Here is a 72089-nt window from a genome sequence, read left to right on the forward strand (position 1 = left end):
AGACATATCTGTCCCCTTACTTTCTCCTTGGAAGGCAAACGCATTGGTGGAGTGCAGTAGCAGCTTCTTCGGACCGCTGATTCCTGGGCTGTGGCTCTTAAAATGACTTGACCATAACGGCTGAGGAGACCAATCAAAAAGCAATAGAATCCCAACAATGCAGATGGAGGCCATTCAGCCCATCAAGAAAATCTGATTCAAGAGAGAAATCTTCAGGACTCGGACAATCACAACCCCTCGGAAAGGAGGAGAAAAAACTGACATTTTCTCTGTAGTCTCCTGCATTGCGCATTAGGGAAAGATGGCTCGATTTCTTCTGATGAAGAACTTTACAGCTGTATCATTCACCACTACTATGATGATGAAAGAAGCATTCAATACCTGAGATATGAATGAATCTAATAGATGACAAGAAGAACGAAGATCATCGTGAAGACATCGCAGGATACGAAGAAAAGACGACTTCTCTACTACTCTTGGGGTAGGAATCGCGCTTACTACAGTAGTATAATTTCTGTGCTGGCTTCAGCATGAGGCTGCTCTACTGTGGACAATGGGATTGCAGTGTCAGCATGAGAAAGTAGGATTTCCCCATATTCAACAATGGAATAAACTTCCAGACTTGGATCTGAATAAAGTTCCTGTGTAGTGTTATGGCTCAGGTCAGAAACTCCAAAGTGTTCTATGGAGCTTGCCTGGGTCCTAAGTTTTGCGACTTGAATTTGACTAGGCTAAACATGAGATGTTTCACTTCAGGTGTGATTCAAGTGACCACTAGGGAGCTTTTATCAAACGAAGTTTATTTAAGAATATTGTTGACATGTATAGTAAGAAAATTAGCAAGAACTTTTATCAATTCCAAACAAGAAACAAACAATCATGATAATGTACAACCCTTGACAAAGATACCTACAATATTCCAATCAAACAAGTCCCAAAGACAAAAGACCCTTTTCACAAGCTTAACACAGCACAGACTACTGCTCACGTGATACTGGAAATTGAGTCCTTTGGTTGAAGTCTGCAATTCTCTGGATTCACTCCGAATAGTTTGAAGACAAGAAGCTTCCCAAAACACCAGAGAGACTATGGTCCAGCCCCAACAACAGCAGATTTTCACTCTTCAGGAAAACGAGATCTTGTTTTCGGCTAACCAACAAAATTTTCTAAACAACAGGGAGAGAGGGAAAACACTCCTTTTTAGCTTGCTGTCCCTTCTAAAACTAAAACTCAAACCTGCAGCTCCAAACTGAAAATGAAAGAAAAAAACTGTCCAAAAACACATGACCCAACAATGCAGGATCATAAAACTAATCCCAGAGTAAACACAAACAACCCCATTTAAACCACATAAATAGCAATAAAAGGACTCATCGTAGTCAGCCCAGCAACAATGACATCACTGAAGCTGTGAGAGCTGCAGAAATCATGTTTTAAAAAAACCTTTCTTAAAAATGCACTCGGACAATAGAATTCTGTAGTTTGGCCAATGATTCTTCACAGTACGATGATAAGAGTATATTCATGACCTGCTGGTGAGATTCAATAGTAAGCTCTGAACTTCCATTTTTAGTTTGATCCAACATGGAATTAAGAATGTCATTCCCCTGAATAGCTTATTGCTGGCTGCCAACAATTATTGATGAGTGTAATCGATGGGTTCAGAACAGCCTCATGCTGAAGCAAGCACAGAAATTATCCAACCGCAGTAAGTGCAATTCCTACCCCAAGCGTAGTAGAGAAGCCATCTTTTATTCGCTTAAGCCAGTCTGAAGACAGTCCAATTTGAATGATGTGACTCTTACCTCAGCATCCAGTTAAAATTTTGTTCTGTATCCCTGGGCTTCAAATTCTACAGATCAAAACAACCATTTATCACAATTTTTCACTCCTCCGAGGAAATCATCCGGGTGGAATGGTGTATTCCCTATTTCCTGGACTTCAAAATGGTTGGGAGCAAGTTCTAGTTTTCTTGCCTTGAATTGTGTTTTAGATCTGCGGAACTGTTTAAAACAGTCTTGACACAGAGAAGCTGCTGGTCAGTCTTTGCAGTGGTGTTGTCTTTTGGCACCATATCTGGAACATTTTAAAATGGGTGTAAGGGTTTCTTGCAGGCTGTTGTTGCCTTTGTTTTAGTTGCCTACCTCTGTATCACCCTGAATCAGTGCACAAAAATCCAGTTCTATGTATCCTCCTTACAACTTCCTTTCCGACCTAACTTTGTATGGTCAACAAATTTTTAGTTCTAATATGCTCTGCTTCTTCATCCAAGTCATTAATATCGATTATAAATGGTTGGAACGCCAGCACTGATCTCTGTGGCATCCCAATACTTACAGTATGACAATCTGAAAATGGCCCATTTATCCTGACTCTCTACTTCCTGTCACATAAGACCATAAGACCATAAGACATAGGAGCGGAAGTAAGGCCATTCGGCCCATCGAGTCCACTCCACCATTCAATCATGGTTGATTTCAACTCCATTTACCTGCTCTCTCCCCATAGCCCTTAATTCCTCGAGAAATCAAGAATAGCCAATCCTCTACCCATACTAATCTGAGCAAATGTCCACCACTTGAGCTGGGATATCAGTGGGGCTGCAGACTTTGTTGTTTTCCATTTGTTTGATAACTTGTTGCAGCTCTCCTATCAATGGTGGTTCATCCATGAATTCTACCACAGGATATTGGGAGATAGCTTGGAGAGTTTCCAGGATACCAGGCTGAGGGGGTTGTTCAAAATGGGTAGCATTACTGGCTCACAGCACCAGGGACACGAGTTGGATTCCAGCCTTGGGTGACTGTCCGTGTGGAGTTTGCACATTCTCCCCGTGTCTGTGTGGGTTTCCTCCAGGGAGCTCCGGTTTCCTCCCACCCTCCAAAGATGTGTAGGTTAGGTGGATTGGCCAAGCCAAAATGCCCCTTAGTGTCCTAACATGGTAGGCAAATTATGGGGTTACATGGATAGGGCTAAGGATGAGCCTGGGTAAGATGCTCTTTTGGAGAATCAGCGACTGGCTGAATGGCCTCCTCCTAAACGGTAGGGATTCTTAAAAAAATGCTCTTTCCAGCATTGATAGGTGGCATTGTCATCCATAAGAAGAGAAACACCATTTATAAATGAAGGAGATATTGTCCATTTGACCTCAATCTATAGATGGCCCTGGTGGCTTCAAGAATGCTTTGCATGTCATTATAGTCAACATGTTGTTGGTCTCTTGAGCTTTTTCATTCCAGCACATGTCCTTGGCTTTCTGGATTTGGCTTTGGGCATTAGCTTTGAGCTGTTGGAATGCTGTCTTCTTGACACAATCTTGGATTGTTTCACCGGGCAATGAAGGCTGCTCATTTTTGTTCTCGGAGGTCACATATTTCAGTATCGATTTTGTAGAAGCAGTCCTGGTGCTGATGGTGATCGAACCCAATGATCTGGGTACAAGAGTCCAGCATCTGATCCTGCTGTTCTTGATTCGAGCTGAATGTGTGAAGATTTTCCAGATCGATCATGAGCCACACTTGGAATTCCTCTCTTTAGGATGCTTTAGGGTTGATAAATTGATTTTTTTTTTCTTCTTGGACTCTTGTGCCTTCTGATGTCTTGTTGCTCGCTAGATGTTCACCACTGATTGATCAGTTCGGTGATCTGTCCAGCAGACATCAGTCTCCGCATGGATCGAGTGAGGCAGACATCACACAGATCTTCAAACAATGACATATTCCAGGCGGTACCAATGCTCTGATCTAGGATGCCTCCATGTGGTTTTGTATCTGTCCTTCTCACTGTAGAGGGTGTTTGTTATAAGAGATCACGCTGAGCACACTCTGTCAGCTGGAGGAAGCCATTTGCATTGGTTATTTCCACCATGTTTTTCCCAGTGGTTCCACTCTAGACATTGGAGTCATAAGACCATAACCCGAATTAGGCCATTCGGCCCATCAAGTCTGCTGTGTCATTCGATCATGGCTGATGTGTTTCTCAAACCTATTCTTCTGCCTTTTCCCCATAACCTTTGATCCCCTTTCCAATCAAGAACCTATCTATCTCTGTCTTAAATACAGCCAATGGCCTGGCCTTCACAGCCTTCTGTGGCAATGAATTCCACAGATTCACCGCCCTCTGGCTGAAGAAATTCCTCCTCATCTCAGTTCTAAAGGGTCGTCCTTTTACACTGAGGCTGTGCCCTCGGATCCTCGTCTCTCTCACTAATGGAAACATCTTCCCCACATCCACTCTATCCAGGTTTTTCAGTATTCTGAACCCTAACAGTTACGTTCCTCAGAAGGATAATCTTTTGTCTTTGGGATGGTGGTGATCAAGATCAGAAGAAAACTTTTCCTATGAGTATAGGGATAGGGATGTTTTGCTGCAATTGGTGAGGCCACACCTGGAGCATTGTGTGTAGTTTTGGTGTCCTTATCTGAGGAAGGATGTCGTTGCTATAGAGGGAGTAAAGCAAAGATTTATCAGGCTGATTCCTGGGATGGCAGGACTGTCATATGAGGAGAGACTAAGTTGGTTAGGATTATATTCACTGGAGTTTAGAAGAGTGAGAGGGGATCTCATAGAAACTTATAAAATTCTAACAGAGTTAGACAGGGTAGCTCAGAAAGAATGTTCCCAATGGTGAGGGAGTCCAAAACTAGGAGGTCATAGTTTGAGGGTAAGGGGGTAAACCTTTTGGAACTGAGGTGAGGAGAAATTTCTTCATCTCGAGGGTGGTGAACGTGTGGAATTCACTACCACAGAACGTAGTTGAGGCCAAAATGTTGTCTGATTTCAGGAAGAAATTAGATATAGCTCTTGGGGCTAAATGGATCAAGGGATATAGGAGGAAGGGGGGATCAGGATATTGAATTCGATGATCAGCCATGATCAAAACAAATGGCAGAGCAGGCTCGAAAGGCTGAATGTCCTACTCCTGCTTCTAGTTTCTATGTTCCTTTATTTCACTTCCTCCTCGGGACCAAGTTAGTGGCATAGGTACTGATGACAGTGGCATATTGGTTATGGCTGAGCTGCGTGTCAGTTGCCTCCATGCCAAAATTGAAGTGACCATCATAAATAGACACAACCTACAGTCTGCAGATAACTGTAGCGTTGCTGCCAACTCTGCACCAGAATTGCAAGTCACCTTCAATCACTTCAACTCAGCAGCAAGAAACCGACCTGTCCTTCAATGTTGTCAAAACAAAACTCGTACCAAGAAATGTCAGCCAGCCAAATATTCCACCTGCCCTTTATGATGGTGAGATTCAGGGATATGTTGAGCATTGCTTGTATCTTGGCAGCCATCTCACTCAAAGGATCATTATTGACAAAGTGATCGGCTGCACCAGCTCAGCTTTCTACAATCTACAGCAGCGAGTGTTTGACAACTACAGGAAACCTTACACATCAACACCAGTCCTAGTATACAGAACAGGTGTCATCACCACACTCCTGTACTGAGATCTGTACTAATGCATAAGAGCACTACAGAAATTCTGTTGGCAATGCATCCCCCAGATTCAATGGGAGGACAATAAAACCAATAGGAGAGTCTTTCTTGAAACCAGTTCCACACACATTCAGGCAAATCTCCTGCAAAATCAACTTCAATGGACTTGAACTATCTCTGGACTGCTGAAAACCATCTCCCCATCTGGTTTTTTTTGCCAATTCTCAAATGGCCAACATTCCAGGAAAATATTTTGAAGACACTCTGAAGCTCTTCTTGAAACAAGACAGCATTGATTGGGAGGAGTTTACCATCAAACGTTCAGAATGGTGACAAATTGTCTATCAAGCTGCATCACAATTTGGATCACAATTTCTTAATGATGAGATAGAGTGCAGCAGAGATGAAAAGAAAATGAAGCAAATCCTGTACTCCAGATCCCACTACCATGTGAGACATCCTGCCCAATATCCGCATAGATCTGTGGGTCAAGAATTGGCCTGTTCAGTTACATGAAGATCCATGACAGGAACTTGCAACTGTGAGTGGATGCTATCATCGAATCAAGGGACAACCATTGACAATGATTCATGTTAAAGGCCCAAATCTTTGTGCCCTCTTCATATTTTTTTTATTCATTCGTGGGATGTGGGTGCCGCTGGTTGGCCAGCATTTATTGCCCATCCCTAGTTGCCTGAGGGCAATTGAGAGTCAACCACATTGCTGTGGCTCTGGAGTCACATGTAGGCCAGACTGGGTAAGGACGGCAGATTTCCTTCCCTAAAGGGACATTAGTGAATCAGATGGGTTTTTCCAACAATTGACAATGGTTTCATGGTCATCAATAGATACTTAATTCCAGATTTTTTTTTTAGTTGAATTCAAATTCCACCATCTGCTGTGGCGGGATTCGAACACATGTCCCCAGAACATTAGCTGAGTCTCTGGATTAACAGTCTAGCGATAATACCACTTGGCCATCACCTCCCCTCCTTCCTATTTTTGTAGTGTCAGTAAATTTGGCTACAATGCACCCAGTCCCTCCAACCAAGTCATTAATATAGATTGTAAAGTTGAGTCCCACAACTAGCCAGTACTGATTCTTGTTACATGCTACCGGTTATAATTTTCCATCTGGAAAATGACCCATTTATCCTGAATGTCTGCTTCTTGTTAGTTATGATGTGGAGATGCCGGCATTGGCTGTTAGTTAGTCAATCCTCTATCCATGATAATATAATACCCCCAACACCATTACCCCATACTTTGTATAATAACCTTTTACGTAGCACCTTACCAAATATCTGTTGGAAATCCAAATGCATTACATCTACTGATTCCCCTTTATCCAATCTGCTTGTTACATCCTCCAAGAATGCTAATAACTTTGTCAAACATGATTTTGCTTTGATAAACCATGCTGACTCTGCTTGATTTAATATGATTTTCTAAATGTCCTGCGACTACTTTCTTAATAATGGATCTCAGAATTATCCCAATGACAGATGCTAGGCCAACTATAGGTTCCTGTTTTGTGTCTGCCACCTTTCTTAAATAAAGGTGTTATATTTGCAGTTTTCTAATCCACTGAGCCCTTTTCATAACCTAGGGGAAATTTGGAAGATTATAACCATTGCATCCACTATTTCTGCAGTCACTCGTCTGTATAGCACGCAAGAAACAATACTTTCCACTGTATACTAATACATGTGATGACAATAAATCAAATCAAATCAACTTTTGTAAGCCATTGAGACTCGGGTGCTTGTCAGCTTTCAGTATGATTGGTTTTCCCAGTACATTTTCTTTAGTGATAGTGATTGTTTTAAGTTCTTCCTTCCCTTTTGCCCCTTGGTTTTCCACTACTCTGGGGATGTTTTTGTGTTTTATACCAGGAAGACAGATACAAAATACTTGTTCAAACTCTCTGCCATTTCCTTGCTTCCTATGATAATTTCTTCAATCTCATCCTCTAAGGGATCAATGTCCTTCGCTCCTCTTTTCCTTTTTATATACTTATTGAAGCTCTAACTATCTGTTTTGATATTTGCTTGCTGCTTTACTCAAATATCTCTTTTTCATTTTAGTCATTGTTGCTTTCTAAAATCTTCTGCTCTACCAGTAATCCTGGCGCATTGAACACCTTTTCTTTCAATTTGACGCCATTGTTAATTAATTCAATTTGCCATAAATATTTCTTCCTTCTCATAGTCTTTCTTTCTCAATGAAATATATCTTTGTTGAAAGTTATGAAATATCTCTTATAAATGTCTGCCACTGCTTAACTACCATTAACCTTTCAATCTATTTTCCCAGTCTACTTTAGCCAGCTCCACCTTCATACTTATGTAGTTGCACTTATTTAATTTTAAGACACATGGTTCAGACCAAGTTTCTCACCCTCAGACTGAATGTGAAACTCTATCATGTTATCATCCTTCACACGATTATCCCTCTTCCCTAGAGAAACCCTTACTTGTGAAATCATTTATTAATCCTGTCTCATTACACATCATGTGGAAATGCCGGCGTTGGACTGGGGTAAACACATTGTCTGTATCTTTAAGACCTGGTTGGTTGTAGAAATTCGCATTCTAATCAGTATTCTGTAACTTGATTTTGTGTCTCTGTGCCCTGTTTGAGAGCAGATTTCCACTCCATCTGACGAAGGAGCAACGCTCCGAAAGCTAGTGGCATTTGCTACCAAATAAACCTGTTGGACTTTAACCTGGTGTTGTTAGACCCCTTACTGTCATTAGCAGGTCTAAAATAGCTTGTTCCCCGGCTGGTTTCAGAACATATTGTTCGAAGAAACTGTCTGAAAAATACTTCATAAACTTATCCTCAAGGCTACCTTTGTCAATTTGTTTTGTCCAATCTTTATGTAAATTTAAAAATTTGCACACTGTTAAGCTGTTTTGGTGGTGTTACTTGAGGGAGAAATGTTGGTTGAGACACTTGGATCACAAGGGGCAACACGGTGGCACAGTGGTTAGTGCTGCTGCCTCACAGCACCAGGGACACAGGTTCCATTCCCGGCTTGGATAACTGTCCGTCCCTGTGGCTGCGTGGGTTTCCTCCGGGTGCTCCGGTTTCCTCCCACAGTCCTAAAGACGTGCAGGTTAGGTGCATTGGCTGTGCTAAATTCTCCCCCAGTGTACCCGAACAGGCACCGGAGTGTGGCAACTGGAGGATTTTCACAGTAACTTCATTGCAATGTTAAGGTAAGCCTACTTGCGACACTAATAAAATTAAGGCACTCATTGCTTTTCCTCAACTAGTTTAGTAGGATTATTTTCATCATCTCATATGGCCAGAAAGTACCTCAGTTGAACATCTCATCCAAAAGACAAGTAATTCCAAGAATATAGCAGTCAGCATTACAAACTCAATTGATCTCTCCAAATCCATCTAACATAAGGGAAAATCACTTACCGTGTAACATGTTTTGCCTCTTTATTTGGGCTTGAAAAATAGTCTTGCATAACTTATGTGCAGCAGATGTTAGGAAAAATGATTTTTTATATATGATTCTTTGTGCATGTTGTGTTTACTGAAATTTTGCTAAAGTAACGCGCATCACTGCTTCTTAAAGAGAGCAAAGTTTCTTCTTATTATTTGCTTTATTTGCTTGGATTTAGTGAGTGGAACTTGGAGAATGTCTTGGAAATTGCATTGCACAAGTTTATTTATGTTGAAATTTCAAATGCAGCTTTCCAGAATTCCCAGTTCTCAAATGACAGAGTACAGTATCCTTTTATCTGATGAAAGTAGCAGCCATCTAAATAAGCATGATTTATAGAATAATGGAACAACTTTGTTCACTGCAAAGTGTGCTGTTGGGGAATGAGTGGAACAACTTAATGAAATATATTCTGCAGTAACAATTACTCAATACTTTGAAATGCATTTAGCTTAAGCATCAACCGTTGGATTCTGATGTGCATTTGCCATAATTTTATCCAGTATAGTTATTTATTCCAACCATTGGCAAGGATCATCCGAACTGCCACCTGATAGCTAATCTTCAATTTTCTGGCCAGAATAAAATAATCTTCCTTTAGCAAGTTTCATCATTAATCTATCCTGAGGGATTGTCATAAAAACATTTTAGCAATTCATTTGCTTTCCTCTTGAGAGATAGAACTTGTATTTATGTAGCACCTTATCAGTAATATCCCAAAGTCTAACAACAATAAATAGATTTTATTTTTAAACTGCGGTCTTGCATCACCAATTTTTTCCCAATGTCTCATGAACAGCAATGAGATGAAAGTCCAGTGAATCCACTTGTGATGGTGGTTGGATCAAGACACCAGGAAAACTCCCTGCCCTTCTCTGAATACTGCTAGATCTTTGACATCCAGTTGGAGAAAGGGAACAGGTCACGGGGCCTTGACTAAATGTTTCATCTTGACAACAACATTTCAAACAATGCAGCCATTCAGTCAAAATTGCGACATTGAAGTATCAGCTGAGATTTTGTGCTTAAGTGCGGTCGAACCCACACCCACTTCTACCCAGAGGACTAAGTGTCATAGGGTTGAGGGGGTTGAGGGGTGATCCAATCAGGCTGTTTCAAATGTTAAAAGGATACAAAAGGGTAGATAGAGAAAATCTGTTCCGCTAAAGGGAAGAAATCAAAAACAATTATCTGAAAATTAGTGCTGGCTCATTTAGGAGTGAAATCAGGAAGCAATAAAATCAGGGTGGCATGGTGGCACAGTGGTTAACACTGCTGGCTCACAGCGCCAGGGACCTGGGTTCAATTCCAGCCTCGGGTGACTGCCTGTGTGGAGTTTGCACATTCTCCCCGTGTCTGCAAGGGTTTCCTCCGGATGCTCCAGGTTCCTCCCACAGTCCAAAGATGTACAGGTCAGGTTGATTGGCCATGTTAAATTGACCCTTAGTGTCAGGGGGATTAGCAGGGTAAATACGTGAGGTCATGGGGATAGAGCCCGAGTGGGATTGTGGTTGGTACAGATTTGATGGGCCGAATAGCCTCCTTCTCCACTGTAGGGATTCTATGATTCAATATATATATATATATATATATTATATTTCTATCTGCGTGTGTGGAAGTATACATAAATAAATATGCAATCAACATATAGGGCGGCATGGTTGCACAATGGTTAGCACTGCTGCCTCACAGCGCTAGGGCCCCGAGTTCAATTCCTGGCTTGAGTCACTGTCTATGTGGAGTTTGCACGTTCTTCCCATGTCAGCGTGGGTTTCCTCCAGGTGCTCCGGTTTCCTCCCACCTCCCACAGTACCAAGGTGTGCGGGTTAGGTTGATTGGCCATGCTAAATTGTCCCTTAGTGTGAAGGGGACTAGTTAGGGTAAATGCTTGGGGTTACAGGGGAGAGGGCCTGGGTGGGATTGTGATCGGTGCAGACTTGATGGGCCAAATGGCCTCCTTCTGCACTGTAGGATTCTATGATTTCACATAGTTTCATTATAATTTTTATCGAGAGTATCATATTGAATAGTGAATGATGGTAAACAAGTGCTCATTTTCCTATATGCAGACACAAACTCTGATATCCCTCAGAAAGATGAATTCAGCAATGTTGAACAGAGAAGATCCCCCTGGGGCTTTGACTAACATTTGTCCCTCAGAAACACCACCATAACAGATCAAGTGGTCATTTATTTCAATGCTGTATATAAGATCTTACTGTGCATAAATTGTTTTCCCACAATACAACAATGCCTCTTTTTAAAAAGTACTTCATTTGCTAATGAGGCAGCTTTGAGGGTATGGTGAGGAGATGATCAGTGCTTTCTCAAATGCAAAGGCAAAATACCATAGATGCTGGAAATCTGAAATAAAGACAGAAAATGACGGCCAGGTGGCAGCTGTGGAGAGAGAAACAGAGTTAATGGTGAATGTCCTGATGAGTTTTTCCTGTATTTTCTGTATTTATTAAATGCAAGTTTGATTTGCTTTCTTTTCTCATTATGGCAGAGTGTGTTAGTGTTCAGGATGTTTTGACACCAGCCAAATTCAAGACCACAGGATGTCCCAAAGTGCTTTACAGCCAATGAAATACTTTTGAATTGCCATCACTGTTGTAATGTAGGAACAGTAAGGAGTCTAACAACACCAGGTTAAAGTCCAACAGGTTTATTTGGTAGCAAACGTGGCATTTGCTACAAAATAAACCTGTTGGACTTTAACCTGGTGTTGTTAGACTCCTTACTGTGTTTACCCCAGTCCAACACCGGCATTTCCACATCGTAATGTAGGAACTGCAGAGCTAACATGTACACTGCAAGCTCCCACAAACAGCAATTAAATAAATGACCAGATTATCTCATTCATTATGTTAGCTCAGGGTTAAATATTGGCCAGGACACTTGAAGACCTCCCTATGTACTTCTTGGCAAAGTGGCATGGGATCTTTTACACCCATTGTAGAGGGCAGCATATCTTCCAAAAGACAACAGGGGCGATCTTACTAGAATTTCTCAAAGTGCCGGTTCCGGCCAGAAAAATGGAATGAATTCCGCCGACGGCTCTGGTGTAATTTCAGACCGAACCTTGAGGTTCATGAACAAAAGTTTTTATGGCCATGAGAACCACAATGCACCCGCAGTCAGCCTCCCTTTGATATGCCCACCCTGACTCAAATTAATCATGGCAATCGCTGGGGAGTTCCATATAAACGGCTCCCCAACACTTGTATTATTTAAAAATTTGATTTATTATTGTCACATGTATTGGTATACAGTGAAAAGTATTGTTTCTTGCGCACTATATAGACAAAGCATACCGTTCATAGAGTACATAGGGGAGAAGGAACAAAGAGGGTGCAGAATGTAATATTACAGTCGTAGCTGGGGTGCAGAGAAAGATCAACTTAATATGAGGTAGGTCCATTCAAAAGCCCGATGGCAGCCGGCAAGAAGCTCTCTTGAGTTGGTTGATAAGCGATCTCAGATCTTTGTATCTTTTTACTGACAGAGGAAGGTCTAAGGTTGCAGGGGATGACAACCGGGAAGCCCACACCCTGATTCTTGGAGGGAGCCCTCAGCAGAATGATGGACCATTGATGATGGATCATCCTGCCATTGACTGGCAGCCAGATCTTCCAATCCCGCCATTGTCAAGAGGGCTTTCCGATGAATGCACCCCTTGCCGCTAGGAAACCTGGGTGGAGGGGAGGCGCCATTGGTGGGACTGGAAGATCCCACCGATGTGAAAGGTCAGAAGGTTCAAGCAAATCTTTTCACAATGGGATTATAAACAAGTAGTGTAACAGTGAATTTGACTGCATGTGGAAGCATTGCAAAACAAACAAGAAAATGTGTTCCCCATGATTTCAGAAAGACAGTGCCCCTTTTAGAATGTGTTTTTAATCTTAAACGCACCCCTGCATTATGAATCATAATGCAATAAATGCAACAGATAGAAAAGGAACGACTTATCAATCATATTATTTCATTGACAAAAGGAAAATGCTTTCAGAAACAATTGCTATTGTGCCTGAATTCTGTACCTTTTCACTCTGACAGGCCAGTGGCGGAGAAAGTAAGCCAGAACCATCTCAGGATTAATTGTCTGGCTCACCAGCAAATGGGCCTCTGGTCCCAGGAAGGAACACAAGTCTTTTTTTCATCCTCTTCCCATACTGGCATTGCTAGACTCACTAACACAGCCTCACACAACACACCACAGCTAATTAAAAGCCTTTCGACAGATCCTCCTCAGTGCCACCCTTCAACTTCAATTTCCACCTTCATTTTTATATGTTTCCTGTCAAATTATTGAAAATCCCCAGATACAAAGCAGACCATGCCAAAAGTAAATTCACTAGGGTTACAAAACTAACATAGCAGATACACCAAAATGTTAACCTGCTCTGAACAAGTCTGTGGGGGTCTAATGTCCCTCAGCGCAAATGATCTTTACCCTAGGTTGTGTAGCCTCTGAGCAATTACATGAGTGGTCCAATTACATGAGTGCTTCTGTAAACTGAGCATGCACAGGAAGCCCACGCATGCAAACTCCATACAATAGCTGGAAGGATGACACAGAATTCTATAGGCTGGGGGTTTTCTGTACTGATAAAAGGCTATCTGCGCTCACCAATATTACAGCATAAAACTGACAGCAACTGTTGACATCCGCATGGAAAGAGTTGAATGCAGAAATCCAAAGGTTGCTGTCAGAGATACTCTGCTTCTCCAAGGAACGAACTGTTACAGTTTTCACCAATGAAACCTTCACATAAATCAATGTTAAAACATGAATTTAAACTAATTCGCTACAGTGGCCCTAAGAATTGATGAAAAACTTAATCCTTGTTCATTCGGGAGTAACTGAGCTTTTAATGGCATAGTAAGTCACAATTGCTGATGAACAACCTCTGTGGCCTTGAAAAAATAATTTTACAAGTTTGGAATCTAACTCCCTTAGAAAAAAATATGGTTGTAGATTGTTTCAAAGTTTTTGTGTTTTTCTATTTAAGTTTATCCCTTGATCCCATAGGGATATAGCCAGCATAATGGCACAATGGTTAGCACTGCTGCCTCAGAGTGCCAGAAACCCAGGTTCGATTCCCAGTTTGGGTCACTGTCTACACGTTTTCCCCGTATCTGTGTGGGTTTCCTCCAGGATGCCCCTGTTTCCTCCCACAGTCCAAAAGACATGCTGATTAGGTGCATTGGCTGTGCTAAATTCTCCTTCAGTGTACCTGAACAGATGTCAAAGTGTGGTGACTAGGCAATTTTCACAGTAACTTCATTGCAATGTTAATGTAATTCTACCTGTGACACTAATAAATAAACATATATCCAAATCATTTTTGGCTTTCTGCACAATGATTTGAAGGTAATTTATTTTCCCTGGTTTTACTTCCTGTGTTGCTGTCAGTGAGGATGCTTCAATCTGATTGCTTGATCAGCCTCCTTGCTTCTTCCCCTATTCAGAGACCGCAGATCTCCTGTAGCAGGTGCCGAGTTCAAACTGATGATGAAAAAGAAGAAGTCTGCACTCTCCAGTTTGCTCAAACCTTTGCAGTCGGCTTTTTTTCAAGGTGAGCATCAAGCGAGTGCCAATGCCACTGACCGCAAGACATGGGCCATGTGCGTTTCCGGCACTGAAACAAGCCATTCAGCCCAACAATTCTGTGCCAGTCTTTATGTTCCACGCAAGCCTATCTATGCCCATCAACATAAACTTCTAACCACTTCTCACCCATGTACCTATCTAGTTAATTTTGTTTTGCATCATTGCTGATAATTCACATGTACTGCTCATCTGTTATGAGCCCCCAGGTGGGAGTACGGTCCAGTTCAAGCAAGGCTTGGTGGGTTGCTTTGGAGTCATTGTCGGTCTCCATTCAGTGATACAGGGTCTATTACCTGTGATCTTTCCTATGATCGTCCTTTCCTGTGGCAATTTGAAGGCGTAGCTCTTCAAATTTCCAAGCTCCAGTAGGACACTTCACAAAAAGTGCCTCAGTTATACGGAGACTGTTCCCGATTGTTGAAATCAATCTGGCATGAAATAATGTCTTGCTTGCATGAATCTTTTTTATCTGAGCTTTCGCTGCACAAAGAGTCTACTAGCACCATCAAGCTCTCCATATAATGATCCTTTGGTAAGTTTGGCCTAACCATCGTAGTTGACATTGTTTGATCTTTGCCATACTTTCTGAGTTAGAAAGCTATCGAACTTCCATGTTGGGGACTCTGCTTCCAATCTTTTTCAAGCAACACATTTGAAATGAATTCAAAATGTTTTCTTACTTTTGATATGTAGTTAAAGTTTCACCTCCGTGCAGAAGCCTACTGCACAAGCAGGGTTTATTGATTCATAATTGTGTGGCAATTGTGAGTTTGGGGCTTTTCCAGGTTTTTATCTCTCTTCCCCTTAAATGCATATATATTCTATTTCCCACAGTAAAGTGATGGAAGGGGTAATTGGCAATGCTACTAAGCAGCATTTACTCAGCAATAACCTTCCCACTGATGCTCAATTTGTGTTCTGCCATAGCCACTCAGCTCCTGACCTCATTAGTCCGAACATGAACAAAAGAGCTGAAATCAAAAGGTGAGGTGAGAGTGACTGCCCTTGACATCAAGGCAACATTTGACTGAGCACAGCATCAAGGGGCCTGAGCAAAACTGGTGTCAATGGGAATCAGGGCAAAAACTCTCCACTATCTGGAGTCATACCGAGCACAAAGGAAAATGGTTGTGTTTGTTGGAGTTTAATCATCTCAATCCCAGGACATCACTACATCACTCATTGTTTGCTGATGCTTCATCCTGAGCTGTTTCTTTCATTGGCAATTTTCCATTGCCTTCCATACTCATGGACAGGGTGAGGGAACAGGCCCCAAACCTCCCTCAGCCAGCAATTGAATCAAACATGCGTTGTTGGTGTTATTCTGGACCACACGCTAGCTAACTGAGCAAACTGGTCCCAGCTGAAAAAATATATCAACAAGGATCCAAAGCAAGAGTTCCGGTCTCCGCTTGCCAGGACTATCTGGAGCAAAGGTTGAATCTTTTGATATTGAGGTGATGAATACAATCACTAAGCCAAAGGCTCAACTCATTAATTTCCACTCTTCTACACTTCCTTCTGCCCACCTCAAATCCTTGGAAAAACCCGTCCTGTAGCTCTCCTACGAATACCACCTGAAGTCCTAATCTTTCCCCTTGTACTAATTGGTGACCTCCATTTTGTCTTTGATGCCCTTATCCCCCTCAGACTTCAGATGGTTTTCCAGTCCAAACATTTCGCTGCTTTCTCAGCCACCTCAATAATCCATTCAGAATCAAGTGATGTGAGGACAGGATGCAGTGCAGTGGACTTGTGTGGCCAACGCCTGCTCCTATTTCATATGTTCTGTCCTACTCTTCACTATGTACGCACAATGTTATCAGGACTGCACTTGGCACTTTCCATTCTCAGGATGAGAAGTCAACAATAATTGTCCATTCCTGGTTAACCTGAGATCATAGAGTTCATAAGAATAGATTTCAAAAAATCCCCACAGTGCAGAAGGAGGACACTCGGCTCATCAAGTCTGCGCTGACCATAATCCCACCCAGGCCCTAGTCCCGTAACCCCACATATTTACCTGCTAATCTCCCTGACACTATGGTTAATTTAGCATGGCCAATCAATCTAACCCACACATCTTTGGACTGTGGGAGGAAACTGGAGCACCTGGAGGAAACCCACGGAGGCACGGGGAGAATGTGCAGACAGTCATCCAAGGACAGAATTGAACCCGGGTCCCTGGCACTGTGAGGCAGCAGTGCTAACCACTGTGCCACCGTGCCACCCCGGTGTATCTATGATTAATTGAATCATAGAATCTCTACATTGCAGAAAGAGGCCATTTGGCCCATCGAGTCTGCAACGACTCTCTGTAACCCCACTCATTTACCACACTAATCCCCTTAACCTACATATTTTGGGACACTAAGAGGCAATTTAGCATGGCCAATCCACCTAAACTGCACATCTTTGGACTGTGGGAGAAAACTGGAGCATCCAGAGGAAACTCATGCAGACACAAGGAGAACATGCAAATTCCACACAGACAATCACCCAAGGCCAGAATTGAACCCTGGTCCTCGGTGCTGTGAGGCAGCAGTGCCACTTTGCCACCTATAAAGCTAGCAGTGGATCTTCTTGAACTGCTGCAGTCCATGTGGTGAAAGTGATTTCACAATGCCAAAGAATTAGGCCGTTTCAAAGAGCAGTTAAGAGTCAATCACATTGATGTGGGACTGGAGTCACATATGAACCAGACTGGGTAGGGATGGTAGGTCCTTCTCTCTAAACTGATAAATGAGTTGGGTTTTAGCTGCAAACTGACAGGTTCAGGATCAATTATAAAGTGAATTCAGCTTTCCAAATTTTATGATGGGATTATGAACTCACATTCATAGTGGATTATCAGTCTAGGCCTTCTGAATTCATAGAGAGAAACATAACCATTAAATTACAACATCACTGCTAAATAATAATGCATGGTGTTCAGAGAGAGGAAACACTTGTTAGCTTCCATGAACATACTGATGTCAACTAACTCCAAACAATACTTTGAAATCAAGATCAAGCTGAACTGAAGATGTGTCACCTTCTTGCGCGCCTTCAAAAATCTCCACAAAAAGATATATTTGAATACCACCCATAATGCTCTTCGTATTAGCTCTGTCTTTTGCTGGTTAACACTTGTTACTCTGTGATTGGGGGTTGGGGGAATAGTGTTGCCAACCTGGTTGAGTCATCACATGACCTCCATGCCTCAAAGGACACTGTCTCACACTCCCAATGTTCGTGCCTATTATCTCCACCTTTAGTGCACCAACTTCCCTTGTCCAATCAGAAAGTGAATAGATTCACCATGGGCAGATTCTTAGCTGTTAGTCAAACAGCCTTTGTTCTCTCATGTCTGAGATTTTTATAACTAATAAACAAATATGTTCAAAGAAAATAAAAAGCACTTAATTCTTTTTAATTCCCCCTGTGATCTTTGAAGCCCAAGTTACTCAGCTAAATGATTTTTTAAAATTCGTGGGACATGCGCGTCGCTGGCTGGCCGGCATTTAATGCCCATCCCTAAGTGACCGAGGGCAGTTGAGAGTCAACCACATTGCTGTGGCTCTGGAGTCACACGTAGGCCAGACCAGGTAAGGACGGCAGATTTCCTTCTATAAAGAACATTAGTGAACCAGATGGATTTTTTCCGACAATCAACAATGGTTTCATGGTCATCAGTAGATTCTTAATTCCAGATATTTTTTAATTGAATTCAAATTCCACCATCTGCTGTGGAGGGATTCAAACATGTGTTCACAGAACATTAGCTCAGCTACTGAATTAATAGTCCAGCAGTAATTCCACGAGGCCAATGATGCTTGCGTGGAAACTAAACTCTTCCCACCACAGTGCTAAGGGCTTCTCCACCTTTATGTCGGAGAAATTTAGGGTGAAGAATTAAAGCCAGAATGAATGAATGTCTTTCTTTTCTTATTTCTTCCTTCCTCGCTCCCTCCCATCCTCCTTCAAAACAAGGTTTTGAGGTTGAGAAATGACATCAAGAAAATTCACTGCAACATTGAAAAGCGACATAACTGCCTAAAGAATTTGGTGCAGAATTATTTGAACAATTCGAGCAGGTTTTGTGGCACTTACTATTGCACGGATGGTTGTCGATTTCCCTGATGATATTCACTAATGATCTTCCTTCTTCCATCATCCTGAGAACGTCTTTTGATTTGATTTGACTTGATTAATTATTGTCACATGTATTAGTGTACAGTCAAAAGTATTGTTTCTTGCGCGCTACACAGGCAACGCATACCCCCGTTCATAGAGAAGGAAAGGAGAAAGTGCAGAATGTAAGAGAGTGAATTAGAGCATTGTTAGGGAGTTTAAAAGGGTTAGAATGACGTTTTAGAAGCATAGAACAAGAGTAAAAGATAGAATTAGGAGGTATGCTGGGCACAGCTTGCCTCGTTCAAGCACCATCTTTCTGTTTCTTTATTGCCCTTATGTCTTCTCCCGCTCCATCCTTCTCCACACTTCACAACATTTTAGTCTCTGAATGTCCATATTACACTTTTCATGCAGAAAATGTCCAAAGGTATTTTGCAGTGAAGCAGCTGACAGCAGTAGTAGGGGAGCTAGAAGTGATGGATGAAAGACTGGGTTTTGAGGAGATTTTTAAATGTTGTGAGAGAAGTAGCAAAGTAGAGTAGTTCAGGGTTAGCACGAATATAACTTTCAGGTCAACTTTAGTGTTCAATCTATGTGCCGCAATGAAGATCAGTGTTGTTGTCCATTCTTCATCTTATCGTTGACCTTATATAGAAGTATTGATTAAGCTAATGTTTCCCAAGATTGTACTTCTATCTGACCGATTAGAGTCATAGAGTCATAGAGGTTTACATGATGGAAACAGGCCCTTCGGCCCAACTTGTCCATGCCACTCTTTTTTTTAAACCCCGAAGCTAATCCCAATTGCCTGCATTTGGCCCATATCCCTCTAGACCCATCTTACCCATGTAACTGTCTAAATGCTTTTTAAAAGACAAAATTATACCCGCCTCTACTACTACCTCTGGCAGCTTGTTCCAGACACTCAGCACCCTCTGTGTGAAAAAATTGCTCCTCTCACCTTAAACCTATGCCCTCTAGTTTTAGATTCCCGTACCTTTGGGAAAAGATATTGACTATCTAGCTGATCTGTGCCCCTCTTTATTTTATAGGCCTCTATAAGATCACCCCTCAGCCTTCTACACTTCAGAGAAAAAAGTCCCAGTCTATCCAGCCTCTCCTTATAACTCAAACCATCAAGTCCCGGTAGCATCCTAGTAAATCTTTTCTGCACTCTTTCTAGTTTAATAATATCCTTTCTATAATAGGATGACCAGAACTGTACACAGTATTTCAAGTGTGGCCTTACCAATGTCTTGTACAACTTCAACAAGACATCCCAACTCCTGTATTCAGTGTTCTGACCAATGAAACCAAGCATGCCGAATGCCTTCTTCACCACTCTGTCCACCTGTGACTCCACTTTCAAGGAGCTAGGAACATGTACCCCTAGATCTCTTTGTTCTATAACTCTCCCCAACGCCCTACCATTAACTGAGTAAGTCCTGCCCGCGTTCAATTTACCAAAATGTATCACCTCGCATTTGTCTAAATTAAACTCCATCTGCCATTCGTCAGCCCACTGGCCCAATTGATCAAGATCCTGCAGCAATTGGAGATAACTTTCTTCACTGTCCACTATGCCACCAATCTTGGTGTCATCTGCAAACTTACTAACCATGCCTTCTATATTCTCATCCAACTCATTAATATAAATGACAAATAACAGTGGACTCAGCACTGATCCCTGAGGCACACCGCTGGTTACAGGCCTCCAGTTTGAAAAACAACCCTCTCCAACCACCCTCTGGCTTCTGTCAAGAAGCCAATTTTGTATCCATTTAGATACCTCACGCTGGATCTCGTGAGATTTAACATTATTCAACAACCTACCATCCGGTACCTTGTCAAAGGCCTTGCTAAAGTCCATGTAGACAACATCAAATGCACTGCCCTCATCTACCTTCTTGGTTACCCCTTCAGAAAACTCAATCAAATTTGTGAGACATGATTTTCCACTCACAAAGCCATGCTGACTGTTCCTAATCAGTCCTTGCCTCTCTAAATGCCTGTAGATCATGGTTTAAATCCATGACCCCCACCACCTAGAAGGATAAGGGAAGCAGATGCATGGGAACAACATCAGCTGCAAGTTCTAAATCACACACCATCCCAACGTGGACATATATCCTTGTTCCTTCATGGCCACTGGGTCAAGATCCTGAACCTGCTGACCTAACAATACTGGCCAAGATTTTACCACTTCGCCCACCCTGGAATCAGGGCAGGTGAGGCTCGCAGAACGGAATTCTCCATTGGCCTCGAGCGGGATTTTACGATTCTCGCCCAAGCGAGGTTGTAAAATCCGGCAACTGTGAGAGACCCATTACCATACAGGATTGTGGCTGTTCAAGAAGGCAGCTCAACACCACCTTCTCAAGAGCTTCCCAGGATGTGTAATAGATGTTGGCATTGTCAGTGATCCGAGAATTAATTTTTTGAAATGAGAGAAGAGTCAAATCTCCAAACTAAAGGATTATTCTGGATTATTTAGCTGTTTTAAAAAAGTTCGTTAATTTAGAAAACTATATTTGTAATTGGCGGTTCTACTGTTGCCATCTGCAGCTCCTCTAGGTCTATATTCTGTTCTTTTATTTGTCCAGTTACCATCCTTTTTCCCTTGCACCGTCATCCCTTTCATTATTCAATCACTCCTGCCTTCCATCCTATTACGGACCTTCCCGCTTGTCCTTCTCTCCTTTTCCCTGCCTCTGTACTTGCTGAAAATATGTTACAGCTCCAAAATATTCCAGTTTTGATGGGAGGTCTGCATCCTCAATCATTGCAGACTTTGGGATTATGGCATCAGGACCAAATGGGCTTTCCAAGCCCACGTTTGCTGGCAGCAACCCCGATATTCCCAGAGGCAGCCTCCGAATTGGCCACCTCTCTGTCTTATTAAGGACAGTAGGTGGGATCATGATAGTGCCAGCCGACTCACGAGGCTGGCATCTCTGGAGCACCGGCAGCCCTCCAGGAGAGGCGGGTGCTGTTCAGGCAGCAAGGAGACCTCAAGGATGCCTCAAAATAGAGGCGCCCTCAGAGTGGTAAAATGAAATTCATGATGCATAGTAGGGAAGGCAGCAGACACAACAGAATAGAAAGATGGACACTTCAATCCCCAGGACATCTTTGGAGACAAATGAATGGCCTTTCCTTCCTGCGGTTAAACTTCTGTGATGGCAGCAGTGCAGCGGGGAGCTGACTTGTCACAGCTACCCCAGCCCCCTGGCCCCCTCCTCCCGCTGCCTGCCCACCCCCTCAACCCTATCCCATCTCCCCATCTCTACAGGGTCGGAGAACTTCTGTCTGTTGACTCTGTTTCTCTCTCCACAGATGCTGCCCAACCTGCAAAGTAACTCCAGCATTTCCTCTTTGGGCAGAATCTTCAGCCCATGTTCACTGCCCACGGTATTGGCAGTGTGGGCTCAAAATGCGGAGAGTTTGGAAAAGCATGATCCTTGCTGGAAAGATCCCATTTTCTGGCTTGGAGCCAATCTTGCCGGTAGAATGATGTGGAAGACATTGGGGAAGGGCAAGAACCTAATTTCAATGCAGAAACATATCATTAGTGAGCTCTAATGATAATCATTGGGGAGGCGATGGCCTAATGGTATTATTACTAGACTATTAGCTGAGTTTCTGGGGATCCGGTTCGAATCCCACCATGGCAAATGGTGAATTTGAATTCAATTTTTTTTAAATCTGGAATTAAGAATCTACTGATGACTGTGAAACAATTGCCGATTGTCGGAAAAACCCATCTGGTTCACTAATGCCCTTAAGGGATGGAAATCTGCCATCCTTCTGGTCTGGTCTACATGTGACTCCACAGCCACAGCAATGTGGTTGACTCTCAACTGCCCTCAGGCAACTAGGGATGGGCAATAAATGCTGGCCAGCCAGTGACGCCCATGTACCATAAATGAATTAAAAAACTCACCCCGGATATTGAGCCCACACCGAATATTCAGCTGCTGCCAGTGTGACATCACGTCAACACCATTTACAACAACTCTACATAAGCGTGAACCTGGCGCCATCACCTCTGAGGGTAATGTCTGAGGTGAGCACTCAGACAGCCATTACTTCCGGGCATTCCAGCACTCAAGGGGTACCAGAGAGAATGCTGTGGACGCAGCTCAGGATGGGGGAAGCGGGGGGGTGAGGGGCACTGTCACCATCGGGGGAGGGGGATGTTGGGGGATGTGTGTGGGTCGCTCAGAGGCCTTACCTTCCCTTCATATCAGGCCACCCCTTGTTCCGAGGCGATGTGCTGGCTGTCAAGCAGGCATCGCTTCCCAGTTCCTCCAGGCTGGGTTAGTGTTCAAACAGTAGCTGAGTGGGTGCCCTACCTTGCTGGTTCTGCAAACTGGGTGGGAGGCGGCCACAACAGAGTAACAGTACTGGGTGTGACTACGAGGTCCTGGGGTCCTGCTTTGGGAGAGACCAGGCTGCAAGGGGAGTGTGGGGGAGGAGTTATCAGTGATGGGGAGCTACCCTGCCTCATGAGTAATAAAGACCCTCCAACTTGCAGGAGGGTGAATGCAGTGAAACCTACAACCATTATTCTGTCAGTGGTGTGAAGCCAGAGGAGATTACTGGAAAGGAAGTTCAAATCCACTTCTCTGCAAGCTCTGACTCTCAGATCCAGCAGAGAATACGTTGATAGATCTCAAGCAGGACTGCTTAATTGCACAGCATTGAAGACCCCAAATTCTGAGGCTGCCCTCCAGGGAATTGCTTGAAACGCTAATTGCATATCTCACCAGAATCAACTGTGTCTTGTCAAGATGAATATTGTTGCCAGAGCGATTAACTGACGAGCCTTTGAGGAGCCCAGGATGCTAGTAGTATCCAGAGCTAAATCTAGTTGCACAGTCTGGACACCAAGCCCCAAGAATGTAGATGTGTCCTTCAATTCAAGCCTCACCAGTACACAGCTCGCACTGTGGAGAACCCCCAGGCAAGATGGGCGGCACGGTGACACAGTGGTTAGCACTGATGCCTTACAGCGCCAGGGACCCGGGTTCAATTCCAGCCTCGGGTCACTTCTGTGTGGAGTTTGCACATTCTCCCCATGTCTGCACAGGTTTCCTCCGGGTGCTCCGGTTTCCTCCCACAGTCCAAAAATGTGCGGGTTAGGTTGATTGGCCATCCTAATTTGACACTACTGTCAGGGGATTAGCAGGATAAATATGAGGGGTTACAGGAATGGGGCCTGGGTGGGATTGTGGTCGGTGCAGACTTGATGGGCCAAATGGCCTCCTTCTGCACTGTGGGGATTCTATGGATTCTATGGAAGTAGGATGGTGATAGCTGGCACTGCCCCCCCCCCCCACCCCCCAATTCAATATTATGTCAGGCACCAGAGAGGGACAGCTGGAGTAAGGTCCAAGAGCCCCATGGTCCTTTGGTGCAGACACTCGTGGATTCCCACCAATGCCTGCACCATGCAGTTGAAACCCTCGGACATGGAGATAATGTGCTGAACCAAGTGAGGACATCACCTGCCATGGAATGCACGTCCTGGACCAAGGTCTCCACTGTGGATGCTAACCTCGCAGTGTTGGCCTGATGACCAGGAAACAATTGTCGATTGTCGGGAAAACCCATCTGGTTCACTGGTGCCCTTTAGGAATGCGCTAAAGTGATGGGAAGTTGTGTTGCCGTTGGTGAGGCTGCACCTGGAGTATTGCGTTCAGTTGTGGTCGCCTTACTGTAGGAAAGACGTTATTAAACTGGACAGGGTGCAAAAGAGATTTACAAGGATGTTGCTCGGACTCAAGGGACTGAGTTATAGGGAGAGATTGGACAGGCTCGGACTTTTTTCTTTGGAGCGCAGGAGACTGAGGGGTGATCTCAGAGGTGAAAAGAGCATGGCAGGCATGGATAGGGTGAATGCACTCAGTCTTTTTCCCAGGGTTGGGGAATCGAGGACTAGAGGGCATAGGAGAGGAGAAAGAATTAATGGGAACCTGAGGAGCAACTTTTTTTACACAGAGGGTGGTACTTATGTGGTATGAACTGCTGGAGGAAGTGGTTGAGGCAGGGATATTGACAACATTTTAAAAGGCATTTGGACAGATACATGAGTAAGAAAGGTTTAGAAAGACATGGGCCAAATGCAGGCAAATGGGGTTAGCTTAGATGAGCTTTTTGGTCAGCGTGGACCAGTTTGGGCCAAAGGGCCTGGCTCCATGCCCTACATTCTGTGATTCCATGGCTCTATGATTCTTGCCGGGACCGACACTCGCCCCCTTAATATTTATAATTTATCCACCCAATTGGTTTGTGGACTGCACATATAAATGGGCATTCAATCTGTGGTGAAACCAAATATACAGTCACATCAGTGAATGCTGCAATGCTGAGTGAGCACTGAGAGGAAATGACCACAGAAACTGCCAAAGCCCACCTGATGAGGTCAAGAGAAGCCATCATAATTTCTTCTCCAGAGTGGTTGGTCCTCATTCCTTGATGGCGTGGCCTGGCATGTCACTCAGCTGCATGTTAGAGATAAGCACAGTTCTTGCTTGTGTGACCCACACTCCAACGACAATCTGAGGAGAAGTCAAATCTCCCAACCTGTCTGGAAGAGGAAATCCAACAAGCCACCAATACCTTCTTCAACCTTCCCCAGTCCTGTAATAATAAATAACTTCTGCATCGTTTCTGAAGACTTTAAACAGTGCAGTCCTTGTATAAATCTTTCTATACAAAGATTGTTTTTTTGTAATCTCTACAAAAGACTGATTATGAAAAGGCTGTTATGTTAAATTAGTGCCAAGTAGACAGACTGTTTACATCAGTTCTCCACAAAGCCCCTTAAAGATTTTGTTTAACTGGATCTTGCAATGTTGCCTTGAAGGCAATCTCTCTGCCAATTTCTTTTTTGTAAATACAGATAAGTGACTGTATTATTTATTTTAATTAGTGTTCCTGGTGCACATGCAGCCACTTGCATTTAATGGACCATTAAACGGTCAGTCAGTTCCAAGCTGCCTCAATTACACTGGCCTTCCCTTTTATTCATTGAACCCTCAGCCCACATCATCTACCTGCATTTTCCCCTTCCACTCTCATCAACCCATCAGAGCAAGGTTTTAACAGAGTTTGTCCAATAGATGAAGCACTTCTTTAGGATGAGACATTACACAGAGGTCCCCATCTATGACTCTCAGGTGGATATGAATAATCCCATGGCGCTTTCATCCTCTGGAGCAGAGCAGTTCTCCCCACGTCCTAATCAAATGCGGCCTGTCATGATCTGAGGACACACCCTATTATCTTTATTTTTAAGTTTGTTTATGGGATGTGGGTGTCGTTGGGCTCAGTCAGCATTTATTGCCCATCCATAATTGCCCTTCAGAAGGTGGTGGTGAGCTGCCTTCTTGAACTGCTGCAATCCATGTGCTGAAAGTACACCCACAGTGCTGTTAGCGAGGGAATTCCAGGAATTTGACCCAGCGATAGTGAAAGAATGGCAATATATTTCCAAGTCAGGGTGGTGAGTGACTTGGAGGGGAACGTCCAGGTGGTGGTGTTCCCAGGTATCTGCTGCTCATGTCCTTCTAGATGGTAGTGGTCGTGGGTTTGGAAGGTGCTGCCTAAGGAACCTTGGTAAGTTCCTGCAGTGTACCTTGTAGATGGTCTTTTTGTCAGTGGTGGAGAGATTTAATATTTGCGGAAGCGGTAGCAATTAAGCAGGCTGCTTTTTCTTGGATGGTGTTGAACTTCTTGAGTGCTGTTAATGTTGCACTCATCCAGCCAAGTGAAGAGTATTCCATTACGTGCCTGATGTATGTCTTGTAGATGGTTGACAGACTTTGGAGAGTCAGGAGATGAGTTACTCGCCACAGGATTCCTAGCCTTTGGCTTTCTCTGGTAGCCATAGTATTTATATTGCTAGTCCAGTTCAGTTCAGATTCTGGTCAATGGTAACCCCCAGGATATTTATTGTAGGGGATTCAGCGATGGTAATGCCACTGAATATCTACCATGGTTAGGCCTCTTTGAACAGTGAATTTACATGACACTCAGTTAGAGACAATAATTTTGGAGACATTCCCCCTCCTTGTTCCCATATCCTCCCCATCGTGATTAGTGCAAATGAACTGCTTCAGAATTTAATTATTTCATGTGCACAAGTGTCATAATCACGCATTCACCAGCGCACGAGTGACATAAGGGTATCGATTGCCACAGTTGCTTAGGTAATCAACATTACTGTGATGCCAATTTTCCTATTTTCTGTCCTCTTTTAGCAATGGGAATTCTTCAGATGATATGAAGATTGGAAACATTGTCAAGTACATGTTGGTGGCTTGGGCAGACAAGTGGCAGACAAAATTCAATGCAGAGATGTGTGAGGTAATTCATTGTGGTGGGAAGATTATGGACAGGTAAGATAAAACAAAGTGAGTGTCAGCGTGGACTCGATGGGCTGAATGTCCTCTTCTGCACTGTATGATTCTATGAGAAACTCTAAAGGATGTGCAGGAACAAAGGAACATTGTGGTACATGTCCATATGTAATTGAAGGTGACAAGGCATGTTGAGAGTGTAATGACCTCAATGAGGCCCATGAGGATGTCAAAAGACTTTATGGGGTCAGAATCGATGTTGAGGACTCCCAGGCACCTCTCTCCCGACGGTGTACCACTGTGCCACCCCCTCTGATGGATCTGTCCTTCTGGTGGGAAAGGACATACTCAGGGATGGTGATGGTGGTGTCTGAATATTATCTGTAAGGTATGATTCCATGTATATGACTGGGTCAGGCTGTTGCTTGACTAGTCTGCGAGACAGCTCTCCCAATTTTGGCACAAGTCCCCAGATGTTAGTAAGGAACACCTTGCATGACATACATTGCAAGGTCCTACAAACAGAAAGTGAGATAAATGACCGGTTAACCTGTCTTGGTTGCATTGATTGACATAGGAATATTGGTCAAAACATTAAGAGTTCTTCCCACCTCTTGAACAGTTTCATTGGAACTCATCGGAACTAAACCACAATGGATGGATTCTCTGGTCCCGCTGCAGTGAACAGCGATTTGGCTGAGTGCCAAATTCTCTGTCCTCGCTTGCAACGTTAGTGGGGCATGAACGAGGGAGAATTCTGATCAAGGTCTTGATTTCACGTCCCGTCTAATTTATGACACCTCGAACAATGCAGCATGTCACCCCTTAGATTATGAAGTCCTGAAGCAAAACAAAATTTCCTGCAGCCACTTCTGCTGTCCCAATTGAAGGTGTGCCTTTGAAATATGCAGCCTCTGTGAAGAGATATATTGAAATGCTAAATACCACAGATTCACTGACCTAACTATCCTTATGCATAAAATTTCTGTTATTACATTGGCCTGAGTGAGGGTAGCACTCTTGTCTCTAGGCTGTTGGTTTAGGTCTCACTCCAGAGCTTTGAGCATATCGTCCATCCGATCTTTAGGGGTAGATATTGAGAAAAGATTTCCCCTGCCTGGGGAATTTAAAACATGGGGTCACACACTCAGAATAAGGGGCTGTAGCGGGATCCCCTTTTTAACTCCACTGGGCTTATTTTAGGTTTGGTTCTCTGTTACCCAAACCCCACCAATGCCCGAGTGATTCTCTCTCTCGCCGATGGAACAACGGCCACCTTGCGTCTACTTCACTAGAGTAGCGCTCCCAAGAGAGAGAAAAGGAAAACTGCTGCCTATCCACTACCTGGCAGCCTTTCCTGAGTGGGCAGTTTCGAAGTGCCCAGGGTACCCTCAGTTCTAGACTCCGGAATTATGGTAAGGGATATTTAATGTTGTGACTTGGTCAGAGATCGTTGGTGAGAAATTGAAAAGATCAAAACGGACTCCAATGGAAGTCAAAGATATATATATATTTATGTGTCAAGATCAAGGTCACCAAACACCAGGAAAACAACACACAATGCCTTATGCTCTATAAGACTATAGCTATGGAAGGAATACTAAAACGGACACAACGAAAATGCTTACTTTACACAAGTTTACCAGTGTCTTAAACTATGAAAGGTGCATGCAAAAGCCCCCCCCTTTCCCCAAAGCCTCATCCACTATGATGATCTCGGGAACTTCACGAATTACCAGGGGATACTCACAATCCTAGTTTAAATTGCTCAGTGGGCTTCGGGCTGCGTGCTGGAGACGAACGAGAGGCAGGAACAGGAGAAGAGAGTGAAGAGTGCTGCTATGCTGGTCCGAAGAGAAAAGAGAGGGATGGCCAAAGCTTGCTTGTCCCTTTTTAAAACCTGAAGCAGTGATTCTCTCACACAAAAACAGTTTCTGATCATTGATAGTTTCGATTGACTGGGACAAAATGCCGGAACAGTCTTTTAAATGTTCTCTGAGTCATCCTGATTGGAATCCCATCAGCGAGATGAGTCATTGATGTTGTCTGTGGATGGAATGCTCTCTGTTTCCATTGTCTCGCTGCTGGGCTATTTACTTCTTGTCTGCTGGTCATGGTTTCTCCTTTGTTTCCTGTTGATTAGATTATCCCTGTCTCGACCTTCTCGTTATCCCAGCCTCTTGCATATTCATGTGGCCTGACAACCAGTCGGCCATTTTCCTTATCTCTGGGTTTTTTTAATCATGGAGGATTTGCCCTAAAACTTACAGGGCTGACCATTTACGATGGGGATGAGGGGAATTTTTTCACTTAAAGGCCTGTGAATCTTTGGAATGATCTACCCCATAGAGTTGTGAATGCTGAGTTGTTGAGTATATTTCAGAGGAGGTTCAGTTGACTTTTGGACACTAAAGGAATTAATGGATACCATGATTGCGAAGGAGGAGAGGTGTTGGCCTAATGGTATTATCGCTAGACTATTAATCCAGAAACTCAGCTAATGTTCTGGGGACCCGAGTTTGAATCCAGCCATGGCAGATGATGAAATTTGATTTCAATAAAAAAATTAAGAATCTGTTGTTGACCATGAATCAATTGTTGGAAAAACCCCTCAGGTTCACTAATGCCTTTTAGGGAAGGAAATCTGCTGTCCTTACCTGGTCTGGCCTACACATGACTCCAGGCCCACAGCAATGTGGTTGACTCTCAACCGCCCTCAGAAATGGTCGAGCAAGCCACTCAGTTCAAGGGCAACGAAGAATGGGCAATAAATGCTGGCCAACCAACGTCGCCCACATCCTACAATCAAATTTTAAAAAAGCTGGGAGATCAATTATGATAGTTTTGAATCACAGAAATGTCACAGCGCAGAAAGGAGGCCATTCAGTCCATCATTTCTGCGCTGGCTCTCCAAATGAGTGCCTTTTCCCATACCTTTGCACATTGTTAATAGAAACAATGGTTTCATAGTCATCATTTGATTCTTTTAATGCAATTTCAGCATCTGCTATAGTGGGATTCAAACCTGGGTCCTCAGAGCATTACGCTGGGTCTCTATCCAATGGCAATACCACTACGCCACCACATGCTTGAAGGGGCCAAATGGCCTGCTACAATTTTTTTTTATATTTCTTCTGTACTTATGATCTGAGATTCATTAAATAACTCTAATGACAGAGCTACTGGCATGTTGGACTGAAATGGTCTCACATCTCTGTTGAACTTTGACAAGCTCCTGGTTCCACTGAAAATTCCCTTTATGGTGGGTGTAGGGGATCAATTTAATAACAAAAGACATTTTTATCCCTGCGTGTATCAACATCTAATCCGTCATATTGGACAGATTCATATTGCCCAGGCAGAGGTGAGGAGTGAGAATTACCTTTGGCAGCCCTGACCTGTATGTGATAATCATGATGTGGAGATGCCGGCGTTGGACTGGGGTAAACACAGTAAGAGTTTTAACAACACCAGGTTAAAGTCCAACAGGTTTATTTGGTAGCAAATGCCATTAGCTTTCGGAGCGCTACCAAATAAATCTGTTGGACTTTAACCTGGTGTTGTTAAAACTTACTGTGATAATCACGACATTGAACCGAGAGTAACTCACACTCCAGTTAACCACAACAGCAATATCTCCACTTATCTCCACTTATCTTCCAGTTGAGTCAGCCAACTATATGGAAAGAACGTTATTTATTTTATTTTCCATCTTCCTAATGTTTGTTGTGAATATTTTTTCTGAAGATACAGATTGGTTCAGTGAGTCATTTTTAGGGTTTTGCTCATTTTGCTGCATTGTTGGTGATTTCACCAAGCAGTAAGTTTTCAAACAGTTCACCAACCAAGGAAATAAGTGAAAGAGTAAAAAGATGTTGAAAGAGTGATAGACTAGAGTTTGCTGTGGGCCATATTAAATATAATGGGCTCAGGTAACAGTCCTCTTACTGGTATTTCAGTGGAGGCACCAGAGAAAGTCGTGCCTTCAGCTGCCTGGGTTCCATGACCTAGAATTCCATCTCTAAACCTCTCCACCTCACTACCTCTCTCTTTTATATTAGGATATTGTTTAAACCTACCTTGGGGTGGCACGGTGGCACAGTGGTTGGCACTGTTGCCTCACATCGCCAGGCACCCTGGTTCAATCCCGGCCTCAGGTCACTGTCTGTGTGGAGTTTGCACATTCTCCCCATGTCTGCTTGGTCTCCTTCAGGTGCTCTGGTTTCCTCCCACAGTCCAAAGACGTGTGGATTAGCTTGATTGGCCATGCTAAATTGACCCTAAAGTCAGGGGGTTAACAGGTAAATATGTGGGGTTACGGGAATAGGGTCTGGGTGGGATTGCGGGCGATGCAGATTTGATGGGCTGAATGGCTTCCTTCTGCACTGTAAGGATTCTATGATTCGACTTCTTTGACGAAGTGTGTCTCAGTGACGGAATACTCCGGTGAAGTGTCTTGGGACACTTTACTCTGCTGTTGGGACTATACAAAGACAGGTTGTTGTGTGTACCCAAATGTATGTTCCTCATACAACATTACACATTTAACAATTTTTTAAAGCCAGAATGTCCTCATTCAAATGATTGGTAAGCATGTCAAATGTTAACACTTCAACCTTGTGTTTACATTCCCCCTAAAGTTGGGAACCTACTCCAGCTCAAATCCCTCCGAGATCTTCGTGCTTTTTCAGTTCAGACCTCTTGTGCATCCCCTACTTCCCTCACCCCACCATTGGTGGCCATACCTTCGACTATCTAAGCCATTGACACTGGGATTCCCTCCTCAAACCTCTTGGCTTCCCTCTCTTCCTTTAAGTTGCTGCTTAACAGCCAGAAAGGCATTCACTCACTGTAGTGCTGAAGTGGTGTTGCACAGGGAATGAATGTCGCCGGGGAGAACCAAACCGTCTGCACCACGGTTCAACGAGACCTCCCTGGGGATTTTCCCTCCAGGCCATCCAGGAAAAGCAGGAGGTCCTCTTTTCTCAGAATGGGAGCAGGACGTCCTCCCACCTGACCACGCTGGTCAAGGAGGAGGTCGCCAGGTAGGTCAGTGCCCCGCAATGCACAAAAGGATGAATCACGTGTCCTGCTCCACCAGGGTAAGTGAAACTTCTACTCACTCCAAGCTCACATTCTTATAAAGACAGCTAAGGGTTAGAGCCCACAGGGATATCACACATTACCAGAAGATGGGACATCTGCACTGAGTGTCTATCTGCCTGCCACTTTACGCTCACCATCTCATGTAAGATTCGGCACACACTGGGGGGGTAGCTGCGCTCGCTTCAAAACCGTTAAATCCCGCCCTAGATCAACGGACCTTTGCATGGTCCATCCCTCGCCCGCTCCAATTCCCGTGGCGAGCCAGACGGTAAAATTCCGGCCACTCTGTCTTAATCTCTTACTGGGGGCAGCTCAACAAACACTGCAGGCATTCATGCTTTGGAACTGCTCTTTCATCCATAGCATTCACGGCCAACCTGTCTTTATGCAGGACAAGCTCTCCAACAAAACATTGAGAAGCAGAAGTGATGGGGAAACACAGTTGAGGACACGCTCACTGTTCGCGGAACAAGCTGCAGAAATGGCTGGTGAATATAACGATCATTCCTGCATGGAAGGTCAAATCGACCTCCTCCATTAGCCAGTGAGGGTGCATCCAGGATACATTGGCCACACGTGGACAATGACTGTGGGTGATCTTTAATGTAAGAGCCTGCCTAGTCAATCACTAATTTTGTCTTCTCTCTATTCCAGGTAGCACCAAGGAAAGGAGGGATATGTCCCTGACACGAAGACTCAGCTCCAGGTCCTTGACCACTTCTGAGGGGGGGAGCAAATCAACCCATAGATGAAGATCCGTCATTGCGGTCCCTGCACCCTCCACCAGCACAGATACACACACCTCAGGTTCACAATCTGGCAGTCACCTCACAGACACGGGTCCACAGTAGGTAGAGGCAGCGACAGCCGAGGTCTCTGACGCCCGGAGGACTGCTGGAAACCAGGCCCCTGTTGAGGCTGAGTCTGATGACAAGTCTCTGGAATTGGCCCAAGGGAAGTGTTGGAGAGGCAGAGACAGGCAGGGGGACATCAGTCAGGATTGTGAAAGGCCTTCAGCAGATTGGAACAAAGGGTGGACGAGTCTGTGCATGTCCTGTCTGACATGGAAACATAGAAACAAAGAAGATAGGAGGAGGCAATTTACTGGTTCAAGCCTGCTCCGCCATTCATTAAGATCATGGCTGATTATCCAACTCAATAGCCTAATCCTTCTTTTTCCCCATAACCTTTGATCCCATTTGCCCCAAGTGCTGTATCCAGCCGCCTATTGAATAAATTCAATGTTTTGGAATCAACTACTTCCTGTGGTTATGAATTCCACAGGCTCACCACTCTTTGGATGAAGAAATGTCTCCTCCGTCCTAAATAGTCTACCCTGAATCCTCAGACTGTGACCCCTGGTTCTGGACTCCCCCACCATCGGGAACATCCTCCCTGCATCTATCCTGTCTAGACCTGTTAGAATTTTCTAAGTCTCTATGAGATCCCCCCTCACTCATCTGAAGTCCAGTGAAAACCATCCTAACCTAGTCAATCTCTCCTCATACATCAGTCCCGCCATCCCCGGAATCAGCCTGGTAAACCTTCGCTGCACTCCCTCAAGAGCAAGAACATCCTTTCTCAGGAAAGGAGACCAAAACTGCACACAATACTCTAGGTGTGGCCTCACCAAGGCCCTGTATAATTGCAGCAACACATCCCTGCTCCTGTACTCAAAACCTCTCGCAATGAAGGCCAACATGCCATTTGCCTTATTTACTGCCTGCTGCACCTGCAGGCTTACCTTCAGTGACTGGTGCACAAGGACACCCAGGCCCCGATGCACACTCCCCTCTCCCAATTTACAGCCATTCAGGTAGTAATCTACCTTCTTGTTTTTGCTTCCAAAGTGAATAACCTCACACTTATCCAAATTATACTGCATCTGCCATTGATTAGCCCGTTCACCCAACCTGTCCTGAACGATCTCTGCATCCTCGTCACAGTTCACCCTCTGACCCAGCTTGTTATCATCTGAGATGTTACATTTTGTTCCCTCATCCAAAATATTAATATATATGTGAATAGCTGGGGTCCCAGCACCGATCCCTGTGGCACCCCACTAGTTACTGCCTGCCAATTTGAAAAGCATCCATTAATTCCTACTCTTTGTTTCCTTTCTGCCAACCAGTTTTCTATCCATCTCAATACATTTCCTCCAATCCCATGCGCTTTAATCTTGCACGATAATCTCTTGTGCAGGACTTTGTCAAACACTTTCTGAAAGTCCAAATATATCACATCTACTGGTTCCCCCTTGTCAACTCTATTAGTTATATCTTCAAAGAATTCCAACAGATTTTTCAAGCATGATTTCCCTTCATAAATCCATGCTGACTGTCTGATCCTGCCACTGCTTTCTAAATGCTCTGTTATAATGTCCTTGATAATGGATTCGAGAATTTTTGCCACTACCGATGTTAAGCTTACTGGTCTATAATTCCCTGTTTTCTCTCTACCTCCCTTTTTGAATATCGGAGTGGCATTCGCTACCCTCCAATCTGCAGGGACTGTTCCAGTGTCTATAGAATCCTGGAAGATGACCACCAATGCATCCACTATTTCTAGAGCCACTTCCTTAAGTACTCTGGGATGTAGATTATCAGGCCCTGGGGATTTATCCACCTTCAATCCCATCAACTTTCCCAGCACCATTTCTCTACTAATATTGACCTCCCTCAGTTCTTCCCTCTCACTAAATCTTGCATTCTCCAACGCTGACGTCAGCTTCTGTCTGATTGTGAGGTTCCACAAAGAGCCCTGGAAGGATCCACTGGCAGAAAAGTTAAGTGCAGCAGTTACCTTCAAAGCAACTGATGTGGGATACTCTCCAGTCCTTACAGCATGAGTTTCACATGGAGAATGTGACATCTATGAACGACCACATTCCTAAACAAGTCAAGTGCCTGCAGCATTGTATACATCATACATCGCCAAATATGAGCTGCATCTTGTTTAAAACTTTGGCCGCGTCAAATGTCTCTGTGCCCCTCCACGGGAATATCTGAAACTTCCTGGTGCCCCACCGAGCCGGGTGCCCCTGCTCCCCAGGGTAATGATCTTCTTGGAGATGTGTCAATTGGTAATGGATTCTTCTTCTCATTCTAATCACAGTAATGAACAAGGCAGCATTGCCTGTAGCCTGCACCCTCCTTAGTTGTATCCATTCCTTGTATCTGTGAATGGATACAACTATGCAATTAATGGTTGGTCCCCTTGTCAGGAAAAGATGGGCCTGAAGACCAACAGCACCAAAATATAATGCAGTCTCATCTTAATGTGCACAATTAGTAAATGAGCAAAGACCCAAAACTCATTAATTGTATATTAGACCCTCGAGTCCAGCATGCAGCTGAGCCATGCTGTCCATGATTGGAGCAAGAAATCAACAGATGCCCCTTCAATCGACCCAAGATTGTTGTGCTGAACTCCTCCCACGTGCCCAGAGACTCCTCTCCGATTGGTTTTTTTCAAGCTTGTTGTTCCATCTACATCATTCATTAGTGATTGCAAACATGGGGTGGGATTTTCAGGCCATGCGCACCCCAAGAATGGAAATTCCAGCCCGAGCTCAATGGATCTTTAAATGGTCCGCCAAATGTTCTGTCCTACCTGCTACGATTCCTGCAGGGACAAGAAAATCTCACCCAAGGTGTCATCACTTTTGTAAGTGGGACCAGCTTCTAATCTCCCGCTATTGCCCCACAATGTTTCTTCAGAAGGAACTCTTCAAATTCAGCCAATAAAAATACAACAAAATTTACTCCTATTTATAAATCAAAGAAAGGGTTTAATAAAGAATCTTCATTACTCCAAACTTGGGGCCTTGCCCTGGGTCATTCCAAATTCTCCACAATTCCCAACAGGTTCTTATTTATAATGAGTCAGCTGGTCAGCTGACCATCACATCATTCTGCAATTGGTTCCATGGTTTACTGGGTCAGCTGACCCTCACAGCTTGTTACCATTGATTCTATAGATGCTGGAACAGTCCCTGCAGATTGGAGGGTAGCGAATGTCACATTACATCCAATACAAAGTTGTCACCGGTTACATTCTAACAGACAAGCTGTTCCCATCCTCCTCCATAGTGATTGCTTCCTAGTTCTCATTCCTCTGGTAACGAGGAGAAGTTTGTGGGGTTAGGAGGAACCAACTCCATGAAGGATTAGCAAACAAGGATGAGGCTTTTGAGTTCAATGCACTGGAGGACAAGAAACCAATGAAGCCAAGGTACAGGCACAATGGGCTGAATGGCCTCCTTCTGCACTGTATCATTCCAAGGTTAAACAACCATCAAACAGTCTCACAAGAAGAATTAAATTAACCAAATGCCAAGCTGCCATCAATTCCCTTGCACATACACCTGTGTACACCACATATTGCTTTCTTTTTCATGTGACAACAATAATTTAAAAGTGCCTTTGAAGTACTGCATGAAAATAAAGCAGGATTTTATTTCCGGGAAAGGGTGCGGAGGGCTTGACAGGGGAGTGTGGTTCCTGTTGGCCTTGTGTGATGGAGTCGAGCACTGAGAATGCCAAAGAGTTAAATTGCTTTCACCCCACCCTCCTGGACAGGAGTTTAAGAAACTACCGTTGAGTTGTCGCCATAAGAAACACGAGCACTACGATCGAGAAACAGATCCGTTTGCAAAAAATATATACATGGTAATCACCCTGCTTCAGTTACGCTGGAGTCGAAGTTTTGAATCCTAAAATATAATTGATTACCGAACTGTAATGGAAAGGAACAATGGGGTGATTTCTAAAAATCTAGCTGGCTCCCCTCCAAACTTAAAAAAGCTGAAACTCCAGCCATTTCAGGGTTTTTGAAGGGAGATGGGAAGTTGTCCAAATGTGGTTAAACAAACTGCAGAAATATGGAACAACAGACGGAGACTGAAGCAGTCACAATGGTACTGCCAGCTGCAAGCACATTAATTACAACGTACCGCGTGGTATGTAGCTGCAAAGAGTGACCTTGATACTTGTTGAAGAGCAGAAGATAACTCTTACAGGAAAAGTATGCCTTTTCCCCTCTTCTACGCCTATCTCCAAGGAGTGTCTTTGCGCATTTTTCCGCCGTCTATCAAAGCAGTAAATTAAACTTAATTGCCGTCTTGCTCAAAACAAGGGAAGGCTCGCTCACAAATCTTTCCGTGGCTTTAAATTACCCGGCATGTCAAGAAAAAAAAAAGGTTCCTTTCTTTTGGTGTCTGAGTCAAGAGTAAAACCTGCAGCATCTTGAGAAAACAACCATCTTCCTCACAACAGATAATCTTCGTGTCCCTCCACTACCACCTCTCTCCCTCACCAGCGAAGGATGAAGTAATTTCTCTGACTCGTGAAGGTTTTCCAGAGATGTTGAAATGCATTAGTAATGTATAATGTCACTTTCAACTTATCTCCAGAATAATTTCAACAAAGCGCTGTTTTGGAAACTTCTTATCTCAACTTCCCCTTAATATATTTATGAAGAAATGTCGGTGCCATTTTAAAAATTTAAGCACTTTTGTTTTTGCAGTTTGAAATTTAGGTGCTTTTTAAAAAAAAACAGCTGATCTTGATCCTTTGGAATTTTAAGCTCAAAAGCTCGCCTGCAGAATTCTTAGACCTAATATGTACATGTTTACTGTCAATAAAATATTATGAGCTGTGCCTAAGAATTTGCATATCTACTTTTGACATTTAGTATCAATGCAATCTCGTCCTTTTCTTATTTTGCCTTTTTTGAGCAACTTACAGAAAGTCCTTTGATTTGCGGCTGGGTTCCTCAGATGCAGTGGGGGGAATCTGTGCATGTTCTGCTAATGCACACCCCCTCCCCTCCACCGCGCTCCCCCCTACACCCAGTGCAGAAGTACATGTCAAATGTGTGACAAATGTGGCAAAAGTTAATTAGTTGCTCATTTGCTCACCTCTGAGTCAGAAGGTTTGGGTTTGAATCCCACTTCAGAATGCAAAAATCAAGGCTTGACCCGCCAGTGCAGTACCGAGGGAACGCTGCACTGCCGGAGATGTCAGCTTTCAGACAAGAGATTAAACCGGAGCACAATTGGCTGCCCGCTCCGGTGGGTTTAAATAGTGGCGCAATTTCAAAGAAGGGCAGGGGAGTTTTCCCAAGACCCTGTCCAATATTTGCCCCTTAACCAACATCAATAAAGTAAACAGATTATCTGGCCATTATCGCATTGCTGTTTGTGGGATCTTGCTGTGTATAACTTCGCTGCTGCGTCTTCTACATTTCAACTGTGACTGCACTTCAAAAGTACCCCATTGGCTATCAAGTGCTTTGGAATGTTCTGATGCATTTTGCAAACAGAGCACTGGGGGTGACACGGTGGTACAGTGGTTAGCACTGCTGCCTCACAGAGCCAGGGACCCGGGTTCACTTTCAGCCTCGAGTGACTGTCTCTGTGGAGTTTGCAAGTTCTCCCCGTGGCTTTCCTCCAGGTGCTCCCACTGTCCCAAGGTTAGGTGGATTAGTGGAGTAAATGTGTGGAGTTGCGGGGATAGGGCAGGGGGTGGGCCTGAGTAAAATGCTCTTGCTTCTACTCTTCGGGCTAAAGGGATCAAGGGATGTGGGGGGGGAAGGAAGGCAGGCCCGGGATATGATGAATTTGATGATGAGCCATGATCAAAATGAATGGCGGAGAAGGGTCGAATGGCCTATTCTTTCTTCCATTTTCTATGTTTCAACAACTGCAATGATTTCCACTCAGCAGAGAGCAAAAGAAAGGCATATTAGGTAGGACAGGTGGCCAAAAGATTAAAGTTTATTTATCTATAACACAAGAAGGCTTACATTCACACTACAATGAAGTTACTGTGAAAATCCCCTAGTTGCCACACTTCAGCGTCTGTTCAGGTACACGGCGGGAGAATTTAGCACGGCCAATGCACCTAATGTGCACATCTTTGGACTGTGGGAGGAAACCGGAGCACCCGGAGGAAACCCACACAGACACGGAGAATGTGCAAACTCCACACAGACAGTGACCCAAGCCGGGTCAAAGAGGTGTGCTTTAATGAGCATGTCTTAAAGGACGAGAGGGAGATGGAGAGGTTTTGGGAAATCCAGAACTTAGATAGAGAAGTGAAAGAAAGAGGAGATAGGCTAAAGGCCAGAGTTCAGAGGTCTCGGAGTGGTGTGGAGCTGAATGAGGTCACAGGAATAAAGAAGGGGAGAGGCCCTTAAAGCAATTACCATCTTGTATTGGGTACATTTTAGGAAAAAAAATGAAGGAAAAGTTCACAGCTATGCACAAGCTTTATCCATCGAAAACTTTGCTTGTTTTTTTTCTTTTGCAGCCAAGGCGAGAGGTAAGGTTTCTTGTCCTAGTTAAATTTACCGACATTAACCCAATGATAAATTAACCAGCTCCTAATGAGAAAATAAACAGAAATAGTGTTGGTGCCTGCTGGGTTTTTACAAAGTCGTCATAGTGAACAATGGCAATGAAAAAGCAGATGGATGTTGGGACACTGTAAATCACCATTAAAAGTGGACAGGTTTCGCAAGCAGGAGCCAATACCTCTCCATTCTGATTCTGGAGTTGGGCCGAAAGATTACTTTTTTTCTTCAGACTATTCTTGAAGGAAAGCCAGTTAAGCAGGATAGAAAGCATCCATCAAGGTTATCAATAAGCCTTTTGATATTTGCACCATCGCCTTCAGATTACTTTTTAATGAGGTGCGTCGAGCAGGTTTTCCATTGCACTACAAGTTTAGTTCTGGTGGGAAGTTATGGGTGGATGACGGGGGGGCTTTTGAGGCTGAAATTGATGGGTTTTATTTGGGAAGGCTTTCAATTCCTCTCCACCGTTGGCAGGCATGTCAATTAGGCCCTAAACTCTGGAACCTGTTCCAAAAAACTCTCACTGTCTATCCTTATTTAAGTTACTCCTTAAAACCAAGCTTTTAGTCCTTAAATCTCTTTATGTGCCTCATTTCAATTTTTGGCTGCTAATGCTCCTACAAAGCACTTTGGACATTTCAATATGTCAAAGATGCTACGTAAATGTAGCCTTTCGTTGTTGATGGGGAAATGGAGCTAAGCTGTTTAAATGGAGTTGAAGTACGTGGTGGCACAGTGGTTAGCACTGCTGCCTCACAGCGCCAAGGACCCCGGTTCAATTCTGGCTTTGGGTGACTGTCTTTTCTCCCCATGTCTGCATGGTTTCCTCCGGGTGCTCTGGTTTCCTCCTCGTAGTTCAAGGATGTGCTGGTTAGGTGGATTGGCTATGCTAAATTACCACTTGCTGTCCCAAGATGGAGGCTAGGGGGATTAGCCATGAGAAATCAGTGGAATTATGGGGATTGAGGGGGGAGGGCTGGGTAAGATACTCTGTCAGAGAGTTGGTGCAGACTCGATGGGCCAAATGGCCTGCACTGTAGAGATTCTATGATTCAATGATTATAACAGTGACTACAGATCCGTTAGGATCTAACAAAATGGTGGAATGGGCTCAAAGTTATACTCCTGTCCCTATGTTGAAACATTTTTTAAAAATTTAAGCCACTTTAAGTCACTTTGGGTGGTACAGTGGCACAGTGGTTGGCACTGCTGCTTCACAGCACCAAGGACCCGGGTTCAATTCCAGCCTCGTGTCGCTGTCTGTGTGGGTTTCCTCCGGGTGCTCCGGTTTCCTCTCACAGTCCGAAAAACGTGCAGGTAAGGTTGATTGGTCATGCTAAATTGACCCGAGTGTAAGGGGGATTAGCAGGGTAAATGTGTGGTGTTAGGGATAGGGTGCGATTGTGGTCAGTACAAATGTGATGGGCCGAATGGCCTCCTTCTGCACTGTAGGGATTCTATGAAAACAGATTTAGGGTATTTTCTCTTAACCAAGGCAGTGTCTCTGCGTGCCCAAGGTGCCAGGTGTCTATGGGCCATTTATCTGGAACGCAGCAAGACGTTCACAGATTTCTTTTGCACTGCATGATAAAATTCCGGACCGATCCCTTTCAAGTTAACTGCCAAGAATTTGTTTTTAATAATTGTGAGTTTTTTTGGCACAGGAAACCCTAGCTCAGATGAGTTTTTGCAGCATTCCATCCCTTCACCGCAATATTTATCATATCTGACACACACTTTCTGTAAACCACTTCTACTGGAAACTTGGCATTCCCAAATATTGTCACTCATTGATACACACTCTAACCCAGGCTGCGCTATGATCCATTCTACACTTGCAAAGATAAGACACAACAGTGACAAACTCTGAATGTTGAACAAACGTGGCACAAAGTATGTCTCGTGAGTTTCCTCATGATTTAAGTTGGCTATGGGTTGTGTGAAGTATTTTTCATATGGGGGAAACAACAAGAGTTTACATTCATATAGTCACCTTTAACATAGTAAAGTGTCCTCAAATGCTTCAGATGAGCACAATCAAACAAAATTTGACACCAAGCTATATGAGGAGATATTGGGCGGAATCTCACCAAAAAATGGCAGTGTTAGGGTCGGACTGAAAACTGTTGTGTTTTTATCCACAAAAACAGTCAAGTTTTCTCTCCAGATCTTCTGACACTTCATCAAAATAAAAACAGGCAGGTGTGTTTGGTGCTGTCACGGGGCATAAACACACCGGCAAAGCCGGCTGCACTGAGATCATAGAATCATAGAATCTACAGTGCAGAAGGAAGCCATTTGGCCCATTGAGCTTGCACCGACAACAAACCCACCCAGGTCCTAACCCTGTAACCCCATATTTTTACCCTCCTAGTCCCCCTGACACTAAGAGGCAATTTAGCATGGCCAATCCGCCTAACCCGAACATCTTTGGACTGTGGGAGGAAACCGGAGCACCCGGAGGAAACCCACGCAGACATGGAGAGAACGTGCAAACTCCACCCAGTCACCTGAGGCTGGAATCGAACCTGGGTCCCTGGCCCTGTGAGGCAGCAGTGCTAAGCACTGTGCCACCATGCCACCCTGATCTGAGATTTAAAAAGGGCGCGCCAATCAGACTAAGAAATAATCTCCAGCCAGCTCACTACAGAGGTCTCAGCTCCCCACAACCCCGCGATCAATGGCAGAACAGGCTCCGTGATCCATGCTGGTATCCCCCCTGCCCCCCACCTACAGTCATTGCAAGCAACCCTGGCCCCACAATCAGCGCTGGAATTTCCCCTCCCACGATCAGCACCAGCAACTCTCCACCAACATCATCGCTGACATCCCTCCCCACCCTCTCCACCACCCCCAACAGGCACCCATGTATCCCCCACCCCTCCCCATGAGGCTCCCACTAGTTATACCCTCCCACGGGGGCTATACTCACCTTTGCGCTCCCCAGAGTTATCCCCACGGCAAGTTTATGCCTGGGTGAACCTGTTGTAAATCTCGCTGACGTCACCTCACAGCGGCGAAGTTTGAAGATACGAGGGGATGGTTAATGATATTGAAATTTATTATAATACATTTAAATGGGGCTCTTACCCTTTGTGGGCATGAACCTCACTACGTCACCAGCGAGGGGACGGGGTAAGTTACAGAATGTCAACTAACCAGAGAAAATCACGTTATGCAATTCCTTTCAGCCTGCGTCACTGGTCTCTCTGATGACGAATGCAGGCTGAAAATCACACCCATTAAGGCAGATAACCAACAGCTGGGTCAAAGAGGTGGATTTTAAGGAGTGTCTTAAAAGAGAAGAGAGAGTTGGAGAGGTGAAGAGGGTTAAATAGGGAATTCCAGAGCTTAGGCCCTAAGCAGATGAAGGCCCTGTCCCCAATGGTTCAGTTATTAGCGTCAGGAATACGAAAGAGGCTACTAGAACTGGAAAAACACAGAGACATTGGAGAATATTAGGCAAGAGGAGATTTCAAATATAGGCATTGCCCAGTTTAGATCATATTCATATAAATTAATTCTTGAATTTGCTCATATTTGCATGAAATAGTTCCAGGAATTGGGATTTTTTTTAGAAAGAATTTCCCATTACTGATGAGATTTATATGAAGTATTTTCAAGGACTGACTGTATTTTTATGAAATATTTTAGAATTTGATTAAACAGATGTGTTGGACATTTAATATCATTTCATATCACTATTACAACACTTAATTCATTACAAGAAAAAGGAACTGTGTTGGATATGAGTAATTTGGTCTTTCGATAGTACAGAATTGTGTAAGATTGCCTTTTCTGTTTTCCTAACCTGACCTTTCCAGGCAGTATTTAACTGATTATGAGAGTAATTGTAATGAATGATGTTTCTAAAAACTTTCCATTGAAATTTGTTTGCATGTCTGATAAACCATGTAACTGTGTGGCCATTTCCAGAGAAAATTCTGTTGTCAGCTTATAGCCAATTCTATGCAGGAACAAGCCTGAATTCTCATAGCTTTCTGCCAAATGTAATTTAATAATGACTTATTTTCAGTGCACGAGCATAAACTGAGTAAATATCCTACTAAAACAAACCTGTGTACCTGAAATACTTTAATTTTTAGCAATATATATAATTAAAAATTGCTCAACCAATGAAAACCATTGAAGCCATAGGTATCTTAATGATTTTGAGTGAACTCCCACAGTGCTCATGGTTAGTTGGTGCCTATGTTATATTATAATGAAGTGAAAGACTTACAAGTAACATACAACATAGAAACATAGAAGATCGGAGCAGGAGGAGGCCATTTGACCCTTCGAGCCTGCTCCGCTATTCATTACGATCATGGCTGATCGTCCAACTCAATAGCCTAATCCTGCTTTCTTCTCATAACCTTTGATCCCATTCGCCCCAAGTGCTATATGTAGCCACCTCATAGGTGGCCCAACTGAACAACCATGATGTTTCAGCTCTCTTCCCACCTTACTTCAACTCACCTTATCAATATATCCTTCTATTTCTTGCTCCCTCATGCACTTACCTAGCTTCCCCTTCGGTGTACCCATGTATTCACCTCACACTCTCGCTGTGGTAACAATTTCTACATTCTCAACACTCTGTAAGAACATAAGAAGGGTGGCACAGTGGTTATCACTGCTGCCTCACAGAGCCAGGGACCTGGGTTCAATTCCCAGCTTGAATCACTGTCTGTGTGGAGTCTGCAAGTTCTCCCTGTGTCTGCATGGGTTTCCTCCAGGTGCTCCGGTTTCCTCCCACAGTCTGAAAGACATGCTGGTTAAGTGCATTGGCCATGCTAAATTCTCCCTCAATGTACCTGAGCAGGCGCTGGAATGTGGTGGCTCTGGGATTTTCACAGTAACTTCATTGCAGTGTTAACGTAAGCCTACTTGTGACACTAATAAATAAGTAGGAGAAATATAAAGAAATAGGAGCAGAAATATTTGGTCCCTCAAACTTGTTCCACCATTCAATCAGATCACAGCCTGTCTGATTGTGAATTTAACTCCGCTTTACTGCCTGTCTCCCCTCTCCCCACCCCCCATACCACCTTAACCTTCAACCTTTGAATATATGCAATGATCCAGTCTCCACTGCTGTCTAGGCTGGGAGGATTCCAGAGAGTAACAACTCATCTAAGAGAAGAAATTCCTCCTCATCGCTGTCTTAAATGGGAGATCCTTTATTTTTCAATAATGCTGCCTAGTTCTAGATTCTCCTATGCTGGTAAACATCCTTTCACCATCTACTCTATCAAGCCTCTTCAGAATCGTATATGTTTCAATAAAATTGCCTCAATCTTCTGCACTCAAGTGAGTATAGGCCCAATATGCTCAAGCTTTCCTCATAAGGCACCCCTTCATCCCAGGAATCAATGTAATGCGACTTCTCTGAACTGCGTCCAACACAAATATATCCCTCATTAAATAATGAGACCAAAACTGTCCACAATGCTCTAGGTATGGTCTCATAGTGCCTTGTACAGTGGTAGCAGGACTTCCCTACTTCCATTACCCTTGCAATTAAGACATACATTCCGTTTGTCTTCCTAAGTACTTGCATGTTAACTTTTTGTGACTCATGCACAACGATACTGGGATCCCGCTGTGCGCAGAATTTGATAGTCTGTCTCCACTTAAATAATATTTTCCTTTCCTTCCTACCAAAGTGAACAACCTCACAATTTTTCATATTATATACCATCTGTCAATTTTTTTGCCCATTCACATAACCTAGATTTTTGTGCCCACCTGACAAGTTGCTTTCCTATCTATCTTTGTAGTGTCAGCAAATTTGGCCACAATGCTCTCAGTCCCTTCATCCACATCATTAAAATTGATTGTCAATAGTTGTACCGTGGCTGGTCAGCTTTGATTCCTGTGCTATGCCACTAGTTACAATTTGGCAACCTCAAAATGATCCATTTATCCTGACTGTCAGTCTCTTATTAGTTAGTCAATTCCCTATCCATGCTAACACCACAACTTTATACTTTGTGTATTAACCTTTCATGTGGCACATTAATAAATGCCTGTTGGAGATCCACATACACTTCGGGTGGGATAATCTGGTCATACCTTCCCCACAACTGGAAATCCCCACCCGGGTTCAACAGACTCTAAACGGTCAAATTGTCCATCCCACCTGTGATGATATCCGTGGTGGGTGGGCGGGACCTGGAAATTTACCCCTACATCTACTGGTTCCCCTTTATCAAACCTACTTGTTACATCCTCAAAGACCCCTTAATAAATTTGCCAAATATGATTCCCCTTTCGGGAAAACCATGTTGACACTGCTTGATCATATGGTTTTTCATATGGTTTGCTACTGCTTTCTTAATAACAGCTTCTAGCAGTTTCCCAATGACAGATGTTAGATGAATTGGTCTATAGTTTCTGGCTCCTAACTTTCTTGAATGTGCTGGCACCTTTCCAGAATGTAGGGAATTCTGGAAGATACAACCAGTACATCCATTGGGGTGAATTTTGCGGTCCCGCCTGCCACAGGAATTGTCGGGGATGGACGAACAATTTGATGAACCATCGAAAGGTCTGCTGACCTCAGGCGGGAATTTCTGGTCTTGGAGCAGATGGGACCAGAAAATCCCACCCATTATCTCTGAACCACTTATTTTAAGACCTCAAGAAGAAAGCCATCAGATCCAATGGCTTATCAGCAGTTAGTCAGAAATGGGGCGGCACGGTGTCACAGTGGTTCGCACTGTTGCCTCACAGTGCCAGGGACCTGGGTTTGATTCCCGACTTGGGTCACTGTCTGTATGGAGTTTGCACATTCTCCCCGTGTCTGCGTGGGTTTCATCCGGGTGCTCCGATTTCCTCCCACATTCTGAAAGATGTGCTGGTTAGGTGCATTGACCCAAACAGACACCGGAGTGTGGCGACTAGGGAACTTTCATAGTAACTTCATTGCAGCGTTAATGTAAGCCTTACTTGTGACTAATAAATAAACTCTTTAACTCCCATTAGATTTCCTAATGCTTTTTCCCCTGGGGATGATGATTGTTTTTTCCTCCCTTTTGCCTTTTGATTTTCTGCTAACCTTAGGTTGCTTCCTGTGTCTTCTACCATGAAAGCAGATACAAAGGCTGGGGCTTTACTGACTCACCTTCCCCATTGATGGGCGAAGCGAGCTGGTAAAATCGTACGATAGCCAAGAAATCAGGGCTATGCTCGATTTTGCGGCTCTCACGATCTTACCAGCACCGGATTTCCAAGCACAATCAACCTCTCGCCTTTCCGGTGAAAGGCTGAATAATTTGTTTAAATTTATTATAATGCTTACTTGCATGTGTTTAGCGAGCCTGGCACTCAACCGTCCAGGCTCACTTGCCTTTGTGGCCTCACCGGGAGAGGTCAATGGCAAAGGGGGCCTTTGGGCAGTGCCAGCCTAGCACCTTGGCAATGTCCACTGGGCACTTATCAATGCCCACTGGGCACTTTGGCACTGCCCACCGGCCTGGAGGGGGCAGGGGCAAAGAAGGCATGGCCTATGGGGGTGGGGACCAGTGGGGCCATGGCCTATGGGGCCGGGCCTGGAGAAGCAGGGCCAGGCCAGGGCAGCCCGGTTGGGGAGGGGAGGGGGGCCCGCTCCACTACTGCTCCAAATCGTGATTGGGGGAGGGGGGGCCCGCTCACACTCTACAGCTGTGATTGGTGGGGAGGAGGGGTCCGCAACCACTCTACATCGCAATCAGGAGGGGCAGGGGGGCGGGGGGGTGATATGTTTGGGTTGTGTGGGGCTTGCAATTGGTTATGGACCCCCGTAATTGCAGGGGGTAGGTGCTGAGTTGAGGCTGGCTGCAACAGCAGAGGTCTGACAGATCTTTCTCTCTCCGTCAGAGCTCTGCTGTTGCTATTGCACAGATGCAATCACAGAGGTCTGCTCATACACAGTAGCTCCCTCTGCTGCCTGATCAGGCTGGCTGGCGAGTTTAATACCGCCCTCTGCCTCTTGTAGTTGGAAACAGTCTCGCCCATTTTTTCATGCACTAAGTGCGTAAGATTGGGAGTAAAGACTTGGCCAAAAAATGGATTTGCAACTCTCCCATTTTCACGCTAACTGGACACTTTGAATTTTTCATTTAAAACTCCACTCCAAATATTTACTTAAAGTCTTCACAATTTCCTCATTTCCCATTATTAATTCTCCCATCTCATCCTCGAAGGCAGGGGTCTCCAAACTACGGCCCGCGGGCCACATCCGGCCCACAGTTTGAAGACCGCTGAATTACGTCATTGTGTTTACCGTGTTCTGAATTCCAACCCACAATTACTGTTGGACGACATTTATCATAAAGATGCCGGGATTCTCACTGAGCAGGAATACTTTGTTGGGATACATATAGCTAACCTAAATGACCAACACGGATAGAGACAAGTAACATTCCGCACTAACGATTACTGTTGTTTAACAAAAGACGTTGGAGTGATCTCCAAACTGCAGGCCGGATGTGGCCCGCTGCGGGCCGGATGTGGCCCGCAGGCCGTAGTTTGGAGACCCCTGCTCTAAGGGATCAACATTTATTTTAGCTACTCAACCCCTTTATACATACTTGGTGAAGTTCTTACTGTCCCTTTATTTTTAGCTCATTTATTTGCATATTCTAATTTTGCCCACTTTATTTTTGTTCAGTCACTCTTTGCTGGTTTCTAACATTTCTCCAATTTTCTGATCTATCACTAATCTCTGCATCTTTCCTTTCAATTTGATACCATCCCTAACTTCTTTAGCTAGCCACAGATTGTTGAGCCTTCTCATAGAGTTTTTCTTTCGAAATGGAATATAACTTTGTTGAGAGTTATGAAATATCTCCTTAAATGTCTGCCACTGCTTATCTGCCATCTTACCTTTTAATCCTTTTTCTCAGTCTGTTAGTCAACCCTGCCTTCATATGTTGTAATTAACATTTTTTTAAGTTTGAGACACAAGTTTCAGACTCAAATTGCTTGTCTTCAAACTGATAGTGAAAGGTTATGATCACACTTCCCTAGAAGATACATCACTGTGTGATAAGTAATTAATCCTGTTTCATTATCTAGTCTAAAATAGCCTGTTGTCTGTTTATTCTACAATATATTGTGTTGGGTGTTCCTACAACAAATAGGCTGCAGCAGTTCAAGAAGGCAGCTCACGATCACATTCGCAAAGGCAATTAGGGATGGGCTATAGATGCTGACCTAATTAGAGACATCCACATCCAATAAACGAATATAAAAAACATATTCAAAGAAACTGTCTTGAAGCTAGTATTTCATCTGATCAACATCCCATTCACCACATTAAACATTCAATCTCCCCATCACCAGGGCATCAAAGCTGCAGTGTGTACCATAAACAAGGCAGATTGCAGCAACCATTAAGACTTCTTTAGCAGCAGCTCCCAAACATATCACCTCCACTATCTAGGAGAACAAGGGCAGCAAGTGCACAGTTCCCCTTCAAGTCACACACCATCCCAATTTGGACATATATCTTTAGTCCTTCATAGTTGTTGGTTCAATCACGTGGGGCTATTTCCTAACAGTGTTGTGGGTGTATCTTTACTGTATGGGACAGCAATAGCTCAAAAAGAAGTCAGTTTATCACCACCTTCTCAAGGGTAACGAGAGAGGGGCAACAAATGTCAGTCTTGGCAGCAATGCGCATATCTCCATAATGAATAGAAAATCCATGTTGCATAGAATTACATAAAATGTACAGCACAGGCACAGGCAATTCTGCCCAACTGGTTCATGCCCCATGTGAGCTTCCTTGCACCTTACTTCACCTCACCTTATCAGCATAACATTCTATTCCTTCTTCCTTCAGTTACCTATAAAGTTTTCCTTTGATTGTACCTTTGCTCCTGTTCCTTCAGGTACTATGCCCTAAGAGGGCACTGACAACCATGGATTTCCTTTGGATTGGTCCATGATTATTCTTGGCAAAGTACAGCAATGGTTTGCCATGGCCAAATAATGAACACATTCCTTCGCCATCAAGTCTTTGAGTGGAAGTTGAACTGGGAGCGTCTGACTTAGAGACAGGGACACTACCACTGTGCTACAAGACCTTGTACCTTTGCTATGCAGCCCAACTACACCTTGTCATAGCAAGTTCCATATTCTCACCATGTTCTGGGTAAAGAAGTTGCTCCTGAATTTCCAATTTGATTGATTAGCAATTACCCATGACCTCTAATTCAGGTCTTCCCCACAAATGGAAACATCTCTATTGCTACTTTCCCTTTCATAATCCAAAGTCCTCCATCAGCCATCATTCAGCTTTCTCTTTTCTAGCAAAAGAGCCCCAGCTTGTTCACCCTTTTCTGCTAAGTATACGCAGAATGTTGTGAGTTCCTCAAATCACCGACACCAAAGTAGTTTGCTATTAAGCTCAGGAGCAGCATACAGTATTTGTGCTCTGCCCGAGATCCCAGGGATGACCCCCACTCTTCCTCCATGTGACCTCCTAAAAAGCTGCACCATCACATTCTCACGTGACCACTCGCTATATACTATTAGTGAGCTCTGGGGCGGCACAGTGGCAGAGTGGTTAGCACTGCTGCCTCACAGCACTAGGGACCCGGGTTCGATTCCCAGCTTGGGTCACTGTCTGTGTGGAGTTTGTACATTTTCCCTGTGTCTGTGTGGGTTTCCTCCCACAGTTCAAAGATGTGCAGGTTAAGTGGATTGGCCATGCTAAATTAACCCTTCGTGTCAAGGGGGACTAGCTAGGGTAAATAAGTTGCTACAATTTGCAGTAGTTACAGTGGGTGAAGATTCAGTTGATTCCGATAAAGTTGATTACGCCAATTACGTTAAGGTGATCTTTCTTGACCTGGTAGGGCTTGTATCGTGTGGATCCTCTTGATAAACGAGTCCTTGAACTTTTCTGAGTCTTCGCATCTGTTTTTTAAATTATTATTTTAATCTTGTGAAGCAAATATCAGAACTAAAAATAATTTGGAACTGAATCACCTTCGGAGACGGTCAGCAAAAAGCCAGTCCAGCAGCAGCTGGGACCTGAGTAATTGCCTTTCCCAAAACTTGTGTGTTAGTGTCTGGAGGATGTGTGCAGCAGGGAATTCAACAGAGAGTGGGAGAGAGAGAGAGAGAGAGAGAGACAGTGCAGCTCAGATTAGAGGGATCTTTTCTCTTCAAAACAATGTCAGCAGATTAATTGGTTGCTGATGGTCCACAATTGTATTTGCTACTAAATGTTTTATTCTAGTCTCCTGCTTGCTCAATGTGAAGCAGAGAAATGTCATTCCATCAGACTGTAATACCCTGTATCAACTGGTGTTCTGGCAGCCTGTGTTCTTTTGGATTGGTTTCAGCTACTCTCTGGCTTTCAGTAACCAACGATTCTATGAACATGGACGCGCGATGCTGAATAGTGATTCCTCGTTCAGTAACTCACACAAAATTACTTATTTGAAACTTGATAGCATTATACATTATCATCAGTAACTTCCTGCATATCTTTCGCCAGTGCAAGTGTGTTGACTGAGACAATCATTCTGATTGTCAGGTTTTTGGAGTGCTTCCATTTGCCCAATAAAGGCTGTGGATGTTAGTCATGACTCAGTTGCTAACACTCTCACCTCCCAAGGGGAGGCGATGGCCTAGTGGTATTATCGCTAGACGATTAGTCCAGAAACTCAGCTAATGTTCTGGGCACCCGGGTTCACATCCCGCCACAGCAGATGGTGGAATTTGCATTCAATTAAAAAATGCCTGGAATTAAGAATTTACTGATGACCATGAAGGGAATCTGCCATCTTTACCCGGTCTGGCCTAGGTGTGACTTCAGAGCCACAGCAATGTGGTTGACTCATTGCAACTAGGCAACTAGGGATAGGCAATAAATGCTGGCCCAGCCAGTGACACCCATGTCCCATGAATGAATTTTAAAAAAGAATCAGTTATTGATTCTAGAACCTGTGCTGCACTCGTGCAACAGGTAACCTAGACTGACATTCCGGGAGCAATATTGTGGGAGAACTACACTGTCAGAGGTGCTGATGTTTGGATGAGATGTTAGATTGAATCTGTGCTGACCTTCTCAGATGGATACATAAACATAAGAGACTGAAATTTTCTGGCTTCTCCCGTCAGCAGGATCTTCTGGTCTCGTTGACAGTGGTGGGACCGGAAGATCCCACTGCTGACCAATGGCAGGCTACCTCCGCCCAGAAAGTTTACTGTCCCAAACCAGACTAGTGTGTGCCTGGTCTGTATTTGTGGCTGGCGGGCGGAAGTTGAGGGGGGTGGGGGAATTGGCAGGGGGATTGGGGGGGGAGGGTGCGGTGCAGAGATCAGTTCCATTCAGGAGGTCCACACAAGGTTTTATAAAGACAACAGGAGGTTTATTTTTAGATGTGCATTGTACAGGCTCCAATCCCCAACTAACAGCCCAGTGGAGGCCCCAGTAATGTCACAGAGTGAGCACATGGCCATCCTATCATAGAACCATAGAATCCTACTGTGCAGAAGGAGGCCATTCGGCCCATCGGGTCTGCACCAACAACAATCCCACCCAGGCCCTGTCCCCATAACCCCATGTATTTACCCTAACTGGTCCCCCTAACTAGGACATTAAGGGACAATTTAACACAGTCAATCAACCTAATCCACACATCTTTGGACTGTGGGAGGAAACTGGAGCACCCGGAGGAAACCCACACAGACATGGGGAGAACGTACAGACTCCGCACAGACAGTTACCTAAGCCGGGAATCGAACCCAGATCCCTCGCGCTGTGAGGCAGCAATGCTAACCACTATGCCACCATGCTGCCCCATCCTATTAAAGGGACCACACCACACACAGTAATTCCCCAAATACACAACAGTGCAGGTCAAAACGAGATGACCTAATCCCATTTTTCAGCACTTGATCCATTATATCACTTCAGTTACTGCACCTCAAGTGGATATCCAAATATGAGGGTTTCTGCCCCTAGCACACTTTCAGACAGTGACTTTCAGACCCCTGACATTCTCTAGGTGTAGACATTTCTCTTCAACTTCCCTCTAATCCTCGATCATTTTAAATCTATGCACCCTGGTCATCCATCTCTCTGTTCATGGCACCCCATCATTTTATACACCTCAATTAAATCTCCCCTCAGCCCCCTCTCTTGCGAAGAAAACAACCCTAAACAGTCCGTTTTTTCCTCATTGCTAAACTTTTCCATTCCTGGCAACATTCTCATAAATCACCTCTGTACCTCCTCGACTGCATTCGTTTGACTGCGCTCCCTACAGTGCAGCGACTCGGGCTGAATGCTGTTCTCCAGCAGTGACATAAGTAGTGTTTTATACAGTTCTAGCATAACCTCCCTGCTCTAATATTCAATGCCTCAGCTAACAAAATAAAATGCCCCTTTTGCTATCTTAAGCACCTTATCTGACTGTCCTACTGTCTGTTGGGTCTGTGGAAAGATTCCTCCACACTTTTCAGTAGCACCTGCAACAGATTCAGCCTGGCAGCTATGTTCATTAGGACTCGAACAGCTCAGTTAGTAATGTGAGCTATTCTTGGTGATAGACATTGAAGTCCCTCCCCCCCATAGTACATTGCCACCCTCAGTGCTTCTTCTAAGTGGTATTCAACATGGAGCAGTGCTGATTCATCAGCTGAGATGGGCGGTAGGTGGCAATCAGCAGATTTCCTTGCCCATGTTTAATCTGATGCCATCAGGCTTCATGGAGGTAGGGGTCAATGATGAGGATTCCCTTCCAACTGCATACCAATGTGCCACCACCTCTGCTGTGTCTGTCATAGATTCATAGAGTCATATAGCACAGAAACAGGCTCTTTGGCCCACCATGTCTCTGCGACCATGAAATAACAATCTATACTAATTCCATTTACCAGCACTCAATCCATAGCCTACTATGCCTTGACAATTTAAGTGTTCATCTCAAACAATGACTAGACAGAGTACAGGAATGAGATAGAGAATCTGGTGAACTGGTGCAGCAACAATAATCTCTCCCTCAATGTCAACAAAACAAAAGAGATTGTCATCAACTTCAGGAAGCGTAAAGGAGAACATGCCCCTGTCTACATCAATGGGCACAAAGTAGAAATGGTCGAAAGCTTCATGTTTTTAGATGCCCAGATCACCAACAACCTGTCCTGGTCCACCCAAGCCGACACTATAGTTAAGAAAGCCCACCAGTGCCTCTACTTCCTCAGAAGACTAAGGAAATTTGGCATGTCAGCTATGACTCTCACCAACTTTTACAGATGCACCATAGGAAGCATTCTTTCTGGTTGTATCACAGCTTGGTATGGCTCCTGCTCTGCCCAAGACTGCAAGAAACTACAGAAGGTCATGAATGAAGCCTAATCCATCACGCAAACCAGCCTCCCATCCATTGACTCTGTCTACACCTGCCACTGCCTCGGCAAGACAGCCAGCATAATTAAGGGCCTCACGCATCCCGGACATTCTCTCTTCCACCTTTTTCCGTCGGGAAAAGGATACAAAAGTCTGAGGTCACGTACCAACTGACAGCTTCTTCCCTGCTGCTGTCAGACTTTTGAATGGACTTACTTTGCATTGATCTTTCTCTACACCCTAGCTATGACTGGAACACTACATTCTGCACTCTCTCGTTTCCTTCTCTATGAACGGCATGTTTTGTCTGTATAGCGTGCAAGAAACAATACTTTTCACTATATGTTAATGCATGTGACAATAATAAATCAAATCAAAATCAAATCATCCAGATACTTCTTAAATGTTGCGAGAATACCTTGCCTCCACCATCCTCTCTGGCAGCACATCCACCCCCCTCTGGGTGAAAAGATTTTTTCTCAGATCCCCTCTAAACCATTTACTCCTCACCTTAAACCTATGCCCTCTGGCCTTAGACACCTCTGCCATGGAGAAAGGACATGCCCAGGGATGACGATGGTGGCGCCTGGGACATTGATTGTTAGGTACAATTCCCTGAGTATGACTATGCCAGGCTGGTGCCGAATTGGCCGGTAAGACAGCTCTCCTGATTTTGGCACAAACCCCCAATGTTAGTAAGGAGAACTTTGCAGGTCAACAGTGCCGAATGTGCCTTTGTCATTTCCGATGCCTAGGTGCCATGTGGTTTAATTCCTTATTGGCTTTTCTATAGCTGTTTGATACAACTGAGTGGCTTGCTCGGCCATTTCAGAGATAAGTTAAGAGTCAACCACATTGCTGTGGGTCTGGAGTCACGTGTTGGCCAGAGCAGGTAAGGACAGCAGATTTCCTCCCCGATTAGAACCTGATCGGCTTTTTATGACAATTGATTACTAAGGCTGGTTTTGTAATTGTAGATTTAATAATTAAATTTATATTTCACCGAATGACATGATGGAATTTGAACCCGTGTTCCCCAGAGCATTAGCCTGGGTCAGTGGATTGCTAGTCCACTGAGATGCTACCACTTCCTCCAACAAAACTATATCATTTTTCCTTCACTGTCACTGGGTCATAAACCTGGAAGCCTATTCCTAACAGCACTAAGTGTGTACGTACACCACAAAGTTGGCTCATCACCACCTTCTCAAGACCAATTGTTGGTGTTGTATAGAACTTTGCTAAGGGCACAGCTGGAATACTGTGTGCAGTTCTGGTCGCCACATTATCAGAAGAATGTGATTGCGCTGGAGGGGGTGCAGAGGAGATCCACTAGGATGCTGCCTGAGATGGAACAATTAAGTTATGAAGAGATAGGTTTGGATTGTTTTCATTGGAACAGAGAGGACTGAAGGGCGACCTGATCAAGGTGTACAAGATTATGAGGGACACAGATAGAGTGGATAAGGAGCAGCTGTTCCCCTTAGTTGAAGGGTCAGTCATGAGTGGATATAGGTTCAAGGTGAAGGGCAGTAGGTTTAGGGGGAATGTGAGGAAAAACGTTTTTACCCAGAGGGTGGTGACGGTCTGGAATGAGCTGCCTGGGAGGGTGGTAGAGGCAGGTTGCCGCACATCCTTTAAAAAGTACCTGGATGAACACTCGGCACATCATAACGTTCAGGGCTATGGACCAAGTACTGGCAGATGGGTTAGGTGGGAGTTCAGGCGTTTCTAATGTGTCAGTATGGATGTGATGGGCCAAAGGGCCTCTTCTGCGCTGTATGATTCTATGATTAGGACTGGAAAATAAATGCTAACCTTGTCAGCAATATCCATGACCTGTAATTAATTTTAAAAAGTCTTAACATCATCAACAATTGCTCCAACATCAAGAAACCAACCAATACCAACAAGAACAATACTAACAAGAAAACCATCAACCAGAGAATCATGAATAACAACAACCTGCATTTACATAATATAACATAAAAAAGTGCCCACAGAGGCATGAGAAAAACCAATGCTGGGCCAGAGCAGAGAGTAAGTGGAGTGACCAAAAGCTTAGTCAAGAGGGGGGGTATTAAAGAAGTTTGTAAAGGAGGAGAGGAGGGGAGAGAGGCAGTGGGTTTAGGAAGAGAATTGCGCAGAGTGGGCCCAAGGTGTCTTACACCGCATCTGCCAACGATGAGACGAATGGGGATGCGGGGAAAGGGTTGTGTGGGGTGTGTGTGCGGGGGGGGGGGGGGGGGGGGGTGGTAATGTACCCCCTCGTTTTCAATAAGAATTCATTAAGGACAGCGCAATGAATTGAAAGTAAGAAGAGTATTCTACAAAGCACACTGTACTTGAAATAAAACACAAATTTCACTTTCTATTGATAAGAGTTGTTCATATACGTAGTTTACAGTGAAGGAGCCCTGGTTTATGTTACAGCTGAACAGGAGGTAAAACAAACACAAGTAGACCATTGACAGTCACAGAATCCAAACAAATGGTGCCAATCATTCTCTAAGCTTGTTACTGATAAGGACTTATAGCTTAAGACCTTTCTCCACACCAGCGATTGATTCCAATACAGAGAGGTTAATACCCCAGTAAACAATGGATTATGGGGTATTATTTGAGATAAGCTGTGTAGAATGCTCCACAATTTGAAAAGGGTTTAAATAATTCTGGTAGTAAGCGTTCCCATTCATTGTATCAGCGTCCCTGATGCTTATATTCCTTTTTAACCTATATCAGATTAGGCAGCTGGATGGAAGAGATGCAATTGGAAATACACACAATTCCAAGCTTGGCCATTTTTCTTTCAGCATTTTATGTGGCATTTTTACTATTCAAATTATATAAATGTTCCCAAGTTTACCCCTTCAGCGTTCAGCCTATGTTACAAATTATACAATAACACTTGGCTATGAACAGGGTCACAATGTAAATAACCTCCTGGTCAGCCTGGTATGAGTTCCTCTTAGAATCACTACAGTGCAGAAGGAGGCCATTCAGCCCATCGAGTCTGCACCGACCACAATCCCACCCAGGCCTTATGTCCATAACCCCATGCATTTACCCTAGCTATTCCCCCCAACACTAAGGGGCAATTTTGAATGGCCAATTCACCTAACCCGCACATCTTTGGACTGTGGGAGGAACCCGGAGCACCCGGAGGAAACCGGAGCACCCGGAGGAAACCCACGCAGACACTGGGAGAATGTGCAAACTCAACACAGACAGTCACCCAAGCTGGGAATTGAACCTGAGCTCCTGGCACTGTGAGGCAGCAGTGCTAACCACTGTGCCATTGTACTGCCCCATAAATACATTTATGTTTACAAGGATGAAGATACCTGTTAAACAGAAATAACTTTAAAATTTGTCTTGTGGCAGAATTTAATAATTTTAAAAAATTACTTCAATGTTCGCAAACTTGGTGAAGTTACTATTGGTGCGATTAGCAAATGAATACAAAGTGCACCCATTTGAGCTTCCTCCGTTCTTCACTAGCATTAAGCTTTTCATTTTAAGTTGGCTATAGCCTCTGCATAAACAGCAAACATGGGAATGATAGTACAAGCTATTATAATATTATTAACAGCAACTTATAGGCTATTTCTCAGGAGAAAAACAAAACCACATCGGATTGGTAAAGCATCAGTATTTATAATATAATAAGAAGCATTACATGATGCTCATGAACTGTCTCCACAAAGCACACACACAGTGCAATAGAGGAAGATTTAAACTCTTGAAGTACTTCAAACTGTGTACACTACACTCTCTACCCTTCCTTTCTCTCCCTCTCATTTTTCAATTTGCCACAAAGAACTAAAAATTCTACAAATCACACAGTAGTGACCCTGAATTGCTAAAGGTTAGACTGGAAGTTTTCAGTCATAGACCCTTTGGCCAGGTCAGTACGAGGCCTGTAATGTGAAGCACTCCATCTTCTCATGTGTCTTAATAACCCAAAACACTATCCTGATAACTATAATCCTGCTTTTTAACATTAGATAACTAGCCCATGCTGGACAGATAAGAGCGGTGGTGTCTGTTTTAAGATTGGAAGTATCATTGACATCATTAGCTTGACCCCTGCCCTCATCCTGTGCTCTTTTGGAGAGTATCTTTAGCAGCCATGCTCACTTTCTCCTCTTGACGCCATGCTGGTGCCACTTGCACACGAACCCAGTAGCCATTCATGAGACATCATGGGAAACGGATCCAGGTATCTGGCTCCAAAGAAGTCATCTTAGTTTATAGTATTTACCAATAAATAAAAAAGAAAGAACTTGCATTCTTAAAGTTCCTTGCCCAACCTCAGGATGTCCCAATGTTCTTTACCATGGAATATTTTCAAAGTATAGTCACTGCTCTAATGTGGGAAACGCGGCAGCCAGTTCCAATTTCTGCAGAGCAAGATCCCACAAACAGAAATGATAATCAGACAACCTGTCCTTTCTTTCAGTAATGTTGGTTGAGGGATAAATAGTTTTGGCTGTAAATGGGCTTTCTGCACAATTATTGAAAAAGGCAGGCTTAATATTAGTATTTAAGGTTTACAATGAATAATCTACCCAAAGTCATGATTATGCCTTTCTTGTCAGTACGTGGTCTGTATTTAGTTTTAACATTAAGGCGCTCTTGGATCTGTCGCGAGACAGAATCCAGGACAAGCAAAACACTGCAATGACCCTAACTCTGTGTGTGTTTCAGATTGTTCATTAGTTTAAAGGGTCAGTACTATCAGTTCTAAGTATTTTTTTCCTTCAGTTTGTAAGTCTGGGAGACATGTATTTATATGGCATTATCAACATGAAATATGTTCTGCTTCTAAGTCTAAAGGATGGCTCTGTTGTTTCAATCATGCTATATGACTATTGATTTAAAAACTGAGCTTACAAATAGTTAGCAAGACAAACTTTTATTTATCAAGTGCAACATATCTCAGAAAACAGAATGACTCAGCTTAAAATTCACTGACTGTTGCTAGGGAGGCAAATGTGGCAGCCATTTTTGGCACAATCCCATATACACCAATGAGCTGAATCTTGGTGGTTACTTGGTGGTATTGGTCAAGGGAGAAAAAAGAAAGGCTTGCATTTATGTATCATGGGGAGGCAATAGCCCAGTGGTACTATCGCTAGATTATTAATCCAAAAACTCAGCTAATGTTCTGGGGATCCTGTTTCGAATCCCGCCATAGCAGATGGTGGAATTTGAATGCAACATAAAAGAATTTTGGAATTAAGAATTTACTGATGACCATGAAACCATTGTCGATTGTCAGGAAAAGCCCATCTGGTTCACTGATGTCCTTTAGGGAAGGAAATCTACTGTCCTTACCTGGTCTGGCCTGCATGCGATTCCAGAGCCACAGCAATGTGGTTGACTCTCAACTGCCCTCGAGCAACAAGGGATGGGCAATAAATGCTGGCCAGCCAGCAACGCCCATGTCCCAGGAATGAATAAAAAAAACATATTTCACAACCTCAGAATGTCCCAGTGCATCTTACAGCTAATAAAGTGCTTATGATGTGTAGTTAGTGTTACAATGTAGGAAATGCAGCAGACAATTTGCACATGGCATGCTCCCAACAGACAGCAACATGATAACCTGATTTTTGTGATGTAGTTGAAGGAATAATTACTGGCCAGGACATGGGGGATAACTCCCACTGCTCTTCTCTGAATAGAGGCATGGGATCTTTAATGTCCACCTGAGAGGGCAGATGGGGGCTTCACTTTGCATTCTATCCACAAGTCCGACTGTGCAGCACTCCCTTGGTGCTGCACCCGATATTTCTCTCACCAGGAAATCATGCGAGCTCCATGTTCCTTTTTTACATTCGAGCTCTGAGTTCCTTAATGTCCATTCTGTGAGCTGTAGGTGTTAGTTTTTTTTAAAGTTAGATTGAAAATCAGCTTTCAAAAGAGCTCTGCATTCTCCGCAGAACAAGTATCCATAAAACTAATTGAACCGATAGATCCTTTTCAGTGTAAGTCATCTAAATAATATAAAAGACGCATTATATCTACGGGAAACCTTTTTTATGGGCTATTCGCGATTTCTTTGCCCATATTTCATCTCCCCGCGCCGTTATCTTGATTCAACAGAGAGAACAGTCTCATTTTTCAGTGATGCTGCCCTAGGCCACAGGTTCCCATCATACATCCTGAGTCTAGGGTGACAGTGCATGACTGACCGAGTCACTGGTATGTTGGGCATGGGCTCCATCCTCACAGCTGTCAGTCTGTACAGCCATCTTCCCAGGCTGTGGCGTGATTTAATGCTGGACGATCATTGCCAGCGCAGGTGCTCTGTATCAAACTTTCATTGACTGGCGTGAGAGGTACTTTTCTAAATGAGCTTTCTCACTCTCCCTCTCCCTCTCTCTCTCTCTCTCTCTGTTTGTCCACTTACTTCCTCTGCCTGTGCATGCTCACGTTCCTGGAAGTTTCACAGCAGGGTGGGAGCAGAATCATTTTAGACTTTATACCTATATCTTGAGACAGGCGATAATCCACTTTGCTTTTGTGGTCAAATGTTATTAGCTTGGCTGAACTGCTTTTTATAGGCTAAACACACAGACAGACCAATACTTAAACAACTCTCGCTATCCGGGCCCTTTATAAGAGAGGGATCAGGAATGGGTGACTGTGAGGTGTTGGGGGGACGGTGGAGGGTTTGGGTGGGGGTTAGAGTTAAGTTGGGGAGAGTAAGGGAAAGAAGATAAGTATATTCTCCTGTTGGAGCAGTGTTATTAAGTAAAAGAAAGGAAGGACTTGCTTTTAAACGGTGCCAATGAACTTTAGGACTTCCCAAAGCTCTTTATGACAATGTACTGCAATGGACTGTAATCAATCTTTAAGGTAAGATAAAGGTTGGTACAGAAACTAAACTTGTTCCATTATTCCCAGCGTATGAAGAGTTTGCAGTGCCTGGAAGTGGTGGAGGTGGGGGGTAGGGGTGGGGTGACAGGGGGTGGGGGGAGCGCAGTGAGTGGAGGGTCAGGGTGGGGTTGGGGGGGTGGCTGCTGGGAAAGAGAGACACAGAGGAGTAGATTGGAAAGTTGATGCTCCCCGCATACACAAACTGCACCAATGTGGGGAAGCAACAAGTGAAGACCAAGTCCTATCTCACCAGAGAATCAGCCACAGGTTACTCCCATGCATCTGCTGTGGGAAACCAGCTGAGGCCTGGGAGCAGCTACAAGCCAAGGGAGTCTTTCAGCAGGAAAGGAAAATATAACAAATGATAATAAAAATATGAAATGACAATCTGTATGGGTCATTGATGCTCTTGTCCTGCTGGGTGGTAGGAGTCACAGCTTTGGAAGGTCAGGAAACAACTCCATTTTTGACTTTGCAATGCAGGGAAGGTCATTAATAAACTTACTCGAGATGGTTGGACCTTGGATACTGCCCTGGGTTCTCTTGCAGCTTGTCTAGGGGCTGAGACGATTGGCCTCCAAAAACCACAACCATCTAGCTTTATGCTAGGCATGACTCCAGCCATCCCCTGATTCATTTTATTTTCTTATTAGACACAAGTAGCTTACATTAACACTGCAATGCATTTACTATGAAAATCCCACAGTCGCCAGATGTTAACTTCTATTTTACTTGGGCTCCTTGGTGTTAAATGCTGCCTTGATTTTCACAGGGGATTTTCAGTGACTTCATTGCAATGTTAATGCAAGCCTACCTGTGACACTAATAAATAAACTTTTGATGTCAAGGGCAGTCACTCTAATCTCACCTCTGGAATTCAGCCCTATTGTCCATGTGGTTGTGGTGATACATGACATTCAAAAACAAAAAATGGATTCAAGATATTGCAATACATTTATCCATAGGCGGCACAGTAGCACAGTGGTTTGCACTGCTGCCTCACAGCGCCAGGGACCCGGGTTCAATTCCTGCTTGGGTCACTGTCTGTGTGGAGTTTGCACATTGTCTGAGTGGGTTTCCTCCGGGTGCTCCAGTTTCCTCCCACATTCTGAAAGACGTGCTGGTTAGGTGCATTGACCTGAACAGGCACCGGACTGTGGTGACTAGGGGAATTTCACAGTAACTTCATTACAGTGTTAATATAAGTCTTACTTGCGACAAATAAATAAACTTTAACTTTAATATCCTCTACTTCCCTTCTGTTCTTGCTGCCTTCTTAGCTTCTCCACCTTCAAGTTTCTCAAGAAATCTTGGCTCTCAGAGGCTTTCCGTTGTGGGGCGATTGTTTTTTAAGTCTAAGTTTATTTATTAGGGTCAGTAGGATTGCATTAATAATGCAATGCAGTTACTGTGAAAATCCCCTAGTCACCACAGTCCGGCCCCTGTTCGGGTACACTGAGGGAGAATTTAGCAATGGCCAATGCATCTAACCAGCACGTCGTTTGGACTATGGGAGGAAACCGGAGCACCCTGAGGAAACCCACGCAGACACGAGGAGAACATGCAGACTCCGCACAGACAGTGACCCAAGCCAGGAATCGAATCTGGGTCCCTGGCGCTGTGAGGCAGCAAGTGCTAACCACTAAGTCACCGTGCCGCCTAGGGGGATTGCAGTCTGGAGGTGAGGGGTCGCTGCCTCATTTGCAGTCAGTTTTCTGGTTATCCATTCTTCTTCATCATTCAGGAAAACACCAGACCAGCAGAAGGAAAGGACAGCTCAAACTCCCATTAAGGTCAAAATCTCCAAGAAAGAAACATTTGATTGGCAGCATCAGCCGAGGAGACGATGTCTAAAGAAGTTCCTGTTTATCTGATTAGCCGTGATTCACTAAAATGTTCCTTTTGTCATCATATATTCATTTACAGTGGATCTGTATTAGACACTGGTTTCGGTGCTGCTCATGATACAAGATAGTGTTTGATGATGACGTTGAAACCAGAATCCATATTAATTTGTAATCAAATATGTTTACGTGATGGTATTAAACCTGGAATTAATTCTCTTTTCAAATATAATAATTCTGTGCCTATGGTATTTGCTTCAAGATGCTTCGAACTATTGGATTTTTCATTTTATTTCTGCACAAATAATGCATTAAAATTTGTTTTTGAATTATATATGTACAATTTTGTATTAGGTACATACAATGGATGGCACAGTGGCACAATGGTTAGCACTGCTGCCTCACAGCGCCAAGGACCCGGGTTTGATTCCAGACTTGGATGACTGTGAAGTTTGCACATTTTTCCCTGTGTCTGGGTGCTCTAGTTTCCTCCCACAGTCCAAAGATGTGCAGGTTAGGTTGATTGGCCATGCTAAATTGTCCCTTAGTGTCCCAAATGTGTAGGTTAGGGGGATTAGCGGGGTAAATGTGTGGGGCTACAGGGATAGAGTGGAGGTGGGGGCTTGGGTAGGATACTCTATCAGAGAGTCAGCACAGACTCGATGGGCTGAGTGGCCTCTTCTGCACTGTCAGGATTCCATGGTTCAATTGAAACAGGTTTTGAATAGAATTGATAATGGCTCAACTGTTAGTACCTCTGAGCTAGGGTGAGTTAGGGTGCCCTAGGTTCAAACCCCACTTCAGGACTTGTTGGCTATGGAAGGTGTGTTTGCAGTGTGGTTTGATAGGTTGATATTCAAGCCGCACTTCTTCCAATGTTGTACATCATTCTCTGAGGAGAGGAAGGAGTGTGGACAATGGCATTTAAACTTGGAGTTAGATCATTGATATTTAACTCTTTTTGCTTGCTGTCCATCAATCAGATTAGTCTAGTTTAAAGAGAGTTTGACTTATTAATGTTTCATTAATCACTTCTAGAAATGTAAAGATCTTTGCAAATTATATACTTACCTCACAATTTAAGATGTAAAGATTAGCTGGATGGAAATCATATTGAGCTGCACAAGTTAATTGAAGCCTCATTATTATAATGGAAATAACATTTGCAAACAGGAAGATTGATATGTTTTTCTTCTCCTCGTACTAATAACGATTGATTAGCTCAAAATTACTTTGACTTCTTTGTTAATAATTTGAGAAGTTGATAGCAGTATTACACAGTTGGGGAGCTCGTATACATGCCCCAGTTGGTATCTTCCTCAGAACGAACTGAGACCAAGGCCTAGTTATTTGTCTGTGAGACAGAGTAAGGGAAATCCCATCTCCGCAAATCTGATGTTTAAAAATGGCTGCCAGGGTGGGATGAGTGTCGGGGTGGTGGGCATGCATGGGTTATATTGAAAAAAACTCTTGTTCATTAAATACCCACTTACTACATTTACATTCTTTCAACGGAATAAAGTCCTATAACAACAAACATTTCATTCAAATGCACAGTCCCCTGTAAGAGCCAGCATTGCAATTCACTGTCCCACTCCAAAGAGTTTATAACCACTTGTAGCTGTCAATCAAATTGTGAAATGTCAGGCATCCTACCATGATAATGAATGCCCTTAGGCTTATGTAAACAGACAAAGTGAAATAGCAAACAATCTGTTTATAACACCATGGCATGTTTTACAAAAATTTAAAGGGTAGGACGTTTAAATGCCTTGACAGCTTCCCTTTGATAACTGCTTTTGACAGTTCCCCTTGACGCTTTTGACAGGGTCCTCTGGCAGGTCGTCTTGCCTGTGACAGTTTTGACAGATGATGTTGACAGGTCTGTTGAGAGTTCCATTGAACTTGACATTTAATGAGATTATACACTTTCAATGCACATTTATACCATTTTCTTAACAATTCCAAAGGGCACCTGACCTCAGCCAAAAGGCATCTTACCTGCTCAAAGGACACCTGGACTCCCCAACGGTATTCGAGGACCACACCCAAAGCTATACCTTACCTCTCCAGTACCCTGGCTATCCAAAGAGATTCATTAAGTTCAGACCTGCTCTGACCAGGTCCACATTGGTTTTCACACTGCTGGGCCACCAAATTCCGACTTGAGTGGGCATACCTGATGACTTAAATGGCCAAATGCCTCTGTAAAATGCCCATGTACGAAACGCAAACTGCCCCTATTTCCAGACCCTGGCGAAAATGGGAAGTGCCGTGTTTGGGGGCGGGACTTATGATTGCTGGGGTCATCTGCCTCAGTGAAGCATTCTGTCATGGCGGAAATCCATGCTTTATTCTGAATCACACAATATATTGCATAATTTCCCCTCTAATGATGTATATAGAAAGCATAACCAGACCAACTTAAAGCTGTACAGCAACATTTGATCAAAAAGTAGATTGATTTGATGTATATTTAACATTTGCCTCCAATTCCCTGCCTGAAGGCAAGTCCTTGGTGATTATTCTTTTACGGCCTCGCTCATCCTGAAACCCTAAAATCCCGCCCGAGGTCAACGGACCTTCCCATTGTCCGCCCCTCACCCGCTCCGATTCCCGTGGCGGGCGTGGCGGTAAAATTCCGGCCAGTATCTCGGCATGGAGAAGTTGGAGCAGAGTGGCAATCCGTCAATGATTGCCACTTTGCAGCAGATCCAGGCCAGTAAAATATAATTTGGAGTAGAGTGTGAGATTTGTGAATGTGGAAAACAACATTCACCAGTAAGCAACATCTCTCTCTGATGCAAGCTCAAGGCTCCAATGGCAACAGAAAATGAAAAAGAACGGCCTGTACAACCATAGCAATATTCATAGAAACACAATCGTGTTATCTTGAAACAAGTATACAGAATAACAAGAGGTCATCATTTTTATTGAGATTAGGAGGGTGCATGAAACTAACATTTAGAACTTCTTTGTCATTTCTCTGTTTCACATCATAATTTTCCACTTTGTTTTTATTAATTCCATCTTCCTCCTACTCCCCCTTCTCCTCCTACTCTTCCTCCTCCTTCTCCACCCCGCCTCCTGCTTTCCCCTGGAAGCAGCTCCAAACAGCTTAGAGGGAGTCTAGAATCATTGCACTAATCAATCGGTAGGAAGTGTTTATTTATTTTTTATTAGTGTCACAAGTAGGCTTACATTAACACTGCAATGAAGTTACTGTGAAAATCCTCTAGTCGCCACACTCCAGCACCTGTTCGGGTACACTGAGGGAGAATTTAGCATGGCTAATGCACCTAACCAGCACATCTTTCCGACTGTGGGAGGAAACGGAAGCACCCGGAGGAAACCCACGCGGACACGGGGACAATGTGAAAACTCCGCACAGATAGTGACCCATGTCAGGAATCGAACCTGGGTCTCTGGTGCTGTGAGGCAGCAGTGCCAACTACTGTGCCACCATGCCACCCCATCTGTCTAGTGTACATTTGTCTGACAGCACTTATGGATAAATAAGACTCCCAGATCTACGCTGCCAACAACTCACTTGAGAACTGACAGAATTCATGTGCTCATCCATTTGAAGAGTTGCCATTCTTTGGTCAAAGGAGGAAAGACTGGCATTTACGTAGCATCTCATCACATCTCTTGGAAACATTTCTGATACAGTGAATTGCTATTGTGACAGAGGCTGTGGTGTAACGCTTGTCCCTTGCTGTAACTCTACCAGTGTTGCACAAGCTGGTAACTTTCATAGTTTTCATTGATTGCGTATCATTTGAAGCAACCGCTATAGCAACTTGAAAGGATGCTTGAAATCCTAATCAGGTCAGGCAGCTTCTGCGCAAAGAGAAACAGAGTTAATGTTTCTGCTCAAGGACCTGAAACATTGCTTGTCACCATCCCCTTTCACTCAGACAAAATATGACTCATTGGAAGACCAAGGACATGAATACACAATGCAGGCTGGCATTTCGAGAGCAGTTCTGAGGGAGAGATACACTTTCAGAGGCACTGACCTTGGATAAGGCGTTAAAAGATCCCAGGGTACAATTTCGAAGAGTAGCAGGGAAGGTATCCGCTGTTGCCAACAAATATCCCTCAACCAACATCACTATGATGTATAGAATTCCTACAGTTCAGAAGGAGGCCATTCAGCCCATTGAACCTGCATCGACTCTCTGACAGAGTACCTTACCCAAGCCACTCTATCCCCGTAACCTCACACATATACCATGGCCAATCCACCTAACCTACACATCTCTGGGCACTAAGGAGCAATTTAACATGGCCAATCTTTGGACTGTGAGAGGAAACCAGAGCACCCAGAGGAAACCCATGCATATACAGGGAGAATGTGAAGATTCCATACAGACAGTCATCCAAGGCCAGAATTGAACCAGGATCCCTGGCGCTCCGAGGCAGCAGTGCTAACCACTGTGCCACATTGCCTCCTTATCTGGTCATCATTACCTGGTCATTATCTCATTGCTGTTTGTGTGACCTTGCTGTGCGCAAATTGGCTGCCATGTTTCCTATTTTACAATCGCAACTATACCTCCAAATTCTTTAATGGCGGTAAAGGACTTTGAGATGTCGCGAGGTCATGACATGCCCTATATAAATGCAAGACTTCTTTTCTAAAATATGAATCATAAAATAAAGATGAAATGTGTGTTGTGGGGGAGCAATAATTATAAGCCTCAGGTTTTCCTTTAGCGCTGATGCAGAAACATATTTTTGGTCAGTAGAAATATGACTGGCAGCTATTGGAGCTGCAACAATAAACAATAAATAGATGTGTTCCCGCCCATTCAGGCAACACTGACACTAAGATAGAGATAAGGGAGCTTCCACTCAGTTGTACTCATTTTCTTAACGCAAGATATTGCAAAATCATTTCCAGCTGGGTTACTCAAGGTGATGAATTGGAGTTGTGATTAAAAGCGCTTTATTTTTTTAACCTGCTGTGTAAACCTGATTGCATCAATGTACCATTCTTAAATATATGGAGGAGAAACGTTAAGACCTCTTGTTTTAATATTATGTTTTGGAAATACTGCATTGGTTTGTGTTTGGCGATATGTAAATTAGTTTGAGCAGAAACCTGACCAAGACCAAAATTCCACTCCAAGTTCTTGAACTCAGTCAGCGCAAACAGCACAAGCACACCTTATTGCCAAAGTGCAGTTCCTTTGACAACAGGATCAGGCCTGCGAAAGATAATGCATAGATAAGGTCACCTGGTCTCACGTAACACCGAGTCATCATGAAGTTTCAAATATAGTTTTTATTTATTAGTCACGAGTAGGCCTATATCAACACTGCAAAGAAGTTACTGTGAATATCTCCTAGTCCGGGCGCGAAACAAAAAAAGCAGAGAGTGGCTCTCTGGCACAGACCATCTTGGGGGCGGGGGGGTGGTGGGAGGAGTGGGGGTGTGACGTATCATCCCCTGGGGGGGGGGTGCAGAGGAGAGGGGGTGTGACCGATCATCCCATGGGGGGGTGGCAGGAGACGGGGTGTGATGTATCATCCTCTGAGGCGGGGTGGGGGGTGGGGGGGGGGGGGATGGGAGGGGGGGGAGGGGGTGTGACGTATCATCCTCTGGGGGAGGGTTCCGCTGCCACTCTGCAGCCAATTGGTGGGGAGGGAGGGGGCAGGGGGTTCCGCTGAGGTGAATAATGACAGTCGTGGTGTTTGAAGTATGCAGCCACTCCAGAGAGGAGGGATTCATTCCTCTGGTGGGGAGAAGGGATCGGCCGCAGAGTGGCAGCGCCCCCCACTCCCCGCCCCCCCCCCCCCCCCCCCCCCCTCCCCAGAGGAGGAGCTGGGTCGGAGAGCCGTTGCAGTCTCTGACCCCACTCTTCGGAGGCTGCAGCGGCGACTACGGATTTTTATTCGGCAGGTCGATTAGAGCGCGGATCCGCATTGGACCAGAAGACGGTAAAGTGGGATTTGGCGGTAGAGTTGGGCGCGCGGTTCATTAAGTCGATTTAAATGCATGCAAATACATCTAAATCGTCGGGCCACCCGATTCGGGCGTGGGTCCGGTCTGCGCCCGAATCTGGTGTCGGTAAAGCCGCGATCTGCTCAGAATCGGGTGCAGATCGCAGTATAGGCCCGACGCCCAACTTTACCGTGTTTTCGGACGCGAAGTTTTGGTAAAATCGGGCCCCATGTATTTATCCTGCTAAGCTCCCTGACACTAAGGGGCAATTTATCATGGCCAATCAACCTAACCTGCACACACATCTTTGGACTGTGGGAGGAAACCGGAGAACTCGGAGGAAAACCATGCAGACATGGGGAGAACGTGCAAACTCCACACAGACAGTGACTCGAGGCCGGAATTGAACCTGGGTCCTTGGCGTCGTGAGGCAGCAGTGCTAACCACTGTGCCACCTTGCTGCCCCGGTGTCAGCTTGGATCTTGTTTGCCTCTCTTATGGGGACCATTAATTGGATTCAATTTGAATTTGGTTTCTGGAGCAAGCAAGGAGGTGGATTCAGGTCTGCCCGGTCCACGCTAAACATTGGCTTTGTAACTTCAAGAATGGAGTAAAAATTTTAAACAAGGTGAACTAGGATTGATGGGAGACAACAACAACAATTTGCATTGACATAGCATCTTTAAAAATTTACCAAGGTGTTTCACAGATAGTGTTAGCCAGCAAAATCTAACACCAAACCATGTGAGGAGGTGTTAGGGCCAATGACCAAAAGCTTGGTCAAAGAGGTTGGGGGAGATCTCACATGGCGAGCCAGTAAGATTGCGAGAGAGGTGAAAAACTGGATTCGCACCTCGGTTCTTGCCTCTCGCGATAATACCGGCACTGGATTGTCAGCGTGATCAGCCATGCACCCGGGAAGGGGGGAATACTGTGTTTGTGGGGTGCGGACGCAATCGGAGGGGTGGGGAGAGTGTCAGATTTCCAGTGCACTAACTGTTTACATTTTGCACAGTGCACTGGGAGATTATGCACATGCACAATGGTGCCCTCTAGCAGTCATCAGCCAGCTTCCCAGCGTGAATAGACTCCATCCACTCCCCCTACTGGTGCAAATCATATTTTACCTCATATTTTTCTCTCAGCAGCATAAGATTTGAATTTTTCTCTCAGCCGACAAAAATGGGCGTGATTCTCTTCCGTTTTCACGCTCATTCGGCACTTAGAATATTTTGATAAGATCACCCCCATTGATTTTTAAGGAGCATCTTAAAGAAGGAAAGAGAGGTAGAGAGTTTTAGGGAGGGCATTCCAGAGTTTAGAGCACAGGCAGCTGAAGACAAGACTGCCAATGGTGAATTCAATTAATACAGGGGGTGCACAACAGCCTTTTAAGGATGTCAGTCATAACACTGATAGATAGAACAGGAAGATAAGGCCAGTCAGTGAGACAGCTGAAGCGTGTACTCTGTTGACATGATAGGGTGGGAGAGACAAAGAGCACCACTTTAAAGCTACGGTACATTGCATGGAGTCTGGAACTGTAATTAATGGGTGACTATTGCTATAACATAACTTCTTGTAATTAACAACGCCTTTCCCACACTTGCACCACTGGTGGACCAAAAGGTCCATCTTCACGAGGCTACACCTTCCCAAAACAAAACGGCAAGTTTTGCGCAGTTCAGAGCTCTGATTGTTCCACTGCGCGAATCCGACCAGAGCTGGCAAAACGCGTGTGGGCGCGCTGGAAAGAGGATTCCAGGCGCGGATCTATTTGACACCCAGATTCGGCACTTAGACTCAAAATGGTAAAATCAAGCTTGTGGGGTTGCGAGGATAGGACCTGGGTGGGATTATTGTCGGTGCAGGCTCGATGGGCCGAATGGCCTTCTTCTGCACTGTAGGGATTCTAAAAGAAAAGATGAGGGATTGTAGCCCATTTTGGGCTTGATCTGATGCTTGATCTTGGCCAAAAGTCGGCCTAGTTTACATTTGTTTCCACTCTTATTGTTATGCACAACAGTGGCAAATGCAAAATGTCCTTGTGCACACACACCAAACACGAAAGAATCCTCTCACTATAACACGGTCATTCAGAATCAAACCGGTTCATTACTTTAATCTCTTTTAACCTACAAAAATAATTTCTGTAAATAATTCTAAAATTAATTACATGAAATAATAATAATTTACACAGAAGGAGTTCACTTGGCCCATAATGTCTCTCTGCTCCATATGTTTGGTCTCAGTGTGGCACTGGGTCAGGGAGTGCTGCACTGTTGAAGGCACTGACTTTCAGAAGAGGTGTTAAACCTGGGTCCCAAGTGCATGTAAATGACCCCATGACACTCTTTTAAGGAAGAGCAGGGGAATTCCCCGTAATATTCTGTCCAACCTTTATCCTGCAACCAACAACACTAAAACCAATTATTCTGTTATGATCTTGCTGCGGTTTGAGTTTAAGATTACATTTATTTATTAGTGTCACAAGCAGGCTTACATTAACACTGTAATGAAGTTACTGCGAAAATCCCCTCGTCACCACACTCCGGCGCCTGTTTGTGTACACCGAGGGAAAATTTAGCACGGCCAGTGCCCCTAACCAGCATGTCTTTCAGACAGTGGGAGGAAACTGGAGCTGCCAGAGGAAGCCCAAGCAAACACAAGGAGAATGTGCAGAATCTGCACAGACAGTGACTCAAGCCGGGAACCGAACCCGGGTCCCTGGCGCTCTGAGGCAACATTGCTCAAACTGTGCCACTGAGCCGCTTTTTGTGGGATCTTGCAGTGCATTAAGGGAAGGCAGTGGCTGAGTGGTATTGTCACTGGACTAGTAATCCAGAGAGCCAAGTGATCCTCTGGAGATTCAGGTTTCAATCCTACCATGGCTGATGGTGAAATTTGAATTCAATATAAATAACCTGGAATTAAAATCTACTGATGACCATGAAACCATCGTTGATTGTTGTAAAAACCCAACTGGTTCACTAATGTCCTTTAGGGAAGGAAATATGCTGCCCCTTACCTGGTCTGGAATGTGACTCCAGACCCACAGCAATGTGGTTGACTCTGAAATGCCCCCTGAAATGATCGAGCAAGCCATTCAGTTCAAGAGCAATGAGAGATGGACAATAAATGCTGGTCCAGCCAGCGACCCCCATGTCCCATGAACGAGTAAAAGAAAATTAGCTGCTATTTCCTACATTGAAATACTGACCACATTCCAAAAAGTACTTCATTGATCTGAAAATGCCTAAGGCTACGAAAGATGTTATTTAAGTGTGAGTTCTTTCTTTAATCTTTTTCTCTTCCTCCTCTTCTTCCTCCTAGCGCCTATTCAGCTCCTTCTTCAATAGTCAGATGTAACACCATCGATATGAAGAGGGCGTCAATTTACCCATAAACTGGTTGACATCAAATTTGTGATCAAGTGATGAGTGATAATTTGCTAACATCATTCCATCATCCGCATTCTTAGGGGGAAACAAATAATCAAATCTTTCATTTAAAGTTCCCCCATTGCTGCAAAAAGGCACCTGACGATAACATCACATCCGCTGTAGTGCCTCCTTTTG

This window comes from Mustelus asterias, chromosome 9, assembly GCF_964213995.1.
Source record: "Mustelus asterias chromosome 9, sMusAst1.hap1.1, whole genome shotgun sequence".
NCBI classification, from domain to species: Eukaryota; Metazoa; Chordata; class Chondrichthyes; order Carcharhiniformes; family Triakidae; genus Mustelus; species Mustelus asterias.